Genomic DNA, 72,089 nt, shown 5'->3' on the forward strand with positions numbered 1-72,089 from the left:
TGGTGAAGAAAATGCCAGTAGAATAGCCGCCACTTTACTTTACTTCTGTTTTCCTAGATCACAGTCACATATATGGCTGCTAAATCACGGAACATATTTCATCACCAATTCTTTTTTTTATTTTTGAATAATAATAATAATAAAAAAAAAGAAAAAAGAAAAGAGGAAGAAAATATAGTAAAATAACTTCAAAATCTTATCAATACTGGAAAATAGTTCACTAGTTTACACAAGTACAAAATATAACATTCTTTGAAAGGGCAAGTGAGACACTCGATCCCTGTCAGGATCCATTCCTGTACATAAAAAAATATTCACGAAGTAATTTAATAATCGAGGAATAAATTAGGATATATTATATAAAATGTTATTTCTTTTTTCGTAACGTGAGAAAGTTTTATTAAAAATCACTCTTATTATTCTATATCGCTTTTTTCATATAAATTGTAAATTAAATTATTCGATTAATATAAAATTATTGCGAAAACCAGATGTTTTAAAATGAAAATACGCATATGTTTAAAATATTCTTCATGATAAAATAATGTATTTACAAAACTATTATTAAATGATATCGAATTTAAGATAACTTGTGCTTTTAAACAATATTATAAAATTTTTCTTTGAATGAATCATATTTTTTTTTTTAACTATTATAAATTACAAATATATTCGCCAGTTTTTTTCCCTTTTTTAAAGAAAAAACGAAAAAAAAACTACTATTTACGATAAAATTGATGCAATACGATATTTTATGGAAATGAAGATGCAGAGAAATTATATGAATGAGAATAATATTGTTTAAAAAGAGTGATATGAACACAGTATAAATGATTTCTAATAAACTTATCCGAAGAATATATTAACATTAAATTATATTTTTTTACATAATAAATATATTCTTAAAAAGAAAAAAATTGTATTAAAAGGAAAAAAGAAATCCTTCTTCGGAGTATAATTCACAGGAGTGATCAGTGCAGATTTCAAGTGTCTCATTTTTTCAGTAATCGCTTGCCACCGGTGCATTAACGCTCCGTAAAAAATAATAAATCAAAAAATCGTAAGAGAGTAATATTATGTACTATATACAAATAATATCCTAACACTTTAGGAAAGGATTAACTTTGGAGAAGGGTAAGGGGACCATTTCATGCGCAAGAAGAGTTCACGAAGGCCCACAATCTGTAAATTTTATCTTTTCTTTTCTCGTATTCTTTCTAATCCTGCCCGCGCTCTCATTTATAATTATTATTCTACAAATTACAATGCTCTACTCTACCGTTTCGGATGTATCCTAAATTTTATATAATATATATTCGGTATATTATATTTGTTTTCTATTTACAAAATATGTAGAATAGACATTGTTCCTATCCTAACTATAATATGCGTGCCGTGGCGCGAGACTTTTTTAAACCTTTCAAAGTGCGCTTTTTTTATAAACATATTACTAATTACATAATCTATTTTACAGCCAAATTCAACAATCTCCGCTAAAATTCAACGCGTTTCTATTAGAATATGAAATTTTTTATAACGTAAAAGCAATCATGTGATTGATAAAATGCACTAAAATAAACGAAATACGTTATATACATATAATGTATGTATAATTTGCGTAATGAACAACACGAGTTCCATTAAAAGCATAGTAACAAAATTCTCAAATCGCAACAACATATTCAATAAATCTTCTCGGCACTTCTTTTCTTATCTCGGCGCTCGATGGTAATATTAAATCTTATATATTTGCAAATTTTTCATTAGATCACACACGCATTTGATTATGACATGCTAAAGGTAAAAACAAATAATTTGTCATGGCCAAAAAAAAAAAAAGAAAAAAATACGGCCTCTATAAAACCGCTTATATCTAAATTGGCCAAAAAAAAAAAGGAAAAAGGAAAAAAAAAAAGAAAAAAAAAGAAATAAAGAAAAAAACAACTTCAGCATCAGCAGATCAACTTTAAAATGCTTATAAAACACAAATTCAACGCGTTGAATTTGAGCAGAGGTCTAAAAACAGTAGATAAGTACTTTCGAGAATATTGGAAACATATTACATATTATCTATATCAAGTGGTGTCTAACAATTAATTCTTTACTATTAAGGGATTTATTACGCATGCATTCCCTTGTTTGTCGCCGCACAATGGCACGATTTTTGTCTCCACTGTTATAATCTATGAATCACCAAAGTATGCTTTCGTCTTAAAATTGTCAGACACAGCATCATAGATACTTTAAACTCTCCAGATATCTCCCATTCCAATTCATGCCATAATATTTACAAGTAAAATAAACATATTTGTTGACTGCATTACATAAATTTTGTGCAATGTTTATCGCAGTTCTTTCTTTTATATTTTTCTTTTTTATCTATATCATATATAAAGAATAACTAAAGTATATATAAACTCTGATTTCATTTTATAATGTTTCATTAATTCTAATACTCTCTGATTACGACTTTCTCTTCCTCTTTCTCTCAAAAACACCCATACACATTCTGCACTCACGCGAAATTTCATTTTCTATATCACACATATTCATTTTTTTCTTTCTACTGGATCTCATAGTATTTTTAACAATGTTTAACAATGGCTTAGGCCTTTCATAATCCTTGCAAGGTATATCGATGTACAAATATCAGTCGTGCATATTTGGAATTATACAACTATGAGTTGTAACTTTATAACGTAGTAAAATAATTTTTTCATTTCTATATTACCATTTCATAAATCATCTTTGGATTTAGAATGCAGACGAGTATTGTCTTTCCTTCTGAGAGAAGAAAGCTCTTTTTTTCGAATTAAATATTTCGCGCGCGAAACAGTTATTTTATGTCATTATATTATTTTTTTCTCATTTTGTTATTAAACAAGATAATATGATTAAATTTTTAAGTTGAGCTTTTAATTTACTAATGAGCGTTATCGTTACTAAAATACAGTAAATTCTTTATCACGCAAATTTTCACAATTTTATATGTCATTATCCCAATAGAACACAGATACTCGAACACACATCGAAGTCAACATTAGTAATCTTGAGAAATACTCGATACGATATTTCTTTTATATACAATATAAAGATATTACTAATATATGTACATCGATTCACCTTGATATGCCTGTCTAAGTTACCTGCACCAGGTTATATCAAAGTTTGAATTGCACTAAAGCCTTGCAGCACTTTACAACTCGCTAAAACTTGTACATCAACAATTTTTCCAATAAAATCTTTCCTTTTTTTCAATGAATAATGATGTACTCATGTTGTGGAGTAAGGGGATGCATAGTATCACAGTTGGCACGTGGGCGCTAGCTACCACTACTGCTTACAGGCAGTGAATGTGGAGCTCCCATCGATGTAGGAGGAGCAGTCAATGGTCCTATAAAAATATTCTTTATATATTACTTGCCTTATAATTAATATTTAAAAAAATATAAAACTATCTCAAATAATTACCAGTTATATTAGGTGAAGATTCAGAAACAGGTAGTGGACTAACTAGACTGTTAGCACTCATAGGTGTAGAGTTAGCTTTTAATTTTTGTCTGACCTCCCTAATTTTTAATTGCAAACTTGTCTTATTAGGAAATATATCTGAATGTTTTGCTTGAAAAGTTGTAGTAGCTTGTGTTGAAGGAAAGTAACCATGTTCTTGAAATAATTGCATTACAAGATGTCGACGTTGTTCTAGTACTTTCCTGTGACCTCGTTCATTTTCACTTCTGCCAATTCCTACAGAGTTTCCCGCACCTCCACCAGGTGTTTTTGGTGTTCTGGGTGAACTAGCATCAACATCTCCTACTAGATCGGTATTAGTTCTATATGCATCAACGTTAAAATCTGGACCAAAGAATGTATTTCCTGTCAACTTGACACTAGAAGTTGATTTTGGAGTAGCAGATATTGATGTATCTGATTCGATGTCATCCTCATTCACTATTAGAAAAAAATTTTTATTGTAATATTTAAATTTTTAGATAAAAATTAAAAGATACGTGCCCTTTTATAAAATTATTAAATAATTTAATAATTATATAAAAATATATAAAAATATAAAAATATTAACTTATATAACTTATATAAAAATATTTACTTGTGGGCCTATGAGGTCCTTGCGCGGATTTTTTTCTATAACTTTGCATTTGTATCGACGATTGTAAATTTGATGGATGTAAACCAGATGTTACTACTGAACTATGACCAGATGAACCCACTGTATTGATACTGATTGCACTTGGACTTTGTATATCTTCTGGTTTAAATTCTGGTAAGGATGAGAATTTTTCTTGGAAATTTACTTGCTCCAGAACTCTATATACAAAAAATTATATTTTTGATTGTAAATTTAAATTTAAATTTAACATAATGATAAAATTCAAATAATTTTTAACTTTTCATACCTGTCCATTCCATCTTCGACATTTTTTTTGAAAAAAGAACCCTTCTTGGTAGATGGTGACGGCGAAGCATGAGATTCTGAAAAATTTTGTTGTTGTTGTATTTGTTCTGTAGCTTGAGATGTGTTTGTTTGTGGACGATTATCACAATGTTGAGAAGTCAAAGGCCCATGGTCTCCTGCATTTGATGTGGGAGGCATTGCTATAAAAAATAAAGAATGTATATATATATATATTTATGTTTTATATATTTTCATTTATATTTATTATTTAAAATAATTATTAATATATCATTAATATATCATGAAGTTAAATAAAAATATACCCATTGACTGTCTCCTTTGTAACGGTGCTCGACCAAGTTGTGCTGGAGTTGGAGCAAGCATAAAAGGACCTTTACTTGGACCTATATCATTAGGTTGTGTTTCATCCATAGAATATGATTTATTTGTGGGAATTTCAGTACTACCATGATTACTAAGAGGTGTATGAGGAGTATGTGGAGTAGATGGCTGTTTATGTTTATCATTTGTAGCAGATAAAAGAATATTCACAGTATCTTTTCTTTCTTGATCAGATTTTACATTAGTTACTGAAAAAATATAAAAACCATTTTTAATTCAAAATATATACAATATCATTAAAAATTATCATAAAAAATATGATTTACCATAAAATTGGGCATGATTATTTCCTATTTGATTTTCATTTTTTTCAGGTTCTGCAAGACGAGCTATTGGATGACCAATTCCTCGATAAGTTGACGTAGTGGAAGTTGTTGGAACCGAATATGGTTTGGTCACTATTACACTTTGGGTTTCCATTTTATTGCCAGAAACTAAAGCTTGGGAAGATATATTACGATTGCCAGCATCTATAAAATATAATTTGTATTATATTTATTTTATATAAATTTTTATAAATATATTTTTATATAATATAAATTAATAAATCATTTTAATATTAAAAATAATATTAGAAGAAGTTATAATAAATATATAAATATTATAAGTAGTAATTGCAAATAATATTTTATTACAATAAAAAATAATAAAATTTTGAAATAATTATATAAAATTAATTATATATAAATTATATTTTGCAAAAACTTACCAGAAATAGGTATATGAAATCCACAATACATCCGGGAATGAGGTGGTGTTGGACCAAGATACTGTGATCCCTGCTGCGGTTTGGAAACAGCCACCAAATCGTTATCGAGCAATGTTAGAGTGAACGATGGTTGATAAGGAACAGCTGAAGTAAGGGGGCGAAGAATAGTGCCTAAAGACTGCAACGGCTGCTGTTGTTTAAACAGAGCCATCATAGGTTTCGATCCAATCTGTCAGTTAAACTTTTATAGTTTAATCTTTGAGTTTATTCGCATGTGTTTACATAGCACCTTTTAGAAAAGCTTTAAGAGTTCGCTGCTCCCTCAATTCAGGTTTTAATTGGAAAATAGAAAAAAAAAAAAAAAAAAAAAAAAAAAANAAAAAAAAAAAAAAAAAAAACAAAGAAAGAAAGAAAAGAAATAATATTGCAGCAAGGTAAGTGTAGGCACGTGCGAATAGCACTCGAATTATACTTAAACTTTATAGTAACTATTCATACCTTATATTCAGACAGTAGTAAAAAATAATCATTTATGAGATAATAAATAATTGATTGTTTGAGTGTAGGTAATATAATTATATTTGTTAATTCAAAAAAATATGAAAATTACTATTTATCCTTCACTCAAACGATAAATATAGAATTTTTAAGTATTCACACATGCCCGAATGAAAAGGATTATTTTACAGGATATTAGGAAAATAAAATATTTAAAAAATTTTAAAATTATATAATTCATTGAATTCATTGTATAGGTTCAATTCGTCTGGACCATTGTAGGTATGTATGTTACTATTATACATTTTTAATAATTTATATATTTGTAATACTTACAGAATGTAATACCGGAGCAGCCGTAAATTTAGGTATATTTCTTCCATTTTCATGAATACTTGCTACTAAATTACTCATACTATATTGAGTACTATATTGTTGCTCATTTTTTACTGGTTCTGGTTTAATGACTTTTGGAGATATTGGCATAGTTATAAAAGCTCCACCTGTAGGTTGAAAACCTGATACTCCAGTTGGATTGACAGGACTATGATAAGGATATGTGCTGGGTAAAACAGAAACGCTTCCTCCTTTGTCCATAGAAGTATGATGATATTTCGTCGTAGTTTCAATGCCTGTTGAAGGTATTCGTGCTAGACGAACGGAGAAATTAAATTTATCATACTATACTACATTGTTGAACATCATTGTTGATTTTTATATAATTAAATATTAAAACAAACCTTTTATCGGCTTAGGCCTACAGGTTATTTCTTGTTTAACATTTATTGCTTCTCTCTTTTGACCAGTTACAGGTGAGAACCGTGATTGCATATAACATTTCTTTTCAGTGTCTTCATCTTGTACATCATTATCACTATCTGTCAATTTATCTTTGCATTTTAAATCTATTTCAGGTTGTGGATCTTCACAGATTACCATTTGATCTTCATCTGACGCATTACCATCTTCGTCCTGTTTTAAATCACATTCTGTATTTTCAACTGGTAAAGGCATTTCCATTATTCGATGTGTATGTGACTGATTAATAACCTAATAAAATATATAAATATATTATTTAACATAAAAAAAATTAAAACATTTAAATAACGTAGATTAAATTTACCTCAATCGTGGGAGCTTCATTATATACCGTAGTAACGGGAACAGTAATTTCGTCTGTAGCTCTTGGTGTTAATGGTACATCATCTGCTGGTGGTCCCATATCCGTTTCTTCTCCAGTACTATTTAATTTCCCTCGAGATTCGCTACCTTTAAAACTTGTCGTTGAAGATTTTCGTCTATCTTTACTACACCATTTCCAATCTGGATGTGCTTTAAAATGTGCTTCTTTCACTTCTGATGCAAGATCATGATATTTTTGTTTTTCTTCTGGTCCTAAGGCATACCACCATTCCCCCAATATTTTAGACACAGTACGATTATCTTGATTCGGATGTCTTTGATGCACTACTGCACGATGTCGTTTAGAAAAAATCATAAATGCATTCATCGGTCGGCGTATTCTATCTTTAGTCTGTGAAATTATATTATAAATTTTTAAAATTAATCCCATTTCATTTATATTATATTATATTAAATAAAATTTAAAATATAATATTGTTTTAAAATAAAAATTGTAATAATATTCTTATCACATTATTCTTATTAAACTTACTTTAAGAGGACTCTGTGGTTCCTTGGAATGCAATGCACTAAGGGATTGACTGCGTCTCTTATTAGCATTAGCTTCAACTTCTGCAGGAGTTGTGGGTTCTGTTTCAAAAACATCATCATCTTCTTCTTCAGCTGGAGTTATAGGATCTGGTCCTGGTCCAGATCCATCTTCACCAGGTGTACTCATACTAATTGGAATTGGAGGTGCACTTAATGGTGGACTCAATGCAGATGGTGGAGGACTCACTTCTGATTGATCTAAAACTGTTGTTTGCCAAGGAAAAGCTGCTGCAATAAAATTTTTGTATTAATCACAATGACTCTTTGATTAATTCTGAAAATAATAGCAAAAAATATATTATTATAATTTACTAAAGTTAAATTGTTTTCATAAAAGAAAATGTTAGTATATAATAAAAATTATTTTATGAATAAATTAGTGAAATATATATAATTAATATTATGATATATAATATATTTTAAATATATTGAAATATAATATATTTCAATATACTGAAATATAATATATTTTAAATGACAGTTTAAAGATATTATAAAATTTAAAATATAATAAAAAAAAATTAATATCATCTATCCTCAATCTTAAAGTAATATTAAACATTAAATATTGAATCATATTTTGATTTAAATAAAATGAGATAAAATATATAATTCAAATATTAACAAAAAATGAATCAATTGCATTTTCTGTAAAACAGATAATGATATATTTTGTATAATTCATACTTATTCATAAAATAAATTACAAAAATTATAAAATTATTAAAATATTTATTATATTTATATAAATTCATTTTTTTAATAATATCATAATTATATATATATTAAGTTCTAATAATATAATATATTATAAACAATAATAATACATATAAAAAATATTTAAATTATGTTGTTACTATTATTAAATTTTTCTACTAAAAATTGATATAAATTGATATAGAAATTATTGATATAGATATAAATAAGTTATTTCAATTATTAATATAATATATATCAATATATATCAATATATTATTAATATAATATATATCAATATTCTTTTAACAATTTTATAAAGTAATTCAATAATTTTATAATATAAAAATATATTTTATATTTATTAAAAATTATTTTTTTAAATAAATATAAGATTGATCATATGTATCATTGACATATTTTCAATAAATATTAGAATAATAATATATTTTATTTGACATTTAAAACTCAAACCTTTTTTCCAGTTGCGCCCTGCATTATTCAGTAATGATGGGGGATGGGACTGGTATGCAGGAGGAACATCATGACTACCATCTGTGGAAATCTTATTATTATTAGTCAAATCCGCTAATTAATGTAAAATGATAAGATGATATAATATAAACGCAATCATAAATAAAAATTATATAAAACAACAATTTTTTATCTAATATTAAATTATGTAATAAAATATATTTAATAATAATCTACCAATTAAAAAATAGTTTCTGACATAATATTATTATGAATAAAATTTGAAATTAAAAAATAAAAAATTATAACAATTATTCTAAAACAAAAATAAAAAAATAAAAATAAAGTTTAATCACTTTAACATAAAAATATTAAAATAATTAAGAAATAATGTTTACAAAATAATGATTTTGAAATCCATAAACTTACACAGAACTCCATTATTTTTAGAATTTTCTTCCCTAGATGATTGCGTTTTAGGAATCTGTACCAAATGCCCAGGTTGTACAATTACATGTTGGAAGACACTTGTTGGAGTAGGCGGATTTGAAGCTTCAGTAGTTGTCATCACAACACTCGTAGGAGGTGGTTGTGTTCTTTGCATATCCATATGAGTAGATACATGTGTAGCCACTTTATTTGCCTAATAATAATGATATATTTTATTTTATTAGATATATTTTTTACATTTAATATTGTAATCAAAGTGAAGTTGAAATTAGTAATGAAAGTAAATGAAATTACTAATAAAATTATTAAGATTGCTTACTTGTAAAACGGATAATTTGTCGACATGGACGGATGAAACAGCAGGTGATTGTGGAGGCTGACATTGCGTTTGATGTAATGTTGCTGGAAGTTGACCTAAGTGATTCATTAATGCTGGTCTATATTTATCATCTTGATTAGTTATATGGCCTGCTGCAGATACATCCATACTATTTTTTATCACAAGATACTTTTTTTCATGTTGATGCTGCATCACATAAATTGGCTGATTTTGCGTTTGTGGTTGAGCATAATCAACAGGTTGTTCCAAAGGCTTATGTAGAAGAGTCAAATTTTGTGGTGTTGATGTAGATAGTGGCATATGAGGTGAATGAGATGGTTTTAATATTTGTGAATTTTGTTCTGAAATTTCAGAATGATTAGAAAAACCATTATTCGTTGTAAGTGCATGTTGAAGAATGATGCCTTGTTGTTGTTGAGCTATAGTCGTCACAACCGATGGATGCCGCGGCGGTGGGCTTTGTTCTGACCATGATGAAGTTAAATTGGATCCTGGTATACCACGACTTACAGGAGAGATTCTTATCACGCTTGTTCCTATACTAGCAGGAACTGGGGCAGTTGGAGCTGAACGATTCGATCTAACCACTCGATTCGGTTCAGGCTTTATTACTTGCTGTTGATATTGAGTAAGGAAAGTAGATTGAGTAGGTGAATGTTTCCATTTCGCACCAGGCGAGATTAATGGAGTTGCATGATGAGCAGGACTTGAAATAGGCATAAACACATTATTTTGATTCAGTCCCAAGGGTGGTACTGGAGATTGATTGATACAAGGAGATATCGAAGATTGTCCTGTTGGTGAAGAGAAAGCTGGTGTTGCCGATCTAGAACTTCCTAAGGAGACTATAATAAAAAAATATTTATTTTTTTAAATTAAAAATTCAAAAATTTCGTAAAATATTAAAATTTAAGAATTTACCAAGCATATTAGCAGCTTCAGTTTCATCTGGATCAAATCGTCCAGCAATTCTTTTATCTCCATAATTTGGAGAAGTATCAGAATCTCTAGATGTTTCTTCACCATCCATTTTGCCACTAAATATTTCCATTATTTAATATACAAAATTACTAAATTATTATATTTAATTAATAAATAATTACTATTTTTCTTACCCAGAAAAAGTATTTGTTGGACCTCTAAGACAAGATCCTTTCAAACTAAGATGACGAGAACAATATCCTCTTCGTTGACTTTCTTTGGAACATCCTTCTTTACTACAAAGTCTACGCCATTGTTTACCATTAAATTTTTTTCTAACTCCACTTGGTGTAGCCACTACATCACCTTTTTTATATCTATGTGGCGTTGCCGCCTGAGATCTATTTAATATTGAACAATTCAATATTAAATTTATAATTCTTCTATATTTTTTATTTATTAATTAAATCCTATATTTTATTTAATTAACATTATTACCTGGGCGTGGCTGCTTGAGAACGAGGAGTTATACTGCGTTGTTCAACTAAACTACTGGTACTTCCTCGACTTTGCATGCTGCTTCGTTTACTGCTCCCTGACAATTTTGCATCTGTCAGTTGAATATATTTATATTATTATTATTTTTATTAATATAAATAAAGTATAAAATTAGAAAAAATAGATATAATAAAAGTTATTAAAAAATAAAATAAATATTATAAAAATTCCGAGATATTAGTTACAATTAAATTACAATATTATAATTTATTATAATAATATTCTGAAATATATAATTTTATATAATTTTCTGAAAATTTATTTCATTTCATTTCATTAAGAATAAAAATTCATTTCTAATAAATATTTTATTAAAAATTTCTACATTTAATAATTTTTAATAAATTTAAATACACAATAGAATTGTGTATTATCTAACCTGCATCTGAAGGGAATGTAATATCTTCCCTATCTAAGTCATCTTCACTTTCTAAATCATCATACGGTCGACTTCCATTACTTAATGCTGTAGTGGCAGGATGTGCAGAAGTGCCTAAAGTCATGAGAGGACTAGTACCAGTCGTTCTATAATAACCACCTGTGTCGCTATGAGTTGATATATGAGATGTATGATGAGAAGTGTGATGAAGTTGCAAAATTGGCACTGCTGTTGGAGCTTCTGAAGAATTTCGATAGCCATGTTCTACGAATCAAAAAAATAAAGGATTTATTTCAATGAGAATAAAATTTCTTATTAAAAAATTATATTAAGTTTTTAATTATATTTTATAGAGATATATTATACCAATTCCTTCGACCCTCGCAGAATCACAGTCTTCTAATCCTTCCTCTAATTCGTCCCACCAAGGAGGTTGCACTAATCGTAGATCCGCACGTGTCACAACATAACTATCATTTCGATCATCTTCCCTTGATATTTTAACAACAAAACGCTTAGGATTTGATAAAATCTTGCACACTGTCCCTTTTACAAACACTTTAGCCGCATCAATATGATTGTTTGATGGACACTTGATACAAACTTTTGCATCTAAAGTCACTTGCCCAACCGAGGGGCTCGCATCACCTATCACATCGTACCTTCCCGCACCCAAAACGTCAGTGTAACGCATTAGTTTTCTTTCTCCATCAAACTCAATATAAATTTCTCCTTGAACAACATTACGAATAACACCTGGATAATAATATGAATCCCTTAAAGCTAACACTCTGTGGTCGCGCCACTCACTGAGATCAATAGCAACAGGCCGAGGACGAGGACGTAAAGATTCCTCTCGAACAGAATAATCCACTGCTGTACTTTGAGGTGGTAAAACTACCACTGAATGTGCCGAGGATACCTAATATTAAAATATCATGATTAATACATATAGAACTATATTTAAAAATATTATTTCAGTTTGATGAAATATCTTTTTGATGATGTCTTCAAGATTCCTATTATTTATAACTTTTTTATATCATTTTTTACCCAAAGTATAAATAAAACAAAAATTATCATAAACTGTATGAACATTATATTTAAAAAAAGAAATTTTTTATATGTATTTTAGAAAATAAATAAAATATATTTTCTTGAAATTATTTATTAAATATTTATATATATGAATTTGTAAAATAATTAATAACCGTTTTCATTACTAAAGCATACACATATATTCTTAAATCTTGAACAAATTTAAGTTTAATAATTTCATAACCATTTTTCTCTTTTTTTAATAGATATCAAAAATAAATTATGTACATAAATTATATATAATAATTTATATATATATAAATTAGATAGAATGTAGATACTATTTATCAAATAAGAAAATATAAATTTTTTTTAAATAAAATGTTATGAATAATATAATTTAACTTTCTTATTTCTTCAAAAATTTGCATAAAACTTAATAATTTAAAAAAATAATAAGATATTTTACATAAATTGTGTTTGCATTTTATTGATAAAATTCATACTTTCTTTTACTCTATTTTTAAATTATATTTTTACGAATCATATTCGTATTTCTAATTAATAATCATTTAATATTATATAGTTTATCATAGAGAAAAAACTTCTTAAATATTTATCTTTATTCTTAATTTTCTCATAATATTTGTTTCATAGTACAATTTTTTATGATTATTTCAATAGTGAAATCATTTTAAAAATAAAAATTTCATTATTTTAATAACCAGGAAAGTATTTAAAATCACAATATATCTTATTACTTATTACATTTTTGAAACTTTAATTTGATATTTCACCAAGATATTATCTTATAGTTAATTCTCTTATAAAATTTTTCTTGCTATACGCACTTGATAACAATCGGATTCTTGTTGTTGCGGAGATTGCCGAGTTGCTGAAGTTGACTGTTGAACTAAACCTGATTGACTGAGTGGCATATTCGGTGCCCGTATGTTTACCATATTATTTACGGTTCTTGTTACATTACTGCTTTTATCCATTTCCTCAAGCTCCGATAAATCATATTTTCGTTTCTTTGGAAGTTTCTTAGCACTGATCGTTGGATCAGACGGATCCCGCTGAGGAGGCACCGGCGGCGGGGGTGGTTGTTCCGGAATAGATTTCTCTTCAATCGAACTGCCGCCACCACCCCCGCCTGCTCCATATTGTCCGCCTCCAAGGGGATCCCGTTTTTCGTGCATCTCAGAGTGAGCAGTCAGCATTTTGGCCACCTCACGCTGCTCTGTAAATTAAGAATAAAATATTAAAAAAAATTTTTTTAAGATTTTATTCATTTTTAAACATTTAAAAAGAATTCTAAAATCACTTTTTTATAATTTAAAAAGTTAGGCAATTTAAAAATTAAGAATAAAAAGAAGAAAGAAAATATAGAGAAATGAATAGATCAAATTCCACATGATATAAAAAGTAGATGTAAGAAACGAAGAATTTTAATTTATTTTTTATTTATAAATGATTTTATTATTTAATAGAATTAAATATCAATTGAATTTTTATTATAATAATAATGCAATATATATTCAACTTGAATATAAAATTCAAAATTCTGAATTATTTAGAATATAAATTTCTAATTGTTTACAGAGATGATTCATAAAAATAATAATATTCATTGCGTTTGTAAATATTATGCATGAATACTAGAATGAATAGATAAATATAAAATTTGATTCATGATCATTAATCTATATTCATTAATCTATAATTTTATAAAACTAATATAAGATAATATTACATACATAAATATTTAAGTATATATGCATTTTTTTTTAGCTTAGTAACTAAGTTTCAAAATATACATAAAAATATTACAAATAGTAAATACATAATAGTAAATATGTAATAGCTAATATAATTATCAATTTCATTTCAATTACTGTCATTGTTTAAAATCTTATATAACTTTATAAAATATTAATAATATAAACAATATAATCTTGTGATATTATCTAAAAAAAATAATAAATAATTTCATATAGAAGTAGTTTATTTTTATCTCATTATATTAATGATATTATATGTATTTTAAACATTTAAAATTAAGATAAAAGATATTTTCTGAATTATATATTCAATTTCATTTATACACTAGAATTTTATATTTAGAATGTTTGAACTGCGAGTATTTCTATGTTCGATTTCGTAATATTTAAGTAATAGTTATTTAGTGTTACGATGTAACTAATACTTCGTTAAATCACCATTTCATAATTTCCATAATTTATTAATTTATATTAATAAGAAAATAATAACAATTCTTTATTTTAATTGTCACCAGTAATAATTTTTATATTGAATGTGAAACATTTGTAAGTTGTTTCTTTTTAAGAATAAAAATTGAAAAAGAATTTTTAATCTCACTATTATTTTACAAACTAAATTAATATGCAATTTATATATTCCTTCATAATATAATAATATAAAAAATGATAATTTATTGCATGAAATGAAAATTTATTCTACTTTTATTATTTTTCTAATAAAAAACATTTTTTATAGCAAACAAATGTATTTTTATTATATCTATTAAAATTGACTTTTAAAAAATTTAAACTTAAATCAATTTAAATATAAAAAAGTCGATTAATTTTATCATGAAAGCAGATATGTATTAATTTTCAATGAAATTATACTATATCTGTATATATATTATATTATTTTATTATACACTATATTATAAAAAATTTTTAGAAATATTAAAATAGTGTACTAAAATTTTTATATATAATATTTAATATAATAATATTAAATATAAAAATAATTATTTATAATTTTTTTATAAATTTTTGAAAAATTAAATTTTTTAACAAATAAAAATCAATCAATCTCGTAGGAAATTCTTAAATCGATTCTAATATCTATTATTACTCTGATTCTCAGAAATACAAATGAACTTTGTTTTCAAAAGTGAAAGCGTTATTGTACTTGCAATCCTAACGCTCATCATTTACTTTCCCCAATTCTAATAAGAAATAAGACCACATAATCCAAATGATTGAACACATTAGTCTTATTCAAATAAATTCATGAGTCATTATACTTCGAAATAATAAAAAAAAAAAAAAAAAAAAAAAAAAAAAAAAAAAAAAAAAAAAAGAAAAAAGAAGAAGAGGAAAGAACAACTAGTCATCGATTCTTTTCCTCAAACATTTTTCTCTCTACAAACACGAGTAAATAAATTTGTGTAACGCTGATATTTTATTTTTAAAAGAACAAAATCAATAAGAAAACTTTTAAATATTATGTTTATAGCGAATAATATAAACAAAAACTTATTTAATGAAAAACAATATGGAAAGTTATCAAAATTTTGATTTAATTTTAAAAAAAATCGATGTTGTAAGTTTATTAATTATTAAATAATATATAATATCTAGATTCATGAATAATTTTACATTACATCATTATTTTGTTAAAAATACATATACAAGATTATAACATATATAATAAATTACGATTTCAAGAATAATTTTAATTTTCAGAATAATTTACTTTATTAATTTGTAAGTTATTGGAAATGTCGTTTCTGATGTTGGATATTCAAACTTGTATTTATTGATATGAAAATAGTGAATTAATGATATACCACAAATTAACGCTTCTTTGAACATAACATTTGTATTATATTTCTTAATTGAAATAATTTTGATCATTATTAATATAAAATATCGTTTTAGTTAAATTCAATAACAAATGAATAAAATAAATAATATCAATTGATTTTAAGAATCAATAAATAAATTATATAAAATATATTATTCTATAAATAATTCAGTTTCTTCAATGTATATGTATATTATATATAAATAAACGATTAAGTATTAGTAAATAATCAATAATATTTTATTATTAAATAATCAATAATACTTTCTTTTATATTTAATATTGTATATCATTCTTCTACTAATTTTTTTGTTCCTTTCTTTTCATAGAATATCTATTGTGATAAAATTCATTATTTTAAATTCGCTTTGAAAAGTTGTATTATTTATTTATTTATTATTACTATTATTATTATTATTATTATTATTATTATTATTATAATTACTACTATATTATAATTACTACTTATTATATTACTACTTTATTATTATTTATTATTATTACTTAATATATACAGTTTCTTTTTTTAAGTTTTATTATATCTATATATATTTTATCATTATTTATATAAATTATAAACAATACTACAAACATAATTTAATCTAGAATATTAGATTTAATATTTAGATATCATTTTTCTTTTTTTATTTCCAGTTTTAAAAAAATAAAACTTTTTAAAATTAAAATAAAATTATCTGAAAATTAATTGTAACAAAATTGATATCGTTGAAATTTATATTTTTGCTTAATTCTTTTTGTATTTATTTATAGAAAATTAACGACTATTTTTTAATTAAAGGATTAATCATGATTTATATAATAAAAGATTTTAATATGAATGAGAATTTTGTAGTTTTTCTAATATAATAATATTTGTAAAATTTTTAATGGAAGTATCACTTTTTATTACTAATATCTCTCTGATTTCGAAACTAAATTGATTTATTTGATTTATTTTCAAATAAAAATGAAAATTTTGATTTTTGAAGAAGTTTATTAATCTTTTATCAATCTATTAACATAAAATCTTATAACACAAATCAAATTTTTATCAAAAATAATACTTTTTATATTTACAATTTTCTTTTGCATAAGAAATATCATTTTATTGTTGCAAAATAAAATATTGTACTTTTAGAATAAAAAAATTAAATTTGATATCATGTGATTCTGATAATAGATTTAGTATTTCAATTACCTAATATAAAACTTTCTTGAAGAACATCTTGATTATTTATTTAATGGATTATTATCCACTTATCTTGATTTACTATTGTTTGACTTCAATTTTATTTATAATTATATAATTTTAAAGTAATATTTTTAAAAATAGATATTTACAATCATAAATAATAATATTATTAAAAATACTTATGAATTTAAAATAATATTGTCATGAAAATAAAAACTTCATTCTTAATATCATTTTTATACAGGTGTATCAAAAATTGATTTAGGATTTAATATTCTTCATCTGAAAAATATAATCTTTTAATAAAAATGAACTCAATATTGTATATATAATCTAGTTTTAAATTATAAATATACATATATTATATATATATACATATACTTACAGTCTGTACAGTCGAGAGGAGGCTGTGTGCTGAAATGTGGCGAGTTGAAGCTGGGAGGGTGGTGACACCGGCTGGGTGCATACCTCAGCACCCGGCTGTCGGGGACAGGATGCGTCGAGTCTGGGCTCTCTCGTCTTTGTCTATCTTGTGACAGGGTTGCTGTTCCCTCTCCCAACTCCAATTCTTCTTCCCAGCCCCAACTGCCGAGCATCCTCCTCCGAAAATTCTCTTCTTAGGCGAACACTTTTCTCTTCTTTCTTAATTGTCTCGTACCTCTAGTCAATGTCCTGCATAACAGAACGTGTTTCAAAAAGGTTACTATAGAATTTTGCAAGTATTCGATTCTCACAACGCTTGGGATTATACTTGTCTCGTTTGTTTCGTGACGATCTCTTAAAAGCAACAAAAACTACCAAGATCTCAGTATTTTTATGTTCCAGTAATTTCTCCCCCTCCCTCTCATCTTCTATTATACATCGACGATATGAGTTATTAACTTCTCCATCTTTTTGGTATAAAGGGTATGGTCTTTAGGACATAAATATAGTTGAGAATAAAATGACAGAAACAAATGTTCTTCTCTCTCTCTCGAATTTTATTCTCAAATTTACTCGTAGATTTAATATAAATACATTAAACAAGGATATTTTTATTTATTAAAATTATGCATATATTATAAATCAAAATTCTTAATCATAATTAAAAAAAAATAATATTAGAAATATTTATGTTTAATAAATAATCTTTTATCTATTATTTATTATATATATAGAATTAGTTCTCAAGTTAACTATCAAATAAACTTAATAATTCATTCTTATATTGCTATATTTTTCTCGTCAATCACTGTTAATATTATTAAATTTTATTTATTTTTTTTAAATTTTCAAACTATTTATCATATTATCTTTTTAAATTGTTTGATCGAAAAATAATTCTAATCTTATTTTAATAATATTATAAATACAAATAGAATTATACATAATGACATAGCAAGATAATAGAACAGATTAATATTCAAATAGAATAAACCACTAATCTAAAGAAATTAAAAGTGATTCTCAAATTACAAGTATGTCTCGATTATCGTTCGTAATGGAAACCACTTTTTCTCTCGAATTACCGCGGTTTATTATCTGCATCGCGAGAAAAAATCATATCGAAATCGATAAATTGCATCGAGCTGGTCCATTTGCTATGGAACCAAATAAAATTTTAATATTGAACGTTCAATAGTATAATTCAATATATCGAACAAAAACTTGTGACGAAAAGTGTTCAATTTGTATAATCAGATTTTACACGTCGTTACAAAACGATCCCGAAGCTTATGAAACAACTGTTGATTGCGTTCTTCCAAACATTTCTTTCAAAACTTCTTTCGTTTGTATATATACGAAAAATTAATATCAAAAAAAGTATCACAAATATTTTTTATCTAACAATAAATATTAAGTGATATATTTATATTTTTGATTTAAGTAAAAGTTACTATATTAAACTAAAATTACTATATCGTGAGAAAATATATATAAAAAAAAAATTAGAATTAAACATCAAATTCAAATTTGATACTTTTAACAAAGTTACGAAAGAAACTTTTTTGTATACAAATAAAAAAATAAAGTTAAAAATATTTGATTGTTATATATAAATAATTTTAAAAAAAAAGCAAAAAAGAGTTAATTCAAAAAAAATTACAGGATTTCTCATTACTGATGATGAATATTTTTGAATTGACATTAAAAAAGAAATTTGTGAATTGAATAATTGATAATTATATATTCAATAATTTATAATTACATATAATTTAATATTTTATATAATTCAAATAAAATACAAAATAATCTTACAAATTATATTAATAATTAATTAAACTAGAATCTCTTCTTTTCTAATATCAATCTTTGTTTGAAACAAAGAATTTATTAACATGATAATGTATAAAAAAGTAGTTTGAAGATATATTATTTATAATATAAAAAGTTAAAAATCCAACGAACCTCAAATATTAGCAATTTAGAAAACTGTCTGATAATTGCGTAAATAAAATCAATACATTAGTTTACACTGAATACCATGATATTCGCATTTTTTATATACACTCTAATAATTCAATAGTTGGGGTCAGAATAAAATCACAAAGAACGAAAACGTCCAAGCTTTGGTATCGAATATCACTTCGACCTTCAAGCTGACAGGAATCATCTTAAAAAACACAGCACGACACAAATGTATACACAACTCGCGATTCACGTGTGTGAGCTGTAACGAGAAACAAAGATTGGCACGCGCGACATAACCTATTCAAGAAATCACCGTGTTTCTTTCGCAAAGCGGAGAAAAACGATTGCGCTTTGAGCCGGCTCTCACTTCCGTAGCAGTGCCCGACGAAGATTCCAGGGGCGACTAACGAGTAGTCAACAGGCACTTAGTCGCCGCCGCCACGAATTACGGAGAAGTAAGAGTGCGCGCACACACAAACGGCTGAGGAAGCACACGCACGGTGGAGACGCACTCGCGAAAGCGAACAAACGAACGTGAAACGAGAACTAGATAGGAAAGTTTCGAGGTGAGGTGAGACAAAGTCGATCTCGCACATCGATTGGAAATCACGCGTAACACATTGATCATAGTAGTACGTCTACCCCAATCATGTCTTGATTCTCTGTATATGGAAAAATGAAAGAGAGGAAACAATGGGAAGAAAGATGAAGAGGATACGATATTAGCTTCTGACTGCGAAACAAGGATAAAACATATATGCGTGACGTTCTTATCTTAGGTTTGAGTGAGCAAAACAATAAACAGAGGGGAAAAATAGTGAAAAAGAGATAGGAAAAAGAGTTAAGAGAGTGAAGAATGAAAAAAAGAAAAAGAAAGAGAAATGTTACCACGCTTCTTCGCGTCCTACTACCTTCGACGCGATCGCTACACTGATACTGAACCGAGTTCGCCCCGTGGCCCAAGTTCTTGGAGGAAAACAACGCGCTCTCGTGATCGGCGTAGTGTGAGTAAAGGACTAAGGGGGAATGCACTAACCTCGCTACTCCCTACCACGAGGCTGACTCACGTTGTGCCTGCCTTGCCTGCTCCGAAACTCTCCGCCATTGTGGCGTATCGGTCGGTCGACTCTTTCTTCCCCTTTCTCCTTTCCTTCTCCCACTCTTTCGTCTTCTCCATCACTTCTTTCCTTTACTCTATTCTTTCTGTATCTTCTTCTCTTTCTCTTTCACAACGTTAACATAATATTGTGGACGCGCGTTTACAGGTACGTGAGGGTGGTCGAATGTCTACATGTGTACCGGGACGAAATTCAAAACCTGTTACGTGACGCCCAGAAGATAATACTGGTGTCCGAGCCAAACTTGTCCATTTTCGATTTGAAATTCTTATCGTCTACCTTCGATTGGATTTCTTTTTCAAAAAATCATTCTGTTTGTTTTTTACCTATTATAATTTTCAATCGATTAGATAAATGGAAAAATTAATTTCTCATTGTTTTGATTCTGCCACGAAAAAGCAATTCTATTCAATGTTCGAATATTGTTCCGTTTTAAGACATGACCATTTTAAGAATGCAAATATATTTCAAAATGTTTATCGTCTTCTCGATAAAACTAGTGCGGAACATTATAAACATAATGTAACAAATAATTGTTGTTTAATATACTTATTTTAATTATATTTAATCTTAATCAATTTAATTAAACTATAATAAAAATATTTAATATCAACTGCGTTTTTTATTAAAAAAAAGTGAGAAATTTTGAAACGATCAGATATATACATTATTATTTAAAATTACTCTCAAGATAAATATCTTCTAGGATAATGTATCTAATTATATATAGATAAATCTATCGAACTTATGATATAAAATACAAAATTAAAAAATTTCAGAAAAAATATTTATTACAGAGAAACTTCTGACGATTCCAATTAATCATATGTACAATATAAATATATAATATCTTCACACTTAGATCAATGAATTTGTGACACTGATACACGAATCATGTATCGTCAAGATTAACTTGCTACCATCAAAGTAGAAATGAGTCATCATGCATGAGTAATATGATAAAACTAGGTTTCTAATTGTTATATAGTCATACTAATGTAAAATACACGTGTACATACAGAAACAAAAGAAAAGAAATATATTAATAAGTTGCATATTTTAATTCTTCGTTTATGTTTGTATGAAATTAAATAAATTAATAAATAATTTATAAATAGAGAAAATTTGCATAATTAACACCAATGAGGAATAGATAACATCATTACCGATGAACGTATTTAATACTATTTCACTTAAATTGCTTGCTTCTTCCAAGAAAATGAATACAATACGAGAAAGGAAAGAGAAAAAAAAAAAAAAAAAAATAAAAAAAAAAATGACTTGTAGAAAATAAAGTCTAAGAAACTTCTTGGCATCTCTTTGGCTTGTTTACGTCGATATCAACGGCGTGTCGCGTTACTAGTCATTCGATATTGTCAAAACAGGAGACTTCTTCAGCAAAGACAACCAAGGGATGAAGTTACCCCAATAGTGATCGAAAAAGCCTACCAAAAATACTGTTCTAATTCAATTAGAGTAGGGTGCACGCGATGCGCAAAGGAAAGCACATATATTCAAGGGAATTACATTTTCGAAAGTAATTAAATTAACGTCGAAAATGTAAACATTGACAAAAAACTACATAATACAGCAAGGTTTTAATTTTGCTTTAACGACTAATAGCTTGAACAAACTTTACGAGCAATTCTTTATTTTACATTCGTTTTGATTGGTAACGCTTGCAGTTATAACGATTTTATTTTCATTAATAAAAACAAATGTAAAAAAAAAGGAAGAGAAAGAAAGAAGATGGGAATTGAAACAATCGGCGTGTATGCAATGCGAAATCTTGCGATACAATGGATAAAACCGGTATATATATACATTACATATTTCTAAAATGTCAGTTAGATGTTCCGTAAGATTATAGAAATTCGAAAACTAGAGTGTGCATACTATGTTACAACATCACACCGTACTCTGCTACACGTGGAAATCCGAATGTAAGTTGTACACGAATGCCCACGCGATACGCCGTGTATTATGCAAAAAGTTCTTTGCGCAACGTCTTTATTAGCGGTCCGCTTTCCCACTGTGCAATAATCGTGGCCGAGTGAAAAAAGAAAAAATCGTTTCCACTTGAATTTATCGCGATCATACCATTATATACCATCCAGTGAGAATTAATCAATTTCTACTACACGCGCTCGTTTGTTTGCGAGCAGCTTTCTACTCGAAGGTTTCACGTGTCGACGGATCTCTTCGATGGATTTCTCAACAATTACAATATGGAAACGGAAGAAATGTTAATTTTTAGCGTTTTGGAGAACTTTAGTCGCACAATATATATATTTATAACGTAATAAACACTTAAGATTAGATATATTTGTTTTTTAAATAACGTTTATTTTACGAGATAATTCTTCTTTCACCGAGAGAAGGGGAATTGTAACACGAGTATGTAATGAATCATTACAACATGTCACTAGCATTGAGATAAATGCTGATATTATCCGAAACACGATGTGATTATGATCATTCTTTAAATACATTAACCTTGCCAAGATTCTCTCATCACATCTAATTTCTTTTGTATCTCTATTGCTGAATGAACGATCGTCTTTGTCAAGTTAAATCCTTTACTAGAACAAAATATTATATAGTTTGATATTATTATAATATTTATACATATATAGTTATTATCTCGTAGCTAATACACTAATAATTATTAACTTGATCGAAATAATTATCTATTTAAATGGCTTTATTATTTGAGAAAATAATGAATTATGTATTATTAAGTACTTTGAAGCGTTGATAAGTATTACTATTTTGTTTTATTTAAAATTGTGTCTCTCCAAAATAGAAATTCACAAATATGCTCTATATATATATATATATATAATATATTAAAATTTCTATTGTATCATTGAATTATATATATTTTTTATAAATCAAGATTCTAAATGAAATAATGATTCATTTTAATAATTTTTTAATTTATTTTCTCAGATTTATGATATTTTACGTAATGTCTAATAAATGAAATATTAAATAATGAAAATAAAAATGTATACATATGCGAAAATATATATGTTAGCATTAAATGTTTAACAGTACTACTTTTAATTTAAATAGCGAGAAGATATATAAAATTGAATCGATAAAAATTATCGTTCGAAATACGATACTCGTTTCTCCGCATCTTTAGCGATTCTGTCCACATTTACTACTATAACTTTGTCATGGGATCAGCATTACGACTTCATAAAGAAATGGCATCAGAGCATTGAAATATATTATTCCCAGAAAATGTCGAAGCTGCAACCGATACTTTTCTCGGTGTCCGTTCCGGAAACGGCATACCGGAATACAGGTGCCATTCAAGTTCAAGTACGGTATACCATGGATCCCAGGCCGTATTATAGACCCCCGGGTATTAGTTTCCTGACTTTAGGAGTGGAGTTGAGACGAGGGTTTTACCCGCTTTGAAAGCTAGCGTCGTATCGACTACACGAATTACGCGTGAAAAAGAAAACAGTGGATGATACCTCGGCCATCACCGTCAGGAGTATACCACCCGCGGATTCCACCGTTCACTCGCAAGGCCCCCGAGGAGCTTTCCTTTTAACGGGCCTTAACAACTTGTAACCGATACCTGTGCTCCCTCTGTTCTCTCTCTTTTTTTTTTCGTTACTCTTCTTGTCTGTCCTTCTCTCTCTTTCTCTCTTTCTTTTCGGTTTTCTTTTCTTCTCTTCTATGGTGAATGGCCTGAATGAAAGGAGGCAAATCGTCGCGCGAATATTGTATACGTGGCCTGTCGGCTGGTCCACGAGGCACCTCGCCACAATAGAACGCAAGAGACCGAAGAGTGGTTGGGGTGCGTCCTTGGTTAGTTTCGGCATAAATCAGATATACGCTGGTTATATAGTACTAACGCCATGACAGGTAGAAAGGCGGGGATCCTCTGTGACAATTGTCCGTCTATTCGTTTTCTACGCTATTGTTGCGCATCCCTATCTCTCTGTCTTTCGAAACACCTGCTTTTCCAGCCGATATCGTCACCACGATAGAAACACGGTTCGGATACGATTGTTTTATTAATCGTAGTAATATGAGAGCGAAGGTATGATCAAGAGATACGCGATAAAAGAGTGATCAATGAAGAATTATTAATCAGACACATATCGAAATCTTTGTTAGATTAAAAAGAAATTTTTTTTCAGATTATACAACTGATAAATTACTTCATATTTTTCCTATAGATACGGTAACAGATTGCAATTAAATATAATAAAATTCTATTTTATCTGAAAAGAAAAATAATAAGTTCATTATATTATAAATAACGTTAAATATTACAAATTTAGTTTCCATAAAAAAGTAATATCATCTATTTATATTTACAATGAAATGTACAATTGTATTGAATTTTTCTTTGTTATTTAAAAAATTTTTTTTGTATATTTATAACCAAATGCATAATAATTTTTTAAAATAAAGAATAAATTTTGGAATAAATACTAATTATTCTAATGATAATTATTGATAAAATCTAATGATTATTACTTGAATTATTACTTGTTATAATTAATATAATTGTTTAATGCCTATTCTTTACACCAATTAAACATAATTTTTTTCAAGATATGGCTTATTTTATATTTTCAAAAAGAAGTACAGTTCTGCGTTGAATAGCGCGTTATAAGAAATTTCATAAATCCATTTTCCAATTTTTTTTTCAATTACTGTTAAGAAATCCACTTGATATAAGAACAATTTCAGAGAAATCATAAGATGGATCATAAGATTTTGATCTATTCTTTCGTTTTACTGATCACAAAAACATTTCAGAATATTTTTTTCAAATTATCAGGAATGATAACGATAAATTTTTTAAAGAAAAAATTAACTATCAATATTAAAATTATCATTATCTTTATTATTATTTTACGTGATATAGGATAGATTCAAAATCAAAAACAATACTTTGAATTTGAAATATGATAATTTAAAAACTATTATGTTTATAATTTTTATATAACAATTTTAATGATAAAAAGAAATAAAATTGTGCAAATAACCATAAATGTTATTTTTCTATTAAAACTGAACTTTTAAAATGATATTCTTTATGAAATGGCTTAATAATAGAAATTCAGATAACTGGATTTAATCGGGAGAAGTTCATTTAATTAGACATTAATTAAAATTTCATTTCCAAAAATTTCATTCTTCAAAAGAAATTCAATTGGAATGGAGTTATGCTATAAAAAGAATTTTTATTATCCTTTCTTATTATTTATTTTATTTTTTATATTTTTTATTTTTATTTTTTATGACGTTAAGAAAATTGTATTTATGTGTTATTGATTGAAATCGATATTTTATCGAGTTGTACATGTGAGATCAATTACTAAATTTAACCCTTTATTGAGAAGCTAACATTCAAAGTATAAAAGTTTCACGAAACCTTGATCATTTATGACATAAAAGTGAGCTACTTACGTCCAGTGATTTGTCATATGATTATAATGCAAGTGACAGTCATAGGCTATTTTGTACATCGATTGTACAATGTATAATGTAAATGTCTAGCATGCAAAGCTAAAGAATAATATTTCATATACGCTAAAAAAATATACATATGCGTATTTTATTTCATAAAATATAATATTCGTTTGTAAATATTGTTTTATTAAAAAATAACACGTTATGCATTTAATCGATTTATGTCTTCAAATTAACGATACATATAATTCATACACAATTGTTTCTTATTTTTTTGATATCTTTTTTTAATTGATTAAGTGATCTTTTAAAAGTATTAAAACTAACATATTTTTATATATTAGAATATTTTTACAAAAATAAAAAAAAATGTACATAATAAATACAAATATGTTTTTATTATCCTTAAAATATATAAAATATCTAAAGTAAAATACTTATGATATTTATAAAGTGAAAAGAATTTTAATATTTTAATATTAATAGTCTATAATATTTTTTCTAAATATTACAGACTGTTAACATAATATAAGAATTATAATATCGTCCATTATATTAACAAAATTAAAGCATATTAAATCGAAAATTAAAAGAATACATAAAATTGTTTTAAATATTATTTACAAAATTAAGATTCATCGAGAAATAATTCGAATCACGTAGCTTCTTACGATATACACATTGTGATAGAGTATTAAGTTCCAAGAAAAATCGGTCTTTCTCTCTTGATAAAAGTGCAAAACATTATTTCATCGCAATAAAAAGAAGGAAATACCAGAATTTCGTGGCATCAAAAATAATCGGTTATACAGTGGACTATAACAATAAATCAGATCGTGGTCATTAATCGTATTACGTAAAACAAGTATTAAACCATTGATCAAGTTAATTATTTCTTTTCCGTTTACACTTGTTTTTCCGTTTACTTTGTTTTTCCAACTTGTTTTTTTACAATTTAATGTCCATAAGTCGAATTTTACGAAAAGAGTTAAACATTTTCGATATGTATTATAGAGATTTTAAAATTCTCAAATAAGAAAAGTTTAACAAATTAAAATTCGATATAAAAAGACTTTATGCCCAGATTAATATTTTGAAAGGAGCCAAAGAAAAAAAAATTTGCGAGTTTTGTTTTATTTTTAAGCATTCAAGACAATTCTTGTTGAAAGAATATTATATCAAATTATTTATTGCCAATTTATCAGGGAAAGAACTACGAAATCTTTCGAAATTGAAACTGTTTCGAATTATCGAATCTTGATATTTCTTGCTACTTTTATAATATTTTTAAATTATCAAAGAAAATATCCTAGATTTTAAGAATTTCGACTTATCTCTAATTATGACGCATAATTACTTCGAATTTTGAAATATATATGTCTGACAAAGATTTAAAAATATATTATAGATAAAATTAGATTTATCGGGTTAAATTCGAGTTGCAAAGATAAAATAAGACATCTAGACATAATAAATAATACAAGTTAAAATAAGTTTATTTCGCATTATAGAGATTTTCATAGGAAGAAAATAATAATTTGAGCAGAGCTTTCCGAATTATAAAGATATGACTATAATAATATAGAAATAACAAATCATCTTTTATTATTTATATGATATTTCGCATATCGTCGAGCTAGGAACAAACGTACTCGTGGACAACTCGTGCCTACACATGAAGTATGGTGCGACTTCCGGTCCGTTCTAAAGATAATAGTATCGCAGGAATGTACGACTGCTTGAAAAATGCAGTCACCATTCTTGCAATCCAACCGATTGTACGCGAGAATTCTGATATTAACAACTAGATCTTCCTTGCACAATTAAATTACGATCCATTAGCTAGATATTATTTAGTGATTTTTTTTTTTAATTGTAAAACAATTGATACGAAATATCTATCCTGTTCGAGCAAAATTTATTTTTCGATAATATACGTTCGTTTTTCTTTAATTAAAATTTTAATCTTTTCATCTTCTCGATAAAATAACTTACTTTTCAATTAATCATTCGAATATTACATCGTTTTGCCTTCCGTTTAACTTGCATACCATTTCTGGAGATCAAGATCGTAAGAATTCTGAAAGAAAGTCTTTTATAATTCCAGAAAACCGGTTCCTTTTGAAGAATTACTCAGAATTCATAAAAAATTATATGTATAAGGTAAATTTTATTTAATCCATGATACTTTTCCATTCATTTCTAACGCTAATTATATATTCTAGATGCAATACAAAGATCGTTTCGATCCTTTGAGAAATATTATTCATATAATTTTTTTTTGTGTTGTCGATTATACTTAGAGATGAATAAAACATTAAAAATGTAAGTAAATAATGATAAAAAACTCTTTTAAGAGTAATTTTTCTTATTATATCGCTTATATTATCATTTCTTATATGAATAATTGATTTTTTATTTTTTAGTGCGTTTTTGCAATGTTAAAAAAAACTTAAGATAAATAACAAAACCAATATTTTGTTATTTCAAACATTTGACTATTGAATATATGAATCTATTCATTACCGAAACGAATTTTTGAGAAATTTTTGAATTTTCAATATATAATATATATTATTCTTTCTAAAAATAAATATTTATGCATTTTGAAGAAAATCTTATTGAATTTATGCAATAGAATTTTATTGTTTTTTCAGATTATCAAATTATATAAAATTTAATCAATTCTTAAAGATTACATATTAATCATTTTAATGCTAAAATTAGGAAATGTTTTAGAAAGTGAATTGATTAGTTTTTCATTATAAATTATAATATATAAGAAAATTTTGATACTATCAAAAATTTACTAGAATTTATCCTATGTTCCTATATTTTAATATTATCTACTGAGCGTAAAACACGGTAATCGAATATTTCCATAAACAGAGATGAGGTTTTTAGTTAATTACATTAGTTAATTGCAATTACAGTTTGTATCCAAAAAGATATAAGTTGGCTTTAGTCTGATGAAAACAGGTTCTGAAAACATCTTTAAACAGATTTCTCGTCAAGACTTAATGACGAAAGAAATCCACGTACAAGATAAAATTACGACACAATAAAAGTGACAAGTAGTAGAGAAATTTCGAAGAAACATGATGGCGTACAAAATGAATATTGAAGATTTTTTTCTCTCTCTCTAATGATAAATACTATTATATAAAGAGAAAAAAAACTATTGCAATACCAAACTCATTAATGTAAATTATTTTAAACAACCATATTTATTAATTATATCATATTACATTGACGCTTAGGAATAACTTGTTCATTAGATTTCTCATTTGAAAAATTCATTTCAAATTGAATATTTTTATATAGCTTTTCTTTATTTTTAAAATTTTAAATTTTTTATTAAATTATTTAACTTATTTCAATACTGAAAAATAATTTAATATTAATTGTTACATACTGATCTTAGTGTAATTTTAAATAATTTGAATGAATATGATTTATGATACATTTACAATAATAAATTTTAAAAAATTTTTTTAGAGATTTTAGATCCTAGAAATCCTAGTTTAATTGGAATTTTTCCCAAGTTTAACAAATCTAATAAGTATATTATATATGTATTATATGTATATATATATGTATCATTATAATTTACATTCTAAATATTGATATTAAAAAAATTTTCATTCAAAGAAAAAAAATGAAATGTAAATGTTAATATAAAAATATACTAAACTTATACAAGAGAATTAAAAATTGTTTGATGAAAAGACTAAATAATACAGAAAAAAAAAAGAAAAAATTCAACCTCTCAACTTCAAATGCGTCATTACCTTTGTAGTTGAGTTTTAAAAAATTTCGAATTAACGTTGTACACAAAAATATTGTGACGAAAAAGAAAGGAAACAACGTAGGTATAACGAGCGTTAAGTGACATTTATAAGCTTTTTAACAAGATATCAATAAATTTCCGGACTCATAACAGCATGACATTACCCTTTAATGTTTCATCGGTGTACATGTTGCCCGCACGCGAAAACAAATGTGTGTACTTTCATCAGGTAACAAGCCCACGTACACACATGTAACATAAACCATTCCACGCCATTATGTCATACCACCTTCTCCTCCATAAGATCCAGCATAAGAACACGGAATCTAATTGTAAGTATCAAGACATAGCGTTTCTCTTCCTTTTTTTCTTCTTCTCATTTAGATTGATATTCGAATAATTTGAAAGTTTCCAATAATGTACAAAGATACATGTAATTATGTAATTCCATTATAGCAATTGTAAATTATGCAATAAGAATGTAATAATGAACATTGATTTACATTTAATCATAGAAGAATTCATAGAAGAATTGATTGAATTGGACATTCGCTGTTTTATGTAAAAAATTATAGATTTATATCCTCTTAAAATAGAAGGAATCATTTTTAATCCTTGAAATACGAGTTATAAAATGTATTAGTTATGAGATAGATTCAAATTTATTTAAGTTTCGTTATCTAATTAACATCATTGCCGATTGCTAATGTTATCGATCGAATTAAAAATGATATAGATATCAAATCGTAAGTTTGAATAAAATAAAATAAATATGACAAATTATTGAAAGCATTAAAACTTATTGAGAGGAGACAATGAAAAAATCCATATTAATAAGAAATCCTCTTATATCTCAAATATCCATCGTATTTATATATATCTATTATATACATTTATTATATTTATTAAAAATTTTATTTTATAATTAAATATTTATGTAACCATATAGCTACTATGGATCATCAAAAGAGTTAAAACGAATCAATGATGCGCAATGTAGTAGCACCTGAATGAAATTGATTAAGTTATACTCAATTAACGTATACCTTTATATCCCTCAACTTACATCCCTTGTAATTTAACAAACGATAATCTAAACTGTATTGATCTATAGTTAGATCTTTCTTGTTCGGTCATTACTTCAAAAATTCAAGTGGTCCCCATTTAAACTAAAATCAATATCAACAGCTTAGTCGAGTAAAAATACGCTAACCCGATAACGATTACTTCGTGTCCCGAGTGTTCAGTCACCTGCATTAATCTAATTATGAATGTTCCGCGCTATTCGTGTCTCTGGATATATCTATGCAGATCCATTTACCATTTCATTTGTCGTTTGTATCGCATCGTGCACGCGAGGAATGAATTTTTATATCATCGAAAAGCATTTCTATTCCATTGGCAGCGTCTTATCATCGAGACTTATAGCTCGAGACATCGAATGATTTTTAATTTTTTCTCTAAATTAGTTATCGATAGGTGATAACTGTAATTAAAAAAAAAGAAAAAATACAACAAAACGAAAAATATAACATAAGGATAAAACTTTGAAGAATTATTCTCAAGAGTTATTTTTTTCTAGTGGACAATAGTGAAAATTACTGTCTCGAGTCATTCTCAATATAATATCCACTAAAAATATTTCTTCAAAAACGATTCTCAAGAGTATTTTTTGCTAATAGATTATATTGAGAATGAAAGTTACTCTCGACATCACTCTCTAATGAATGCATTCCGAGAGTAACTTTCATTCTCGACGTAGCGTCCATTGCAAATAACTCTCGAGAGCAACTCTTTAGAATTACTACTTAAATGTTACTATTCTTAAATGTAATCACTCTTAGTTATTTAGATCTATTGGTATTCCGTGATCCGTATCTGAGATAAAGTCTTTCCTTTTGCAAGAAGAAAAAGGAGATGCTGTTTCATTCGGTACGGAGCAGAATGGCAACTCAAAGGTTCACCAACAAATCACAATCGAGTTATACGTAAGAAAGGCAATCCTCTTCCTTCTATAAACAGATTGATTATAGTACATACAGCTACGTAAACTGATACGTACCACTTTGATATGACGTCACATTTTCTGCGAGACCAGTGCGCATGAAACGCTACGTATGGAACATTAAGTTGCATCGCGTGTGCACATAACCAGCACCGCTTTGTACACCGGACAGACCAGTGGCGTAAGTCGAAACCATCGATCGGAAAGATACGTGCCATTGAAATTCAAATAATCTCGAATATTATTGTTGCAATTGCTTTTATACCGCCTCTTTGCTAACACGTTGCTTAGTTCCGCTGTATAGTTGAATCGATTAGAGAATGAACTAGTTAGCTTTTAATTTTTTTTCTTTTTCTTACCTTGTTGCTCGAAATTTAAAAATATGAAATATTTTCGAATCAAGAATGATCGAAGTGATTTGATTCAATTTGTTTCTAGATATAATATAAATTGTAAAGTTTTAGTTACTATAAATTAACATTTTTGTGCTTTTAATAGAATTTATATTTTCTTTTTTGAAAAGAAAAAATGTTATACAGTAATTATACAATAATGCATATATTGTTAATGCAGAAAATAAGTTTAATTGAAATTAGAATATACATGCTATTATTTTTTAACTTTATATTTATGTTATAAAAAAGAAAAAAATTGTTACGTTTTAAATGAAAATTATTTATTATAAGTCGTAGTTTATAGAAATAAATTAAATTACAAAACTAAATAAATTGAGCGAGAAATCGATGCACGTATAATAACATTTTTGCATTTCCTATTTTTAATCCAAATAATATATTTTAATATATATAAGTTAAATATTAAATATTATATATAATATATATAATCAAGCTTTAATTAAATATTCCAACTTAATTTTTTTAAATATTTATATTTTCTATAATAATATTTTAAAACAATGTATAAATAATATATTAATAAAGAATTTAAATTTTTTCTTTTTGTGATTTTTATATTATTAATTTTTATATTTCAATCATTATATTATTTGTATATTCTTAAATAACTTCTTAAATAATTTTATTTACCAAGCAAAAGAAAAAATACTAAACAATACATTAACAAATATTAATCTTTCTTGTTCTTTAGAAGAAATGTGAAAACTTCCAACTGTCATATCGGTTTACTTCCAATGATATTAAATATCAATAATTTTTCCAATAAACTAACTATGAAAATTATTTCTCTAAATACATAAAACATATCTTTATATATCACATTTTTTCTTGTCACAAATAATAGAATCATCCTATTAAATACAAGTAAATTACAAGACAAGTATATACTTAAACACAAGTGAATCAAAGTCATACAAAACACCAAATCCAATTAGTACCGGAAAGAATTAAACTACACCAATTACTTCAATCAATTTCTCCTATCTGATTCATTCAAAACATTCAAACATATTATACTACTTGATATAAAGAAGATCCAGCATGTTCCTTCTAACTATTCAAACATAACCTAACTCATGCGCGTGAATGTATTCGAAAACTCAAAGCGGAATCAAAAATGCAACTGTGGTGACGCATCGAATGAAACACTAATAAAAAGAAAACGCGTGCATGATAAATATATGTATATATGTGCACAAATAAAAGCGCGTACGAGTACAATTGTTTAAACTTAGAGCAAGTTCTCTCTGACTGAAGTATGGTGGAGTTCAATATTTATTACGATGTCGCCAGAGGTCGCGGAGTTAAACTACAAAGGCAACAGGGTCAGCATTGAGCTGCGGCCAAAGGAAAACGATGCGACAGGTCGCGATAAAAAGAATATGACATAAGTTGAGGGTTGCTTATCGATATTGCTTGAAAATATGCAACGACACTGCGCGAGAAGAAAAGTCATTAACACGACGCTCGGCGCAAGAAACGTAGCGATAAGGTATCACGCGGTTTCATCGACGGGGTACCCAGCTAAGAAATCCTAGCAATCGCAAGCGAAAGCGCGCGCGCACGCGCACATATGTTACCGCATCGAATTAACTAACGTATAGACCTGAATAAAGAGCGCAGGAAAATAAATGCGTGCATAGCAAGTGGGCAACTTTAGAAGTGTATGTATTACATGCGATAACGACGCTATTAATACAATATGTTAAAAGCTTTTTGTATGCCATCGCGTTCATTGTTGCTGTATCGTAGCACGTACTACCGCGATATTTTAATATATCAATGAGTAACCTCGGAAATGAGAGATCCGTGGAAGAAAATTCGATTCATTTTAAAATATATCTATGTATTTTAGAATACTTATTTGAATTGAAAACTTGATTGCTGGTTTTAATTGTTGATTAAAATAAAAAAAATTCATATAATATTGTTTTTTTTTTGAAATGGAAAAAATAAAATAAATATTAAAATAGTGAAACTTACAATTATGATTGAAAATTCATCTTTATCTATTACATTTATTTTATAAAATCATGTGTATATTTTAATCTTTGTAAATAGATTGTAAGTATAAAATGTAACTTATAATATCTTCTATGGTTTAATATTCAAATTCTCTATTAAAATAATTATTGTTTGATTTTCGAATTTTTATTAGCTATTTTTTTAATTTAAGTTGAATATTAATAAAATATTTAAAAAAATTTTTTAAATTTATTATATTCAATATTATGTTGCATATATATTTAATAATATATTAGTAATAAAGACAAAACTCATTTTGAAGATTGCTAGAAAATTACAATAATTGATATGAAAAAATAAGTTGATTTAATATTATTTATCTCATTAACAGATAATATTTTTCAAGACAATTGATCAAAAATGATTCTCATGAATTTCAAAACTAACAATCTAATAATAACATTACCATTAGCATATATAAGTTTATATTAAATTATTATTGTTATTGTTTCAATATATATCATGAGAATAATAATTGTTCCAATACAAAAAAAGAAATATGAATTGCATTTTTTTTATTGAAATGAAATGTGTATTGAAAAATCAGATATCAAGCTATTAAATTAACTTTAATTTAAATATATTAATAGAATGTATTTAAAACACACAATTCGAATGTAACTATAATACCGTAATTAAATTCGAATAATTTGCTAATTACACGAACAATTACAACAAAATGAAAGAATTTCACTTTATGCTTATTTTATTCACGCTTTATTAAAAATTACAAGATTTTTATTTCTTTGATTAATTTCATGAATATCAAACATTTTTGCATTCAGTCTAGACGTTTATAAATAATTTCTTGTTTGCAAATGCAATGGTAAAACGCAAGTTATAACGATCTTTGATCTTATTAATTATTAATCTCGCTTGTTACGTAAGTACTATGATAATTATTCCGACTAATTGAATAATTGATTATAGATATTTAGGATTTACTGTCCGGAAGGAATAACAGATATTTCGTTCATTTATCAGCGGCTGATAACTTTGAAACCGATAAGGATTCTCTTATATACTGTGAACCTTCATGAACCGTATCCCCTTGAGAATGATATAATTTGCATAAAAATCACAAACTTTTACATTTTAACTATAACTGAACGAGTATGATAGCTAGATGATGTAAACAATCTGTCAAAACACAAATAGCAGATGTTCTAGATGCTGTAAGAACAAAAAATGAAAAGATAACATGAGAAATATATTGACAGTCAACTTCAAAAATCATTAACATAGCAGCAAAGTCTTATTATGACCCGCGCAACGAAGATACTGATTTTTTTTTTGCATTATCAGCGAACATCGAGAAACGGGTTATTTTTTTTTCTTTCTTTCTTTCTTTCTTTTTTTTTTTTTTTTTTTTTTTTTTTTTTTTTTTTTAATATAAAACGATGTCGTTGGTTGTTTTATTCGTACTTAAAACAAAAGATTCTTGTATATTGTGAAATAAAATCGATATTGTATTGCAGATTTTTTAACCAAAGAATCATACGGGTTTCTAATATTTACAATGTCAGTTAATGAAAATAAAAGTGTGAAGTAAATGAACATATTGATTTTGATTTTTATTGAAATGCTTCGTCTATTTAGTTCAATAAATATAATCTATGGAAAATTCTCTTATTTCTTATGATTCAAATTAGCTTTAAAATTTCAAACTTGTTTCCAATTCAAGTCTTTATATATCATTAATATTGATTAATAATAAAAATATAATGAAATCAAAACGTATTCAAATATTTCAACGATCATTCAATAAATAAATAAATCAAAAAAACTTCTATTTTGAGAGATATCATAAATATATATATATATAAAAAAAAAAAATATTCAATATACCAATATACCAATGCAAAACAAAATTTTCGAATTTGAAATCTTATTTTCCGTTTATATAAAATTAAATTATATTTATTTCGTATTTATATCTTCTATTCTATCTGGTAATATGTTATTTTTTTAAAATTCAATAACACTTTTTTAAAATTCTGTTAAACTTTGATGTTAAGCGCGATTAAAGTGTTTTTCAAAAGCATATTATGAATATATAATTATCTCTACTAATATTATTATATTAAAGATAATTTTTAATAATTATATCATACGATTATATTATGATCATAGACATGTGAATATACATTTTAGAATTTATAATCTGATAATTTGTAATCATTTATAATCATTTATTTATTTACATTCTAAAAATAAATTTCTCATTCCCCATATAAGAAAGACGAATAAAATATTCTAGTATTTAATTAAGATCTTTTACAATTATTTAATGAACAAAAAAATTATTTTCCAATAATTCTTATTTTAATATTTATAAAAATATATGATAAAAATATACAAAATAAACATTTCTCACAATTTAATTTCTATCTTGTAGTACAAATGTATTTTATATATATCTACATATGTACATGCGTATATAGATATAGATATATAGATATAGAAAAAAACAATATAATTGTATTAAAATCTAATCAAAATCAATTTTATATTGTTATAAGTCAATAAAAATTATAAATTTGATTTGATATCATAGATTTTTAAATATTAATTTTATTATAAACTTTCACAAATAATATGTATATGAACGAAAACCAAAAATGTCTACATTAAAAGAAATTTTTACATTTTTTAATTCTACTTTTAATTTTCTTAATTAGAAAATTGATAGTAACATGTTTAGAATTATCGATAAATTTATATTCGTATATTTATGAAAAATTAAAAGCAAAAATAAAAATATATGCACGTAATATAAGAAAATAATATAAAATATCTAAATACTTAATGTAGTTTTTAATAAATTTTTATTTAAATTCTATTTTTATTCTTTGCTCATTTGCATTACATTTTACAATTTAATTAAGAATTCAATTGTTAAAAATAATCCATCTTGAATAGCTTAAGAACGCTTGTAAATAAATTCAAAAACATTAAAAATCATAATTTTCAATATTAGAATATTTTCAATATTAATTGAATATATATTATATTTCAAAGTAACTTTCAGAAAAACTATTGAATTGTTATAATTTTTTGAAATTATAATTTATATTGTTACATACTCTTAACATTAACAATATTCGAGATATCTAATTAATGACAAATTCCTATAATTCTGTTCAAGATATAAATGCATATTTGAATAGAATAACGATGATATTTAAAGGAACAATTACAGCATTGAAAAATAAAACAGAGACCTTTTTCAATTATCTATTTTTTGCGCAAAATTGTCTAAATTAAATTGAAAATGCAACTTCATGACATATATTCGCGAGAATATATGTCATGAGAGAATTATCAACACGATCTTTGAAAAGTTTAATTGTAATAATGATAAATAATAAATGTTCATTGAGAAAAAATAACAAATAAATAAACTAAATTGATAAGCTATATAATATTAAGAAATATAAAGATAAAATTGATCTAAAAAAAAAAAAAAGAAAAAATGCACAAATATTATTGAATCAATGCACTTTTTCAATAAACTATTTCATGGCAATGGTTCGCTTCAATTATAAATAGAGTATCGATAAAAATTATTTTTAACGAATATTAAAGGAAAAAATTAATATGAAAGTTGATAAACAAGAGATTTGTTCAAAGTGTAAACTTCGATAGAGTTTTCACAGAAAAGATGCACTGTACAAAATTTTACCTATTACAGTGAACCTCTATGGCGAATTTACATAACATTTCAACTATCGAAAAATACGTAACAAGTGCACGTATGATAAATCTTGTTATAAATATAAATAAATTAGAAACAGATAAAATACACAACACTTACTAGGACTTAGCACCATTAAGAATTACAGAATTGATAATCCTTGATCGTTGGTTGCGTTTATAGCACTTTGGTGCGCACAGAACCATCTTGCTCAATTATTATCCTAAATCACCCAAAGAGTTACTTTCCATTCAGTTCCGCCGCAACATGATCAATCGTACCGCGCAAAGCCGATATATTACATACGAGTATTAGCGTCTAAATTCTGGAAACGCATTCAACAATAACACAAACACTTTGAGAAAAATCCCAATGAACATGGTAAAATGAAAAAACGTTAATATGCACGTATATATACAAATCGACTGAAATTCATCGAGAACCATGTACGCGTAACGGACCACAAAAGGTTAGGAAGAGCAAAGTTTAGAATACGAATCAAAATTCGGCAAAAATAAACGACACGAAAATTTGTTATTATATATGTAAGTATAAATGTCGTGTTAACTAAAGACATGAAAATAACAGAGAAAATCCTAAGAAAAGAATGAAGCACAATTAATACACAATAAACGCGAGGAAAAATCGCGATATTAGGTTTTATATGGCGTACATTAGGCGCACAATTCTTACTAAAAATCACACCGAATTCGCGAAATTCACGTACCGCGTCTACTAGCTCCATCTTGACTCGTGAGTTAAGCCGGACGCGCACGTTCTTTCTGTTCGTCCTCCTGGTCGTCTTCGTTGTCGTCGTCGTTATCGTCGTCGTCGTAGTCGTAATCGTCGTCGTCGTTCTGGTCAGCGTCTTCTACTCGTCTCTCACTCACGATATACTATCGCGCACACGCTGCTGTTACTCACTAACACAATAAATCCATTGTGAGAGAGAATTCCTGGCAGCACATTCCGCGTGTACGTAAGTACGGATACGAGGGTGTACGGTGGACTTCGGCGCGCGGCTCTCTCGGCTCGACTCGAGGCGATTCGAGCCGAGTCGCTTGCTCGTTCGCGGATGTCGTCACGAGGTGAGGGAAGAGGCAGAAGAAGAGAAAGACGTGGGGAGAGAGGCGGGAGAAAGGGAGCCGATACGAAAGGGGAAACTGGTGGGGCAGCACAGTGAATGTAGAAGAGAGATGGAGAAACTTTAAGAGTAAAAGAAAGAAAGAAAGAGTAAGAAAGAGAAAAATAAGAAAGGAGAAAGAGAATTAAAGAGAAAGAGAAAGAGGATTAAAAGAGTGACTGTGAGGAAAGATGAGGGAGGAGAGGTAAGTACGTGTATGGTCGTCGTATAAATAGACGAGAGACGATATAGGCATCGTATAGTAAGACTCCTAGGGCAGGTAGTGGATACTCGTGACAGCGATGAAACTACCTCACTTACTTCCACCGTGACATGGAGAGTCACTGACACATAATACAAGAAGTTCGCGCACGTGCATACACATATACTGGCACGCACACATGTTCCATACGCAACTATGTTCCCACAAGAAAGCTCACGAACGAGCGCGAGCGAGCGAGCAAACGAATAGTACGCACACAAAAGAACATTCTCGCGGAGCGACTTCACACGCGCACGCGTAGCAACACACATATGTACACTAGAGCTGTGAATGCCATCGTTGCTGTCGTGTGTTGTCGTGGTCTCGTAGACCGCCACTCCACCGTGTCACCTATGCCGTGAGTATTGACGATGAACGTAAGAGTCGACACGAATTCCCGGGAACCATCAACATCGCGCCACAACAATCCGAGCTTCTACTGCCCTTGCCACTGCTGTAATTTTCGTCGGCTCTTTCGACCAAATGCGCGTGCACTCACATCACGAAAATCCGTCACAGTAGACCAACCGACCAACCGGGAGAGATGGCGACTACAATACCACGATACGGTCATGACGTCGTCATCGGTGCATGTTCCATGATATTCTTATTTATCATAGTCGAAAAAACGCGAACCACTATACCACCAAATTATTGACATCTTTTCTTCTTCGAATATACATTTTTTTCTTTCTTTTTCACTCGAATTACACACGCGATCCCTCTCTCTTTCTTTCCGCCTCGTTCTTTCGCGTCACATGCACACGTATGAACTCAGACTCAGTTGCTCAACTGAACTGCCTGCGACTTGTCGAGCCATATAACCGAGCAGGCATCACGCACACATTCAATCACTATACTACTACCATTACCACCACTACCGCCACCGCTACCACCGCTACTACTACCTTCTTCTCCTCGTCCTCCTCCACCACCGCCTTTACTTCATATCTTGTCGACCGCGTACAGATATATACATGCGCATGGCCGCATACACACCACTGAACCGTTCGAACCAGCCGAGACGGCGCGCGCGCACTCACTGACAGCCGCTACTTTACTCACACCCGGAACGCGCTACTTTACGGACTCTCACTGCCTTACTCACACATTACCGAGTCTTCTGTATAAAACGGTCGCTCACAGATGCTTGTCAGCTCGTACGTGTAAAAGCCTCTAACCCGGAGCACACACCTACGCACACTAGCGAGTACTACACCGCCGACGGACTGTAGCCTCAGGACCGTCGTTACACTCCCCGCGGACCCGTGGGTTCACGTTCCTACCGCCTTCTTGGTTTCAAAGAATTCCTCCATACGTGTTCCTCGATCTTTTGTTTTAAAGAACATTATGTTTTTGAATTTAATATTAATCCATAAAATTTCGTTTTACTTTCTGTCATTATTTTAATGTTTTATTATAATAATCACTATTTAAAATATATCATAGTATTGCAAATTCTTTGGTAAATAAAATATGAGATTTTTCTCCCCTGTTTTATATTTTCAATCCAAAATTTTAATAAAAATATTTAACAAATATTTAAAAAAAAATTAAATATATTAAAATATTAAGTTTAAAAATATTTAAAAATTAATTATTGTTAATTATTAATGTATTTATATATATTCATATAATAAATTAAAAAAAAATTATTATTGTTTCTTATATAGAAAATTATATATTCTATATATTCTTGATAATATATAATAATTATATATTATCTATTATTTGAATTTTTCTAATAAAAACATAAGAAATTTTATTCTGATGCTCTTGGTAATTTTGATGATCCATTCTTTAATGACCAACACATATTAATTTATCGGTATTAAGTAATGATTAATAGTTTGATAAAGTTTAAAATTTACATATTTAATATTTTATAATTATTTTATAATTTATATGTAAAAAGCAAAAAAATATTTTATAAAAAAACATAATATATTCCACAGAAAGTATGGAAATTATTATAAAAAATATAAAATTATTTATTTTAGATATTACTTATAAAATATTTTTTGTAATTTATAATTTATATTATTTACATTTTATATTATTTGTCACATATTTAATATATTTGACACACAAGTGATATTATTAAATTATTATAATAATCATAAGTTTAAATTATTTAATTTTATTTTATATTTGTTTTATAAGATAAAATAAGAATGAAAATTAAAATCAATACGCTAAAGTTAACTTAAACTGTTGTGGTTATTTATCTAATGAGAATAATTAAGAATTAAAAATATTTTAAGATAACAAATATTAAAATATCTATAAATATTTTTAATAATATTTATGAAGAAAAAAAGTATTAGAATTTCTTAAAAACATAGATATTTAAATATCTTTCTCTAATCATAACAAAATAACTTTTTAATACAGGATTTATATGTCAACGCTATCTATTTATTCTGTTCCTATTAAAATGATCACAAACGCGATAATTATATTCTCTCAGCTACATTTGCAAACCATTCGTAAACTACAAATATTTGCTCAAGATACTCAAACCGCTTGTGAGAGATGATCATCTGCTTGCCTAGACGTAGCAACTTCTAAGTCAACATCATTATTCATCGTTCAAAGCCTTCAAATAATACAACACACGAATCAGAATGAACAGTACCGAGATACATTGTTCGTATCACTTTTATTGCATCAAGGTCTATTATTATCTACTCATCTATATTTTCTTACTCATAAGGGATGTTAAAATGTTAAATAAGTCAAATCAAATTCAAATATAATAATTATATAAATAAAAAATTATATAATAATAATAAATTTATGATAACTTGTAAATGATGAAATATATAAGAAAAAAATAAATAAATGAAAAAAAATTAATTATTCATGATGATCTTTTATAATTAAAATTGTTTATTTCTAAAAAGGACTATAATTAATTAAAGTTTTTCACATTGATCAAAAAATTAGATAGTAATAATTATTATAATACAAAATAATATTATAAATAAATAAAATATACTATGATAAATAAATAGTAAATAGAATTTTAAGTAAAATTTTAAGATATATAACCACTTTGTTATATCTTTCAAGTTTTATGCCATTATAAAATGTTTAAAAAGCTATCGTCAAAAGCATATTTCGATTTTTCGAAAATCTGCAAGCAAAGCACTTGTTTTTTGTCAAGTGTCATGATCATATATTAAAATCTACACATGCCTCGTAGACATCTGGCGTAACAGCCTTTCGTGCGTAAGCGTTTGTAGAAGATTCATGCGTTACACACATTTGCATATACATATATATTTACTACGTGCAGAAGTACCATCATGCAGAGAATATATATATATACAAAGGTTCTATGTATTTATATGTGTAATTATACTATATATATATGTATATATATACTAGTATTATATAAGAAATGATAATCATTATATACTTTCGAACAGATTAGAAATTTTGATTTTATCTAATATAAAATAAATTATATTCAATATATAATCTCATTTTTATTATATTATAAATATGTTTATTTATGTATATTTATTATATTATAAATATGTCATTGTGCAACTATATTTGATTATCAATTTTTATTTAATAATTTATACTCTATATATTTTCTTGATTAATTTTTGTTTATTTTTAAAATGAATAATACATAGTTATTAAGTAATAAGTATTTCTACTAAGTCTAACAAGTATTTAAATATGACTGAAGAATTGAAATCTAAAAAAAAGATTTATTTTAGCTAATAAATATTAAATCCAACAAATTATATTCTTTTATTGTTATGTATAATTTGTAAATTTTTGCATTTTTAAATTTTATATAAATGAATTTGTAATCTTATAATAAACTTCAAAAAGATTAAAGATTAAGATTAAAGATTTTTATTTGTCCAAAAAAATGATCTCGTTTATAACTTTACATTTTCATTTTATATATCAAGAGATTATTTTTTATTTTAAATAGTAATATAATTATTTATTGATTTGATAAAAAAATTCATATTTTTATTAATTTTATTAATAAACATCATCATGAATTATCGATATCACGAAAATGTTTAACTTTTAAACAAACGATCCTTAGTTGTGTACAGCCCTGCACACAATCCATATATAAGCAAGCACGGCATTATGGCATAAGAAACGGAAAGAGAAAAAGAGAGATTCGGTGCATGCGTACATACATACTTAACTATACACTAGTATTGTGCGTGCATATCATTGGCGTAGAAACATTTCCTTTGCACATTTCCTAACAATCGAAAACACTTTCCCTAAATTATCTCAAAAATTTTTTTTTGTTCTCTTCTATTTTTTTACTGTTCTTTTAAATTTATTTATTACTTTAATAAAGACAATATATTTTTTTATGTGAAAGATTAATTATTAATAAAAGAAAATATTTAACACATATCAATTCACAAGCAAATTAGCAATTAATATATGATTATATATGCAAAACTTTTTTCTATCTTCTAATTTTAATTAGATCTAATGTTTTTTCATAAAAATCGAATAATTGGAATGATTGGAAAAATTAAATGAAATAGAACACAAGATAGACTAAAATCCTCGATAATAATATATGTAATATTATACAGTATCTATATCATATGCAAAAAAAATTTTTAAGACTAGAATCATTTGAATCGCTATCATCTTATTATTATTTCGGAAAGTATCAATTCGGAAAGTCTAAAAGTCTATTATTCGAAGATTATTTAAAATGGTTATATGAATTCCACTTGAATTCTCTGTTAGAGGAGTAGAATACGTCCGGTAAAGACTTCATCAATGAGATACTGCGGGAGTACCTTGTAGTGACTCGACTCCCCTTCTGCATTTCCCTTCATAGACTTTCGTGCGCTGTCGATGAATGGCGTAACCTCGTTATGGGACTTCACGTGGATAGCCTCTGTGTTCTCACTAACTCCACGCGAGACACGAAAAAGGTTTCTTAGAAATTTAACATGTACCAAGAAATAACAATGAACGGAATTTCTATGTGTAATATTAATGACTCTATCGGATAGAGTCATTTTCAAATAAATTGTGAATATCAAATCAATTTTGAATAGTGAATAAGAGATCTTTATAAAAAATAAAAATTGTATTATATGTATCTTTTTATAAATAATTAATTCGATATTCTATAAGAATTTGCAATTATTATTTTGTTTTTAACTTTTTTAATTTTATTTTAAGTTTATTATTAACTGATTTTGATTAATTGAAAGGTATATTAGAACTATGGTTATTAAATTAAAGTCTTATATAAAAATTTTACTTTTCTATCCACAACAATATTATATTAAATTTGATACCACAACAATATATATTAAATTTGACTATCCAAATTAATACTGATTGAATATATAGTCTACTATCTGCTTTTGAAACATTTAACCATTATTGCTCATTAATTATACCAATAACTTCTAAATGATATCAATATTTTAATCACTTCAATTAGTTTTATTATAATTTTCAAGTAAAATATTTATGAAAATAATGGTAGCTTACATAAAATTTAATTATATATATAATTATATATAATAATAATATAAGTTCTCATTTTCATCAATATAATATTTATTTATGTGTAGTATTATTATGTATATTTATGTATAGTATTATGTATTAATGTGTAAAACAATAGAAATTTTGTTGTAAAAACATGTAAAATATAAATTATTAATATATATATGCATATAATATATTAATTAATATATTATAATATATTAGTAAAATTTATACTATAATTCATTCAAATTTATTAGAAAAAAAAAAGAAAAAATTCAAATTTTTAAATGTTTCTAATTTAATATTAATTGTAAAAAATTATATTTAATTACAGAATAATTCTAATATATTTTATGGAATAAAATCTGCGATATATGATTAATGAAAGAAATTCAAATCAAATTAAAATTAGATAAAATAACAACGAAAATAACTTTTATATACACTATATACACTATTATAAAGAATAAGATGTTCGAATGAAAATACAATGCAAAAGATATGATCATACCTTTTAATTATTATTGCTAATTTAAATCTGAAGCTGTATTATTTAGTATACGGTATTACTAATTTTATGAAATATAATTGAAAAAAAGTAGTACATTTTATTCTTGAATTAAATTTGATTTTTAAATTATATTTTTTTATATTAATTATGAAAGTATTTAATAAACATAATTCAATTATATGATCCTACGAACTGTAGGAATATTTCTTCTATAGAAGAAAATTATTGTTTATAATATGTCTGTACTATTTATAATATAATTATTAATTGAATGTTTAATCAATTTATATCATAACTAGTGCATGCTTACTCAAGCATTATAGAAGTTATTATGGTTCATTAAATTTATGCCATGAAATTATTGAAATTGAATAATGATTTTGCAAAATAAAAGATATGAAATATAGTAACATCTTTTTCATTGTACAATTTTTAAATTTATATTTCCATTTTCGCTGGAATTATCTGAAATGTAATTAACATCAATGTTATAAAAAATATTGCTTAAATGAAACAAGAAATTTCCATATCCAATTACTCAACATATAATATCTATATTGATTTTTATAAAATGGTTATAAATAATACAGTATTATTATAAAAAAAATTAATATATTTTCTTGCAACTTACATATAATTTTAAGCTAATAATTAACAGAATAAAAATAAATTATTCAAATGTTAAAATCATTTACAAAAATCAGTTATATGTCAAATTTTGCATTTCAAATCTCGCGAATCACATCTTCAATCACCAAAGATGAAAGATGAAAAAAAATTAAACAACTCTGATAAAGTTGCATGATAAAACTTAGCAAGATATCTATTATCTATTACACGTGTATCTTCATGGATAAAAACGATAATACACAATTAATTTATCCGTAAAATAGTATATTTCCACTAGACTGAATCAAATCTCATTCTCATACTTATATATAATAAAAAAAAGAAGTTGATTTATCATAATCTAACATAATCTTTTTGCATCAATATAGATTTCATTACTTTTATTACGTTTTAAATATATTTCGAAAAATTTTTATTTTCAATTGCATGATGCATTTTTTTATGATACGATTTGAGTATCTTTTCAAATGAATTGGAACTTCTTAAGCTTCAATTTTGATTAGAAAAAAATTCACAATAGTTTATATCTTATGACTTCGTTTCAATATTGTAGAAGAGATTCAAGTTGAATCGTAGAAAATATTTTATTGAACATAAAAGAAGAAGAAGACTTTCAAAGTGCATTGTATTTTTTATAAAAGAAATCTACTTCTAACATATGAGAATAAGATTTAAATTAAAAATTAAAAATTATTAATTGTCCTGCACTATTAATTAATTATTAATAATAATTAAAAACAATTTATTTAATTAAATAAAAAATTGATAAAAAATAATTTAGATTCAGCAATAATTATTAATTATTGAATTGATAAAATTCTCATTTTAATTTTTGGCGAATTTAGAATTATTCAATCTGCATTGAAATGATTACATTTCATTAATAATATGCAATAAAATATATAACTTATAAATTTATTATTGTTTCATTAATAAAAAATATCGTTTTTTATTAAATACGAAAGAGAAGAACTGGATTTGTATTTCTATTGTACGAAATTGCTCGTTTTACATTTACTAAACCTAACCTATACATAATATATAATTTTTTCATAGATATATTATTTATAATATTAATTTAAAAACTGTCAAAAATAGATTGGTCTTAATCCCTTTCGTTACAAATTCCTCAATTTTATTGTATCTAATCCAAAAATTGAAATAGCTTTCTCAATAAATAACAATAACAATCCAATATCTCATACCTATGATGAAATGTGAACGAAAGATTTTTCCGTGGTGAAACGTTAATGATGAATCAATAAAGATGCGACGAAAGGCAGAAGATGGCGACAATCGATGAGTAGGAACGTTTTATGAATTTTACAAGAAAAAATAAAATTTAATGAAAAGATGCATGATCAAATTATAAAATTTATCTTTAAGTTCGAAATACAATGTGTGCCGAGTAGATACGATACTGCAGCCAAAGCAACGTTGAATGGGCCTCCGGCCTATTGGCTGGTCTCGGGTCACGTGTACACTGCTAGCATTCATTCTACTGGCAACTGATCCGCATATGTTTGTACGTGCATGGATAGTTTGATAGGACCGATACTAAAGGACTATTTTATCCTTTTCGGAAAAATGCAGCAACAGTGTATCGAGAATGCATCTTGCTCAAAAAAGAGAAATCCAACGAAGAATAGTTAAATAAACCATTACTCGAGAGGATTCTTGTGTATTCATATAACGATACATCGGAAATATATGTTTGCCATTTGATATTATGAACGGTGTTTTCAATTTTGTTTGGGCAAACTATAGATATATGTTTGAATGAAAATATGTAAAAAAAAAAAAAAAAAAAAAAAAATACTATATAACATTTGACTATGAACATTATGTTATAAATTTATGATTAAATATTTAAATAAATGTTTAATATTATATATTATAAATTTAGAATCAAATATCTTATGTAAGTTTTTATTATATAATGTAAAAATTAATCTTTTTTTTTTAATAAAAAGTTATATTATTTAGAATAATATTCTCCAATAGAAGAATATTATTTTTTTAAAAAATATTATATATTTATATTATATTATATATTTTTTGACTGTAGTATCTTATTACAAATATTATTTTACATTGTCAATTACATTTATTAATCTAAATAATTATAATGTATTCATTTATAAAAAAAATCTGAATTTGTATTGTAATTTTTTAACACGATATCAAACTATGTATACAAGTGAAAGCAAATAACAGATTTAAATTGAAAATAAATCAAATTTAACAGTATGTTTAAAACAATATAATACATCTATTTATACAGAAATACATTTTTAACAATTTCTATGCTAATTAAAATAATTTCTTTTTAATTTTTTATTTTGAGATTATCATTTATATAATTAAAATATTACTGATTTATATCGAATAATAGCAATATCTAGATACGAAATTCTTCAATGAATTTTCAAAGATAAATTAGATAAATTAATTTAAAAAAATACAATTATCAATGCAATGATAACATTGATCAATTACCTTAGCGATATAAAAATCAATCAACGTAATTCGCGAACACTATTATATTGTCAAAACTCAAAAATTTTGTTGGTACAGTCTGAGTAGTAATGATAATACTTGCGAATGAGTAATCGTCATCGACGACCTACGTTCATTGAATACTGACCATACATATGACGTACGTTCATTTACTCGACAAGTGAAGAAGCAACAAATCACGGCAAAGAACTTACGGTCATAGAATTAACATCAACGATATTTGAAAGCAAAAACACATATATGTATATGATTTGATTTATCTAAACTCCATTAATTAAAGAAAATTTAAGTTAATAGATTAATCAAACTTCTGACAATTGAAATCATCTGAAGATTAATTTTTATCATATGAACATGAGATTATAAGTGAAAAGAATTTGTGCATTCGTATTATTTGAAAAATTATAAATAAAAATTATAGAAAATTATAAAAAATTGATGAATCATTATACAAGGAACGTGAAAAATGATATTATAAATTTTAGAAAATTAACCATAAAGTCAAATATTAATAATTTCTATTATTATTATTCTAAATTATTAATTATAATTATCAAACTAATAAAATTCACAATTTTTTTGATATAAGAATTATTAAAAACATGTATTTTTAACAAAATTAAAATCAATAATTTGCAATTAAAATAAAACATAATGTATAACATTTCCAATACTTTGTTTCTGAAAAAAAAAGATGCATTTGTATCGCTTTTTCATCTTAAATGAAACATCATTTATGTAGATATTGTATAATGATATAAACTGATACTTTTCTATTGTATGCTTAAAAATCGATAGAAACATGCATCATACAGTTATCAGTATTGAAAATTTACACAATACATCGATTCAACAAGTCGCGATGAAATTAAAAGATTAAGTAACTATTGTTGCTAGTACAATTTCGAAAGATCACTTTTTTTCTTGGCAAAATCGATTTTTAAAAATAGAGTTTTGAAAAAACCGTGGAATAATGAGAAAAATTTGATTGTATAAATAAAATAACGTCCAGTTTGATAACACAATTAAGGTTCGATCGCCTTCGATAACCGATCATGATTATAGAATCGTATGTAACAATATATTCCAAGAGCGTGGTAAGAATTACATAATAAATCTATTGGTTGAAAAGGAAGACAGTGTGTCTCACGGTAACGACACGGCATAATGTCTTTTTTCCTTCTTCATTGGTGGCAATAGCTAATCGATAACTGGTTGTCGTTTATGAGCAAGGAAAAACGAGTAGTGGCGTCGTGGAAGGACGTCAATAAGTTACAGTTAGTGTTTAACAGTACTCGTTGAATGAAAATCTACAAATAAATGCGTGAACGACGACAACGATATCGAGTCGATGCATAATCGCGTATTGGTAACAGAATCAACATACTATTACGTGCATTGTGGTTGACGGAAAAAACGTAAAATATTTTTTTTTTATCTGTATCGTAAAATTATAAACGCATGATAACGTAATGGAACATTTAATGGTGAGCTAATAACAGAATTGATAAATACTATTGCGCGAGTTGTACAACCCTTGGCAGAAAGTATTCGATCATCCTTTATATCTTTCGATACTTGTCGTTTGTTTCTACATCAACCGATATCGATGAAATTTTCAACATGTAACTGTCATAAATTTACAAAACAGATAAGAAATCTATAGACGAAGATAAAAAAATTTATAAAAAGCGACCTTTATTTTTTTCGTAATTCAAAATTGCAAATTTTTGTTTATATATCATCTTGTAAATTGATCTTTTTAACTTTTAAAAAAAAACTTAAATTGTTTGCTCTAATTTTAAGAAAATTATTTTATTTTAAAAATAATTGAATCTTTTTCTAAAGATTATAGTTAATAGAAAATTACGATTTAATTTTGGAATTAAATATATATTAATATAATTTTCTTAAATAATTTTTTAATAAATTATTAAAAGATATTAATTGTTATGTTTGATTTTTATTAAAATTTATATATTTATTAATTATTTTTTATTTTTAAAAAATATATATTTAAATATATTTTTTTTTCAATTATGTTACATTAAAATTTTTTAGAATTAAAGAAAAAATAATAAAGATTGGAATTTAATATTGAATATATAAAATAATAATATTCGTAAAAAAATATAATCTTTATTTGTTTTTTAATCGTCCTTGAAGATTTGAAATTATTTTACGATTATTCTCAAAATTATAAATGCCAATAATTTTTAATTATAATTGCAAAAGCATAATCGTGTTTCATAGCTCAATGACATAACACAGAAAAAATTGAACTTTCAGATAAATTGGCATAAAGTACATTGTCACGATATTTACCGTATCAGTTTAAGAGGTGCTTTCGCACTTTATCGTATCACAAAATTATCGAAGAAAAACCGCAGGAGTTCGATATGTAGATTATTCCTTATCGATCTCGTTCTAATAATAAATTTGCTACGATTGATTCGGTCTTAGAATCAGTTGACCTTTCACATTTAAGAGAGAAAAATCTTTTTTTGAGTGTATAAATATTTACACCCAAGATAAATGATTCTTTTAATCTTCTGAAAATTTAAATCTATTAATAATCATCTCTTTATAACTATGAATCAATTTCCTTATTACTCGCAATTCATTAACATTATTTCATTATTATAATCCAATAAACAATCGAGACAATGATAATTATATAAATAAATCTTATTGCATATGTATTTAAAAAGATCTTTTCTTCTATCAGTATTTCTAACACAAAAATAAATGTGCAATTCACTTTGATGCAATTCATTTCAAATAAAAAAAGATGATCTTACATCGAATAAATTCCAGATACACATATACATTGGAAAATATTAATTGACCATTAATGATAGAATGAAGAACGAAATATAGAGAGTATAATAATCATAAATATTGACGCAACTTGATGACTTTTCTTATTGTTACCTCCCTTCTTTTTTATTGCAATTTTGATCGTGAATTGCTATCGCGCGAATAAAACTCAACAAATAAATTTTGTATCGTGAAATTTTTACCGAATCGCGTACACAATGACCAATGATGGTAATTGGCAGGATCATCTAAGTGATATTGTCTTATGCACTTCATAATCAGTTGCGCGTTACCAGACTGCCCGGCAGCACCACCCTGTTGTGCTATTATTACACGCAGAATCAATCGAAAGTCTCTATATATTTGCATCACGCGTATCTTGTTCGTATGCATACACGTATACCAATGCAACTTACAGACGGTGGTTAATAGACGGGCTTTTGAGCTTGCAATTCCACATAATGTAATTTGTTTGATCACCCACTAGAGTATACAGGCGACGCACCTCAATTGAAACTCATGATCGAAGAACGCCCAGACTGACGCTAGTTGTTCTAAAAAAGAAGAGTCCTTGTTCGATATTCGTTTTTACTATTTTCTCTTTTTCTTTTTTTTTTCAGTTTTTTATTTTTTTTTTCTTTGTATGGTAATCTGTTCAAAATGATATTTAAAAAAGATACTTAAAAATTTAATTAAATATAATAAAAAAATAGCAAAAAAAGAGAAAGAAAAATTAAAATGATTGATAAACTTTGCTATTTATAAATTTTTTTCAACAATAGTAGAAGAAGTTATTTTGATCCTATCCTGCATAATAAGAAAAAAATATATTCACGATAAATTCTCGAAAAATATAGCATTATTTAAATTACAATTTAATATATAAATATATTAAAATAAATAAATCTAAATAAATAAAAAATAAAATTTAATTTATATAACTTGTTTCTTATTTATATAACTAATTTATATAAATAAATATATATATATATATAAAAAGAAAATATTTATTATTTTCTAATTTTCTATTTTCAATTGAATTCTATATATATATATATATATATATATTATCAGAATATTTTTTTTCCATAATATTTAAAATAAATATTTAAATTTACTATAAAATTCAAAAATTTGATAAATTTCATATAAAAAAGCAATCTGTATGCGTATGATAATACGTATGATAATAAATTGAGAGTTCAAATAAATTTAAAATCAGATTATGATATCAAACTAAATATTCGCATTAGAATTAAGTAATATCCGAAAAAGAATAGAAGATAACTTTGTCAAACGAAAGTTCAATCTCCTGTCTAGTTTGGTAATGATAAAACCGTCATCGAATCTAACCAATCGTCGAGTGCGTGTGAACGCAACCGGATACGCTCTCGAAAATATTTCATTCAACGTTCAGTTCTGGTGTCGCCATGTGCCAAGCATTGACCGTGGACGACGTCTAGCGTGTGTCTATAGACCTATTCGTCGTCTATTAAAAGAGTAGTAGGTTGCAGTCTCGCGATTACATATACATACCTGTAACCAGCATATATAGTAATACATGTACGATAGCACTGTCACGAGCGTAGCCCGACGACAACGACGCCGACGAGTTGCATGCGCGGGCGTCTCGACGCGCTTCTCAGTGACCCTCATAAAGCGTCGATTCAACGGTAGACGCGGTTAGCAACAGATTTGATCAAGATCGGATTTACCGACGAATTAAAAAGCCACCTTATCCGCTGTTTGTTAAAACGGTTGGAATTTGCGTGGCGCTTCGCGCAACATGATTCCGTCTCCGTCATAATAAAATACAACGCGGCCGGAAGTGAAGTCTGCCACGTAAGAAGCGGTTAACATTTTCATCGGTTACAACGACGTGAGACCATTACGAATCGAATTTCAGAATTATTTCATAACTAATGGCGACTTGCCCAATGTCTCATTGATTGGCAACGATGATAAAGAATACATGGAAAGAACATTTGAATTTCTAGACCTTTTTGGCATGCATCACCATTTTGCTATCCTTCCTCTGTTTTTGCTTTTTCTCTTATATGCGAACTAACTATGCGAACTAATATTAATAATCTTTGTTTCGTTTGTAGTACGTTATTTATAGAAAAATTCAATAATCGCGTGGCAAGAACGTGTACTTTAATGCGAAACCGGCTACTGAGATTTAATTCCCCTTCGCTGCGTGAATTTAATTGTCACGAAAAAAAAAGATGACCGAGATGCATTATCTAAAATATAAAGAAGGTTTAAAAAGGACATGCGGTCTTGTGTAGGTAAGAGCAAAAAACCGCACATAGCAACAACCATTCGTCTCGAATATACGAAAAATTTTTATATCAAATAATGTATTTCACAGATAATTTTTTTTATTCTTCTGATTTTTTAATATGTTTAATAATTTTTAAAACAAAATCTATAAAAAAGATTAACATACGGACGATGAATGATAACAATTAAATAGATAAATCGTAAATATATCACAGAGAAAAAGAAAAGAAAAAAAATATTCTTACTTCATCGATTTAATAAAAAAAATATAGCATGAAGAGAAGCAACATCCTACTTTAGATTATGTGAGAATGATTATACATGATGCAATGTTTCTAACGGAAATTTTATCAAAAAGATTTATAGATGAATTTATAAAAATATTAAAGATATTTTTTGCCGCGCAATCTTAACCTCTCGCGCACACAAATTACACAGCTTAGTTCGCTGCATCAGTGACCTGAGCAGCGAAAGTTCTTTTGTTTAGTTGAAAATCATTATTTCATATAATTACACGAGTTTCTTTCATATTTCGAAATCATATTTCGTATAAAGACAAACGTGTGTAGTATAAGGTGAGTATATGTACATCAAATGATTAATTAGAACCTAACCTCTTTAATTAACGCATATATATTCAAAAAATCTTTCCTTTGAAAAATGTATTAATGAATTTATTATTGCTGGCAACAGAATAAAATATGCAAAGTAAACTGAATGATACTAAAGACAATAAAAGTATGGTGAAGCCATTACGAGACTAAGCCAGTTATAATACATAGTTACAACCAGTGCAATACTGCAAAAATCTAGATCATATTTAACTGTGAAAAGATGAAATTTTACATATTTTTGAATTATAATTTGAATTATAATATTATAATTTTGATTTCGCATGAATTTCTATCATATAATTCCAAATACTGCATAATATAAAAAGAATTATTTAATATAACGTTAACATTTCATTATAAAAAAATTAATACGATCAAAATAATATCAATGACATAAATGCTAAAAAATATTATATATATTAAAATAGTAATCTGGAAATTATACATAATCGATAAATATGTTGTAACATGTAAAGATGATACATCGAATGAATTTGTTATACGATCGATTATAACTTTCACGAGTGCGAGTTCTTCTTGTTCACTACTTTACGCTGCACTTATATACGCGTCAAATCACGTCTAAACATTGCGTTAAGATAAGCACACGTATCTTTGATTCATATACAATATTGTTTGTGTCACGAATGCGTTCGATCCCGTGGAGCTCACGTGCCGTAAATTATTTGGTGAGAATAGCAGAGCAGCCGTTGCAACGCATGCGCATGCTCGCACTCAAAGCAGAAATTAAACTGTGGATCGCTGCGATCGAAATAACTCGCGACGGAGAACAGGTTTCCACGGATTTCTACGATAGAATTTGCACCGTAGATAAATCTATGGATTCACGATATTAAAACAAAAATTTTTTTATTATTGATTGTATTTTCTTTTAAATTTTGGATTTTAACGTGTTTGTTATATAATTAGTTCATTTTAACATAAAATATCTATATATCTATGTATCGGCATAAAATTTTTGCAAAGAATTTAAATAAATTATTGTTTTTCAAAAAATTATATATATTCTATTATTACATTTTTATAAAATAACATTTTCTGCTTAATTTTTAATATAATTTAATAATTAGCAGCATATTGCATAGTACTACGAAATAGAATTGACACTAATCAAAAATTAGATTATACAATGTCTAAAAAACTCCACGGTCATCTACCTCTTTCTATCTCAGTCTATCTTGAACATCTATTTTCAGGTCACATCGTGCGTATACTACTATTTCGTATTTCATTCGCATATATTACGCGTAGATATACCTACAGGCTTACATTGGCGCACAGTTTCACGTCAGCCGAGTGGAACGAAACTTAATTGCATTTTCACCCAAGTTGCTGACTACGAACAGATTTAATTCCTAACCTCACTTTTTATTCTTTTTATTTGTTCTTCTCACCGAGAATGATGAAACTCAGACAGAGCGTCATGATAAGCATTCTCTTTTTAATCTATCTTTCTCTTTCACTCTCATATTTTGTGACAGTGTCGGCCCTGAATCGGTCTTTACCTGCGGCCTCCGTAGTGTCCGTGGCAACGAGCTCACGCGAGTCCGAACAAAGGCGAAGAGGCGGCTGCGTGTTGATAGTAAGGGTAAGGAAGAAGGAGAGGAAGAAGAGGAGAAGTAGGAGGCGATAACAGCCGATATACTCTTCGTTCCGTGTACAGACGGCGTTGCTATCGCGGAACTCTCCTCGCTTGGAAACCACTATCGTAGCACCAACGCACCTTCTTCCATGTTGCATGCATGCAAATTCAACGCCAAGTACCACTAGCATTGACGTTCACTTACGACAAATGCAACACAACACGCCATATCCAAGCACAAGAAAAAGATGTCACCGGTAACTGTGCACTCGCATCGGGTTTTCACGTATCTTACGGCACAACCTCCGGTCCAGGACTGATGCACCACAGCTACAACGCGCACGGACCCTAGTCACGGCTACCACAAGAAAGAGAAAGAGAGAATCGTGACGCGCGATGCTCGGTCAGGCGCCATTTACAGAAACGCACGCATCGCTACTAGTTCTCTCTAACTCTATGTCTATCTCACTCTTACTACTTTCATTTCCCCCACTTATCTACTCGCAACGTATCTCCCTCTCTTTATTCTAGTTCCATCCTTTTTTATCTTATTCTTTCTTCCCCTCCTCTGACGTATCTATCCGACCTATCCCAATTACAGCGAACGTCCTTGAGGTGACTAACACCTTGTCGTCCACTGCTTGTGGGAACGAAGAGGGATGCATGAAAGCGTTGTGAAGAGGTGGAAAAGATGGTGATAGTAGTGGAAATGATGGAGGTGGTGAAGAAGGAAAAGGAGGAGGTGAGTGGAACCACCAAACCCTCGTTGTTGAGAACACGCGTGACGAGAAACTATGCTTTGATGTTAGTTGGAGAACAAAGACAGAAAGAAAAGAGCGGCGAATGCCGCATGTAACGCTTAGTCTTTCTTGAAGCTGTAAGTAAAAGGAGAGGGAGTAGGATGAACCATGCTTCTTAAGTGTCCGTACGTGAGAACGAGGAGGTTATTCACTGTTCTACGGAAATGTTCGAGCATGATGATGTTGCCACAGTAATGTGCCTTTTATAATCTCTGATAGTTATACGAATTCATTCGTAATATTTATATATAATTATATATTAATGTAAATTATCAATAAGGCAATAAATACTACAGTTTTTTTAATTATTTATTTTATATACTTTTAATGATTATGATTTACGCTTAAATAACATTGAATTATTTAATAATTGATTTTTATTAAAAATACCTTTCCCTTTTTCTGAGAATTATTAGTTAAACTTGTAATGCGCACCCCTAAATAATAATTGTAGCATTGTTATATATATATTTTTTTTTTGTTTAAATACGAAACAAGCGAATGTATTAATAAAATTTCATTTGTCAAGCGATACATTACCATATTTACATTGTATCTACATCATCTAACATTTTATTATGTTATATTCGTTTAATAATGTGATTAAGATAGTTTGTGGAAGGACTGTGCAGTAATAATACACGCGAAAATAGCGATAATAATGTATGCCTATCATTACAACATACTTTGCTTCTACGATTTCCGCCGTATCTTATCCCGCAATTGTATTTTACTCAAATGAGATAAATGCGATACATTACTGTAATGCCGATTGATTATTATTACAAGAGTCGTAGTGTTCGGAATCGACTATTTATTGCTCCTAGGAATTTATGTTTCTCTGGAGATTCTTAATACTGACTTTTCTCCGAAAAATCACAGAATTTAATTTCATTCTTTTGTCTTTTTCTTTTTTTCATTTGTTTAAATATTCATAAACTTGATTCATGTAATTGTTCCTCGAAAAACATTTGAATTAATTTCCAGTACTACTGGATTATCGAATGACAATCATATATTTTGAATAAATTTTTTAGATTATATTATACGATTTTACTATTTCTTTTTTGTCTTCCAAACAAGCGACGCACGAATCTCCGGACGTTTCATCGAATAAGCGCAAATTCACACACATATTAATTCTACTTTCGAAGAAATATTTTTTTTTTCTTTTCATTTTATACGAGGTACGCACAACAACATTCGAGCAACGTGCATGAGTCAGCGACGCGCGCTCAACCGAATACGCACGTTAAAAAAAAAGAAAGAAAAAAAACAGAGGATTCTCACACGTGAAAAAAGCATGACCTATAACGCACGTCGCTGTTACAATGAACAAGTGGTATCGTAGATTACAATATGGTACTTGCTCAGTCTACCCGTTTGTGAGAACAGACAAAGAGGAGATAAGATTGCCGCTTTATGCTTAAACTAATTGCGCGCTGACAATATTTAAAATTACCGAGATATAAGCGAGAATCGCGTTTTGCTTTTCTTTTTCTCGCAGCATTTCAATCGAATACTGGCTGTTTTAAAGACCAGCAGATTTCCAGAAAAAAATCTATCTTCGCGATTAATGAGAATTCTAAAGCAAAACCAGAATTCTCTCTCGCTTCAATTTTCATTCTAGATATAACACAGTAATAGTAGGGTACTTTTACATAGCACGGAACATGTTTATTATATTTCCACTTGTGTTTTTATTCTGTTAATTTCTCATATAATACTAACAAAACATTTAATTACAAAACATGGTATGGGTGTGTATTGTATTTTCTTTTTGTATGTATTATGTATGTGTCATATGTAAGTATGTGTATATATGTATCGTGTGATGAAAGCATTAATTATGCGTCTCTATGTGGTATGCATATCATCTGGTTAATGTAAATATTACGATTATTTCATAAGTTCTCTACAAGTAGATGGATTTTATAACGACAATTTACACGCTGAACGCGTGCAGTAAATACGTCCCATTTGCCCGCAGCGTCTCTTCGTTTAATTTTACATTCATCACGACTTCGTCTTGTATGGGCCTACGACCAATTCTTTTCTATAATCTATTCCGATGAATATGCAAACGCAAAAGAGATAGAAACGCTACTATAGTATGCGATACAATAATATATAATCGTATCTCAATATTAATCAATATTATAAATAGTTTTTAATAATTATTTGTCCAAACACTGAATATTTTACAACAGCCATCGATCTCAACTATTCATAATTCTATTAAACAGTTTGCAACTTTTACAGTTTCAATTTTTTTTTTTTTAATATTATGCGTAGCGTGTCCGATCCAATATCATATCAATAATAGGGATATATCATAAATTTTGTAATTTGCTAAAAAATATTCTCTAAAAAATATGTTGACCTAAAGATTATTATGACTGATAATCACAGACAATTTTTTCAATTTTCCTTTCATTCCTTTTTCTTTCTTTCTTTCCTTTTTTTTTTTAATTTTTAAATTTTTCAATAGTATTTTTTTTATCTTTCTTTTGCTGCCTCTTCTTCATCATCTTCGTATTCTTCTTTTTCTTTTAAACAAGTACAATATTCAAAATTCTACAATTCGTTTAAACGTTAGAATAATACTATTTTTTTTTTTTATTTATACATGATTTAAGAAGCGTTTTACATTTCAATCTTTTTTTCTTTTAATTACTTAATTTTACGAATAAAACGAAGAACCCAAAGACTCGAAGAGATGACTCTCATTTACAAGAGGATGCAACGCTGCGATGTTTTTGAAATTGTCGTAAAAAGTATTAACGGGCACCGTACAGTTCCATGAATAACTTAACCACTCGTTTCATTATCACACCAAACTAGTAAATATCCAACACTTTCATTACCTAAAGCAAATTTATCTCGAGGTAAAGTATACATATACATATTCAAGTTCGAAGATTATACATATATATTTATGTATATATATATATATATATATATATTTGTTTCTTTTTCTCTAACGTCAAAAATTTTTGCTCTTTTTCACACGAATCACTTTTTAAAGGTGCTGACGGGTGTATTTTAAACAAACAGTGCACAATATGAGTGGTGGTGTATTATGCTATCTTTTCATGTAGATTATAATTAATTGATAATACTAATAATAATCATAATAATGAAGGCTGGATGCGTAATACTAAGGATCTTGTACACATTTCGTGAATTAGGGAATCATTTAAAAAGATACAGAGTATGTTTCAGAAAAGCGCTCGACAAACTCTGAATATTTTTTTTATCAGAGAAGTATACATAGAACATAATTTTCCGTATCATACGGACGCTAAAATCTATATTTTTTGTTTTTCTTTCTTTTAGAGCATAAAATATTTTATATATGGAGATTTTATAAATAAAAAAATAATTAAAAAACAGTGTTCTTAATTTATCTACTGACACGTGTAAATATATACCCATTATAAATTATTGTTACAATCACCACAATTATAATTTGTGAATGGGAATATGAAGTATAGTAAAATACATCGCATATATTTCATAATCCCAAATAGTTCGTGATGATATTATGTAACAATTACAAGAATGCATTTTTTTTTTTTAAAGAGAAAAGGATGTTCTCTTCCCTCCCTCCATAAAAAAAGTTGTCATTCGTATCTTTTCAACAATATTAGACCATCATGTGCACCATGTTCTCTAAATCATGTTTAATGTAATTAGTACATCTCGTTAACCCTAAAACCGTCATCCATAAGTAATAAATATCAATAAAATATCTAACATTGCTATTATATTTTCAAGTAAATTACTTTTCTTATGTCATATTACTTTTTTTTACAGATTAAAATTAATTAATTAATTATTATATTAACAATATTCATTTTCCAATAATAGTCACTAATTATTGGTAATCATAATATTAAAAAAAGAGAGAAAAAAAAAAAAAAAAGATTCAAAATACCTAAAAAATGGCAATTTCTCGTGACCAGAACAAGTTTCTATTTCTTTCCCTTGTTTTATAACTTTTTACAAATCAGCATACGCATTTTGTACCAAACCAGGCCGATTAAAATGTTGCACGAACGACAAATATTTACGTGCTCAAATAATGTTCCTGCCATCATTTACTTCTTTATATTATTTCGTTAAATAAATTCGCGATCAATATTCATCGTATAACGCATTTCTTATTATTATCAAACTCTTTCGCTGCCACCTACTATTTCTTACTCTAGGCCATTTTTTCGTGTAAAGTGCACTTAACGGTGTCCATGGAGCACCAAATTTAAGGGACAACCACCTCGGCAGAAATTGATTAACCGCACTAAAATACTTTATCATAGCTTAATGGATGCATAGACACAATTAGTTTTTTTTTTTCAGTTTGAATATAAGTCATCGGGGTATATCTAAATCTATCACCGGGTTTAAAGCGTAGGTACATTAAAGGTAAGGCAAAACTGCATTTCACAGAAAGGTGCTTTTTACGGTATACAGTGATGTATCCGTAAAAATCTGAAATATATTCCTATAAAGAACATTTATAACTTTTCCCAGTGTAGGAAAATATCACAAACATTTCCTAGAAATATTAATATTCTAGAAAAGTTTACTTGAAACAATGATCTAATTATCTTTTTACATTCTGTTAACATAATTGATTACGTGATTATATATGCCTCTTACGAATCGTAGAAAAATTTCAGACAGAAATCACATAAAAATTATGATTAATCTCTTATACATGAGCAGTATGCTATTAAGTTTTTGTAAAATAAAAGGTTTCTTTTTTCTAGCGATTCATATTATTTAAATACAAAAATAAAGTAATAAGATTAATATTGTAATATTGGCAAGGCGGAAGCACAAACGTATAGGTGCATCGTTTAAAAATCTATAAAAACATATCAAAATAATATTGCGCGTACATAATCCTTCATTTAAAATAAACGAACAGGCTTCAATTTCTGTGGGAAACAAATCTTTGTTCCCCATTTGTTTCATTTTTATCTTTTTTTTTATCTTTTTTTTTTATCACTACTATAAGACTTAAAATATCATCAATGTCTGCCAAAGTAGGTACACCTTCAGACAGTATCCCACGCTAGGAAACTGTTCCTTCTTGCCATTCTCTTCCCCTCTTCCCCCTCTCTCTCATTTTTTTGCGCGCGCGCGCGTTCTTTCTTTACTTCTTAACATCTATGTTACTAACTTAAGTTAAATTGGTAGCTGTACTTACATCAAGACAGTATCTAATCTAACAATTACATATTTTACAAGAACATTTGAAATCTGGCCCTACATTAGACATGAAATGTCACAAAGTTAGTCGTACACTGTACACTAAATTCTAAATTTACATAAAATATTAAAAAATATTTAATTGTATGTCATTACATATAAAATCGAAATTTACAATAAAATTGTGTGCTTTATATCTTACAAATTTTTCTCTGAACATGAATATTTGGTATTTATCACGTAGTAAACGTGTTTCTATATTCAATAATTTCTATATTCAATATTTATATATTGACAAAAAATGTAAATGACAGTCATGGAAAGTCATTAATTTTCTTTTATAAATACATATTATTTTTGTGCTGTATTTATATTTTATTATTACTCAATTTCATACTTGGTCCAATTATGCATTAGAATTCTTAAATATATAACTCAAAATAATTTATGTAAAAGAGAATTTTATAAATGCTTTTAGCTTATGAATAATATATGAATATAAACTAAAAACATTTTCGATTTAGTGTAAAGTGACGATAACTCGTACACTTAAGCCTCAATAGTAGATAATAAGTAGAGTCTAGAAGACGTGCATAAAAGCACAGGCGTGGATAACACTTTCATGAGCCTTAACGTGAGCGTGATGAAGCACGCGAGACTCGTTGGATACGAAAGCAGGACATGTTCAATCATTTATTGCTATAAGTATACCCCTTAAATCAACTACGAAGTGTAGCTGTTTAAAGTAACATTGTCATAACGCGATGTTTCATGTACTATATCTGGCCTTCTAATATTTTAAATGTATATCTATTTCCTTTATAGTAATAAAAAGCTGCAATCTCTGAAAATAGTTTGATGATTAAATGAATAACGTTCAATAAAATGAATCCTATTCCAAAGCGCACATAATTATAGCACATTATTTTTTTGCTGTGCCGGTTGGCTGCTTACGATAGCTGTATATGCAGTCTCAATTGAGGTATTTACGACATCTGCGGGAACCGCAGGTACATGGAATCTTGATATCCTCGAAAGGAAATTTGTAGTCATACGTTAACTCTTCTCCTTGATTAATGCGACGGAGAGCGAAAATTAAAATGTGTTTCTTACCTAAGATGTCCACTACACGCGAGTAACAATTTGGCTGAAATATGATTTGTAAATTATAAATTAATTCAATAAAATTTTAAGTATGGATTATTATAAATAAATATAAAAAATACTTTGCTTTTTTAGAAAATATATGTAATTCATTAAATAGATACCTCGCATGAATGATTAATGAATCTAGCTGCATTTCCTTTCATTGTAGCATCAACGACTAAATGGTCATCGATTTTAAACATGTAACATCCTATATTTTTACTATCATAATATTTCTCTCGTTTATCAGTTAACGAAGCTCGAATTACCTATAAAGATTTATAAAATATTGTTCAAGAAAATTACACACAATATATTAATAACTAATAAAAGAGATTATATAAATAACAACACGTTTCTACACACCTCGCCGGCATACTCAATAACCATCTCTCCAGCTTCAATATCTCTCAAGCAAAATAAACCCCTACCATGTATATGAGAATGATACACTCCAACTGATTCTTTCGATGTTTCTTTAAGTATTCTAAAGCGCATTGCCATTGGTAAATTTGTGCTTGCCACTCGCCTACAACAATTTAAAAAAAATGTAATGAAATTAAAACAAAAGGTGAAAATATTGTATCAATCTTTAAAATATTGTATACAATCTTTAAATAATATTATTAATATATGTTATTTATAACTTAATTTAAATTTAGAAAGCATATCTTAAACATTCATTGTAACATCATTAAGCTAGACCATAAGTTCACTTATTTTTTTTAGATAAAAAGATACAAAAAAAAATACAAACTTGAAATTTATTTTAATCTATAACGTATTAACGTCATTATTTTATATATCATCTTTTTGAATTTTACAAATTAACTATTTAACAACAACTTATGAAATATTATTAATATAAATTTATGAATTAATCTAATAATAATATATAAAGTTTAATATATAAAGTTTTTTTAATAGTTATATTCATCTAAAATAATTATAAAATTTATATGATATTTGTTTTTACCTTGACTCAGCTTCAGAGATAGCAATCATTTTTGGCTGTTGTCTGTGCCTCGATGCAAGCCAACTAAACATATCATGAACTTTTCTTCCTTTAAACGGTTCAGCGCGAGCAGCACCATTATCGCATGCCTTTGGTAAATCATTTTCTATTTCTCCTGGCTTAGGCGGTGCTAAATTATGAAATCGGGGTTTATATTTAGTGCATCTATTTACATTCGGTAACTGTTCAATCAGATACACCGTAGCATTATTATCCAAGCCTAAATTTTCAATGAGAGGATTATGAGGCAACGGAGGTAAATTATGAGCTTTTCGAGCATTTTGCACGGCTCGAAATACAGTTTCCCATACTTCAGCCATTGAGGAAGCGGTATGAGTGAATCCATCCTGTGATTTTATTTCGTACATCAATGTCGGTCCTTTTGAAGTGTTTCTCGGTGTTTGTAGATTTGGTAAAGTTGGCTTTATAGATTTAATAGACTTACTAATCATTCTTGGCTTTTTAACAGCAACTGGTGGAGTCTTGGTTTTTAACATGTTAAATTTGTTATCGATTGGTTTCATTTTTTCCTCAATTTTATTCGTTTTCAACGTGAATGTTTTTATCGGTAACAATTGCAAAGAAGCTATTTGTGGTACTTGTTTTGACGGCAATATTTCTACAGATGTTACTTGTGGAGATTTCTTATTTTGTGTCATTGCTTTCATGTTATGTGTAATTTTATAAGAACCATCTTGCAATTGCTTTTGTAACACTATTTTTAACGAAGCGTTCTGTAATTTCTCTTTGTCCAGTTCCAATTTCAGATTTTCTTTTACTTTTTCGATCGCTTCCGTATTTAATTTCAAAGTTTCATTTATGTTGTTTATAGTCGTTTCCGGTTTCTTCATTGTAGGGGCTACTGCTTCAACAATTTGTTTCTTAGATTCTGTAATCTTTTGTTCTGGTTCTGCTGGTTTAATTACTGGTTTCGTTGGCTCTTCTATAATCATTTCTGTTTTTTGCATGGCCTTTGTCGTATCCTGTTTCGGAGTTACGGCTTGCATAGGTAATACTCTATTCATCGGTCGACTTGTTGGTACATTACTTGTAGACATTGTAATTTTATTTTGTACAGCCGAGCTGGCAATCACTGGATTGTTACTTGTACTTATATTAATATTGTTTGAATTCGGTATAGTACTACTATAATTATTATGCACATTATTTACATCATGATTTAACTTATTTACAACTATATCCCTTTGAGTTATACAATGATTAGGTAAGGGGGGTATTTTAGATGATATGCTAGATTTTATCATACTGGTATTTTCTGATACATGTTTTGAGTCAAAATATGGTCGGACGTTAGTATTCATCTGTTCCGAACCAAATAATGGTTCTGTAATTTTCCATGGTCCATTATTAGGTTGCATAATAGAGTTGGAAACTGGACTTGGGCGTACAGCTACCCTTGGTATTGTTGGTATTGAGTTTTGCAACAACTTAGGAGGCGATGTTACTCTTACTACAGCATGAGGTTCAGATAAACATGTATCTGGTAGCTGTATTGATGTCACTGGTTCTACAACATTTTGACATGATACAGGCAATATGGCATTACAGGTAGTTGAGGCAAAGGTTTGTTCAGATGTTGCAGAAATATTAATTTGTGGCGTTACAGGTTCTGGTATAGATGTTGACTGATTTACAACGACATAACCACCGGGTACTGTAGGTATATCGGAAACATTTCCTACATTAGGTGGTAAGGTAGAAATATTAGATATATTTTGAACAGTAGGTATCGCCGATATATTAGTTATATTAGAAGTACTAGGCAATGTAGGTGCATTGGATATATTAGACATATTAGATACACTGGGTATATTAGATACACCAGGTACACTAGATGCGGTAGGTACGTTAGATATACCAGATGCATTAGGTACATTTGATACACTAGATACATTGGATACACCAGGTGCATTAGATATACTAGGTGCACTGGGTATGTTAGATACACCAGGTGCATTAGGTACATGTGGTACACCAGGTATACTAGGTGTATTAGATGCATTGGGTATACTAGGTACGCTAGGCACATTAGATACACTGGGTATTGTGGGCACATTAGATATATTTGATATATTTGTTATGCTTGATATATTGGATACGTTAGATACATTGGATGCAGAGGGTACAGCAGATATATTCGGAATAGCGGGTACAGCTGGAACATTAGGTACATTGGTTACACTAGGTACATTAGGTATGCTGGCTATGTTGGTTACATTGGGTACATTGGATACATTAGCAACGTTTGGTACACTTGGCACTCCAGGTACTCCAGGTACTCCAGGTACATTTTGTACAGATTGCACTGCTGTTACAGTGGGAACACCTGGAACAGCCTGAACATCTACAATAGGTTCCATAAGTTTAGAAGCTTGAAAAACTTGCGTTGTTGTTTGATAACTGCTTGCTAACACTTGTGGTACTGTGCCAGTCATAAACTGACTGGAAGACATTACTGTGTTGCTTACAATAGTTTCCAAACCATAATACATTGGTTGATTTGAAAGAAACATACTGCCTGTAGAATCTGTAAACATTTCTAGCGTTGGTGTTGAACTTAATAATAATTGTTCAGATGATATAACTCCACATTGAATTGCACTAGGTTGTTGCTGTATAATTGTTCCAAGAACTGTTGGTTGTGTTTGAGCAATTTGTACACCAGGCAATATTGATATACCTCCATTTTGTAATGCCAATAAGTTATCAGAAGATGCTTGTATGTATGCACCAGGAACTAAATGATTAGTTGTTATAAACTGTGGTTTAAATGCAGTTTCATGTTGACCTCCAATTGTTGTTACATATTGAAGATTTTGTCCAGATTGTTGTTGCAATGTCTCAACATATGCAGACATGATACCAGGAGATGCTTGTTGTAATATAACAGTTGGCCCACTTGGTCTTTGAGTTTGTTGCAGTTGTATAACTGGAGTATTATTTTGCATTGGTTGAAACCTAGCATGTCCATTATGTGGCTGTATAGTATTTTTCACAATCTGTGTTTTTATTCCTTTCGTTCGAGATTTTGGCGCTCTTGGAGATTTTGATTTAGCTAATTTTGTTATCTGAATATTTGCTTGTGATTCATTAGTTGCAGTTTGAACACCTGTAGAAGAAAATGTAGGTGATACTTGTGGACTTGGAACTGTTTGAGAACTTGCACCATCTGGAGAATTCATGGGTGTATTAATGATATTTTGTGATATACTAGAATCACTTGCAACAGATGGTGGATCTGTAATTTCTGTTATTTGAACAGTACTTTCTTGAGGTAATACTGAAGCATTTGGTAATGTAGTTGTTGTTCTCGTATACTGTGTTTGTACAATCATATCATTAGATGTTAATACTGTTTGATGAACAGTTTCCACAGTAGCATGTGTATGAATTTGTGGTGTAATAATTGCTTGTGCTATTGGTTCGATTTGAATAGCTGGATGAGGTGATGGTACAGAAGCTTCTAAAGGAGAAGTAGCTTGTATATCTGGATAATCAGATGAAAGAGTATGTCCTTCAGATGGAGATAATGTTATAAATTGTGGAGATACAGAGCTAATACTTGGAGAAAATCTAGAATCAGGTGATGCTAATTTATTATCCATAGTTTCAGAATCACTATCGCTTGTTATCATGATATCACAATTTGTCAAATGTCTATTATAACTATCTTGTGTTCTATATGTACAACGACATCGTTTACAAGTTACAGGACGATCTATATGATCAAATGGTGCATCACATTGAGAAGTAATAGTAGTTCTTTCACTTTCAACATGTTGTGGTGATATGCACTCATCATCACTAGAAATATCATCTGCTCCATCTAATTGTGGAATTTCTAAATTCAATTTTAAATTATTTTCTTTAGTTTGTTGTATTGCATATTTTTGACAATTAGAAAAGTCATCATTTTCTTTAGTCTTTTGTGACTTATCATTAGATTTTGTAATATGTGATCTAATAAATCCATATATTCGTTTTGATCTTAAAATATTATTTGAAGATTTCGTACAAGGATTAAATTCTTTTTCAGAAAATGAAGTAAATTCGCTACTGTCACACGAAGATTCGTCGTTGATACCATCTAATTGCGGGATTGATAAATGTTCTGCCATACGTAATGCTGTAGTTTTTTCTTCAATATTATATTCTGGTGAACTGCATTCACTAGCACTGCTTGGATCGGCAGACCCATCAACTTGTAATATCCGCGGCTGTTGCCTCGCGTGCCAAAAAAGTCGTTTATGTTCTTTAGTTTCTTCACGACTAGTAGATATTACTCTACGATTAATACCATTAGCATCTTCAATACAGTATTTTAATTCTCGCATAGAATCAGATAAAATGTTAGGTGTATTTGCTCTGCCCACAGTAACCATGATACTTTCTGGAATTCTTAATTCATGTAATGTAGGTGGCCGTTCATTTTGTGAATCTAATACCATTACGCTTGTTTCGTTCGATTTTGTGATACTTGAATTTCTAGATAATTTTCTTCTTTTTATGCTGGGACCATAAGTACCATCTAATTTACAACTCCAAGTTAAACTACAAGATCGTTGATGATGTCTTTGTCCTCCAACAATTAACGGACTATTTGACATTACTTCCGATTTAGATCGTTTTAATTCTCTGCCTCCCCGTTTTTGATTTTTGGAACTAAATAAGTCATCCATTAAATCTTGAACAGAAGTTTTAGTTTCTAAATGAACCCATAAATCATTATGCGGTCCTAATTCTACTAAAGGGGGATCTATTTTAGAAACTTTACTTTCAGGTGGTTTTATAATTTCATCTACTTCAGATGCCAACATATCATCTTTAAATAAATCAGCTGCAAAAGTACCATCATTTTTTAAGTCCATTGCCAAAAAATCTTCATATGTCATTTTTGGAAATATATCTTGCATAGAAATACCATCTAATAAATCATGTGGCAAATCTTCAAATATAGCTTCCTTTAATTCTGGTGGTAAAAGATCTGTATTATTTTGTTCTGCTAGATTTTCATCAACTTCTTTATTACATACTGCATCAATTAAAGCATCTAAAGTTTGTTTAATAACTAAATATTCAGTTTTTTGTATATTTAATGTATCTTCTTTTTCTTGTTCTTTAGAATGATCAATAGTTATATTATTTTCTATATCGGAAGAAACTTCTGGTACATATACTTGTATATATGTTCTAATATAATATCTTACAATTTTAAAAGGATTTACTGTAGACCAATATAATCGAGAACATTTATAATCGCAAGGTATAATTTTTTCAACCGTATCGGAATATTCAGGTATAACAGTACCTAAACAATCAATCATCAATGAACCTATCATAACTTTTACTTTACTTGGTTCTGCATATTTTTTTTTCTTACGATCTAGTTCCACGTATACTGGTCTTCGTAAACTAAATTCATTTTCATTTTGTAATGTTTTATCAGTGCAGTTATTTAAATGCAAAGAACAAAATACTGTTTTATCGTCATTGAAAGCAAGTCCAACATTTCTTGCACAAGGATAATGAAAGGTATTGTTACAATTTTTCGCGCAGCAACCAACACTGGCTCCTTTCTTTCCGCATTCTGAACAACGAATTAACCGACCTCTTGAAATAGCACTATGAACATTCTGTAAAGAACCATCAATTTCTTCAAATACTTCATTAGACCAAAGTGCACAATTTGAATGCAACCATTCATTTTGGCCGCAATATAATAACCGTCCTTCTTTTGTTTCTGGACCATCACCTAAACCTTTGCACAAACAACATGATCTACTATCTTCAACATGAACGTTATATAAATTTGCTGTTTTGGCTGCAATTGCTTTTGGTGCTTTCATTACTTCTTCTTTCCATATTTCTAGTATAGAATCATCAAGTTTTGTAATTAAACTATCATCTTTATTAACATCCTTGGCAGCTGTTAATGTATCACTTTTTCCATTATTTTTAATATTTTTTGGACTAAACCATGGAAAAACTTCTCGTAAAATTTCATGATAAGCTTCAGTAAGTTCCTTGGTTTCAGTATAATTAATTACATGTTCCATATCACAATGAAATTGAGATAATGTTTTATATTCATTATTATTAACTTTTCGTTTTACCGACATCAATGTAGGCGAAGGTCTAACAATAATTTGTTGATCCAAGCAATTGCATTCTATATCATTTGAATTATTACTTGAATTTTCTTGAATTACTGAATCCTTTTTATCATTATCTTGAGTATCTTTTATAGCACAATTTTTTACTCGGACAGAACATTCTTTTAAATGAAATTTTTGTCGAAGGCGTCTCAAACCTCTTCTATTAGTGCAATCATTTTGTTGATCTTCATCTAATTTATTTATTGAATCAGATTTTGAATTATTATTATGTCCAAATTCTGTATTTTTATTCTTTTCACTATTGCCTTCTTCAATTTCTTCTATATTGGGACTTTCTTTGATATTTGAATCTATTTTTTCATTTGAAAAATCCAATTTTTTCCCATTAGAAACAGATCTACATAAACATTCTTTCCTTGGACTCCATTTTAATGCAGCGCAAACTTTTTTATTCTTACTTAACGATTTTATAACTCCTATGAAACCAGCTTTAAGTTCAGCTTCTATGGCATTTCTCCAAACGGAATTAGGATTAGAGGAACATTGACTGCATGTAAATTCAATAGTATCAGGTAAATAACTAAGAATTTGATAACGTTCATCAGAAAGCCCTTCACATTGAGCATGTACCCAATAAGAACATTCACTACATTCCATCATCTGAAAAATAAAATATAGAATTAAGAAAAATTTAATTATTATTATAGTTATTATTCTGAAAAAAATTATATAATATATTTTTATAAATTTGTATTTATCTGTACTCAGATATGAATTTTTACAGTAAACATATATTTATTAATTTGTAGAATAAAATATATACTTACCTTTGTATCAAAATCGTTTTCATTGTAACATCTTTGACATAAAGGACAGTAATTTCCTTGTTGACGTAATTTAAAACACATGGAGCATAATGGTAAATTGCCCACATGAACATTAACTCCTTCACTACCACAGCTCTTACACTTAACACAGCTTTGACACACATAAGGTCTTTCAGGACTATAAAGTCTCGCACTAACACCAGATTTTGACAAACACGAATGGTGAAATGATTGACGACAACGAATGCAAGACAATTTTGGACCAGATCTTAGATGGCAGGATTGGCATATTGTACATCGGGGACAGCACCAGTTTGGTTGAGCACAAGCATTCCATTCACTGGGTTCCAAACAAAAGGCATGATATGGCTCACAACAGCATTGACAGTGGATGAGCTGGAAAGATTTTTACAATGTACAATTATATATAATTCTATTCATATATACATTACTTACTGGTTCTTTTCCAGCACTTCCACAAAGGTAACAAATAGCAGGAATATGAAAGAGTTCTGAACCAATAAGGGCAAAACCTTTTGCTCCAACTTCTGTAGGATCATACTGTTCCCAAAAGTCTATAGATACTGTGTGTAATGTATCATTATTTGATTTAGATACCTGTAATGATTAATTTTTTTTGAAAACTACAAATATTAATATAATAAAATTTTAATTATTATATTTGCTTACTTGAAAATTTGATGATATATTTTGTTGTGATTTTCCTCTCTTA

At 27.7% G+C, this 72,089-nt stretch overlaps 2 protein-coding genes across 16 annotated transcripts in view; both read right to left on the bottom strand.

Moving 5' to 3' along the window:
• Positions 1-664: 664 nt before the first annotated feature.
• Positions 665-57,038, bottom strand: LOC122711594 (putative transcription factor capicua). Of its 11 annotated transcripts, none has more exons than XM_043930527.1 (23): positions 39,986-40,469; positions 38,443-38,647; positions 17,815-18,101; positions 13,465-13,856; positions 11,942-12,497; positions 11,576-11,839; positions 11,137-11,248; positions 10,833-11,039; positions 10,639-10,754; positions 9,697-10,562; positions 9,357-9,570; positions 8,928-9,008; positions 7,699-7,985; positions 7,147-7,557; positions 6,764-7,073; positions 6,360-6,673; positions 5,526-5,754; positions 5,083-5,286; positions 4,738-5,004; positions 4,416-4,614; positions 4,109-4,326; positions 3,472-3,951; positions 665-3,394 (listed from the first exon to the last, which is right to left on the bottom strand). In XM_043930527.1, exons 4-23 carry the CDS (start codon positions 13,834-13,836, stop codon positions 3,324-3,326), a joined length of 5,778 nt encoding a protein of 1,925 aa, XP_043786462.1. In that variant the 5' UTR covers positions 13,837-13,856; positions 17,815-18,101; positions 38,443-38,647; positions 39,986-40,469; the 3' UTR covers positions 665-3,323. The 11 variants fall into 11 exon arrangements, with proteins under 11 accessions (XP_043786462.1, XP_043786461.1, XP_043786464.1 ...); XM_043930526.1 differs by having other exon boundaries at positions 39,050-40,469; XM_043930529.1 differs by having other exon boundaries at positions 38,443-40,258; positions 40,344-40,425.
• Positions 57,039-58,691: 1,653 nt separating this feature from the next.
• Positions 58,692-72,089, bottom strand: part of LOC122711593 (histone-lysine N-methyltransferase trithorax) — a 16,832-nt gene continuing 3,434 nt past the window's right edge. For 3 of the 5 annotated variants that reach the window (XM_043930523.1, XM_043930522.1, XM_043930520.1), the window contains 7 exons: positions 72,047-72,089; positions 71,813-71,974; positions 71,357-71,752; positions 64,354-71,189; positions 63,744-63,906; positions 63,500-63,646; positions 58,692-63,378 (listed from right to left, as the gene is read on the bottom strand). The exon at positions 72,047-72,089 is cut by the window's right edge. In XM_043930523.1, the coding sequence (XP_043786458.1) occupies positions 63,205-63,378; positions 63,500-63,646; positions 63,744-63,906; positions 64,354-71,189; positions 71,357-71,752; positions 71,813-71,974; positions 72,047-72,089 (7,921 nt within the window). In that variant the 3' untranslated portion in view covers positions 58,692-63,204. The remainder of the gene's footprint in view (positions 63,379-63,499; positions 63,647-63,743; positions 63,907-64,353; positions 71,190-71,356; positions 71,753-71,812; positions 71,975-72,046) is intronic. The other 2 variants (XM_043930521.1, XM_043930524.1) reach the window with 2 other exon arrangements.

The sequence above is a fragment of the Apis laboriosa genome, unplaced genomic scaffold, assembly GCF_014066325.1.
Source record: "Apis laboriosa isolate Shangri-la unplaced genomic scaffold, ASM1406632v1 scaffold173_cov153, whole genome shotgun sequence".
NCBI lineage: Eukaryota > Metazoa > Arthropoda > Insecta > Hymenoptera > Apidae > Apis > Apis laboriosa.

Coding starts and splice junctions, on each gene's coding strand:
- LOC122711594 (XM_043930530.1), bottom strand. CDS start 13,836: ATGCTGACTGCTCACTCTGAGATGCACGAAAAACGGGATCCCCTTGGA. Junction 7,558..7,698: donor AACCACAGAGTCCTCTTAAA/GTAAGTTTAATA, acceptor ATAATTTCACAG/ACTAAAGATAGAATACGCCG. Junction 3,395..3,471: donor ATCTTCACCTAATATAACTG/GTAATTATTTGA, acceptor ATATTTTTATAG/GACCATTGACTGCTCCTCCT.